General features: G+C 44.5%; 1 pseudogene and 1 gene segment (V, D, J or C); both read right to left on the bottom strand.

Moving 5' to 3' along the window:
* Positions 1-13,650: 13,650 nt before the first annotated feature.
* Positions 13,651-20,157, bottom strand: LOC149748625 (metabotropic glycine receptor pseudogene; annotated as a pseudogene).
* A 20,712-nt stretch (positions 20,158-40,869) lies between these two features.
* Positions 40,870-41,460, bottom strand: LOC149748626 (immunoglobulin heavy variable 3-23-like). The segment is given in 2 exon segments: positions 40,870-41,204; positions 41,309-41,460. Coding segments are annotated over 2 exon segments (363 nt in total).
* Between the last annotated feature and the right edge of the window lie 30,629 nt (positions 41,461-72,089).

Below are 72,089 nucleotides of genomic sequence, written 5' to 3' on the forward strand. Positions count from 1 at the left end.
GGCCACAGAGGAGCAGGCGCCTCCAGACTGAGCTTCTGCAGAGACTCTGCCCTCATCACCTTTGTGCCCCGTTGGCCTGGCACAGAAATGTTGGTTGTTCCCATAAATATGCCGAATGCAGAATATGAAGGCATCCTGGTACTTCCTTCGTACTACTAACCCAGCTTGTGCCTCCACCTGCGTTAACGGCTCACAATGCGAAATATTGCAGGAAAAGAGGGGAAAGGCCTGCTGGAATTTTAGATAATCTTATGAAAAGGAAGCAGTTGTTTTCAACCGGGGTGATCTGGGGTTGTCACGCCAGGGAGGTGCATACAATGTGCGGGACAGCCCACCTACAACAAAAAATTCTTTGGCCAAAAATGGACAGTATGAGATTGAGAAAGCTAAAGTAATCACTTGGATAATCGAAGTTATTATTACCCTAAATCCTTTAACAGATTGCCTACCTTAGTCTATGTCCTTCAGACTCAACTTTAAAAGAGAATACAGTTACAATGTCCTCATTCCTCCGACATAAATGACAGACTCAACTATAAAAGAGAATACAATGTCCTCGATGTAAATGACAGCACATACAGTGAGGCTTGTAACAATCAAGGGGAAAGGAGTTACCACTAAAAACTGTCTGTCTACAATCTGAATTAAATGAAAATACTGGGACTTCCCTCGTGGCACAGTGGTTAAGAATCCACCTGCCAATGCAGGGGACACGGGTTCGATCCCTGGTCCGGGAAGATCCCACATGCCACAGAGCAACTAAGCCCGTGTGCCACAACTACTGAGCCCACGTGCCACAACTACTGAAGACCACGTGCCTAGGGTCCATGCTCCGCAACAAGAAGCCCAGACACCACAACGAAGAGTAGCCCCCACTCACCACAACGAGAGAAAGCCCGTGAACAGCAAGGAAGACCCAACACAGCCAAAAATAAAATTAATTAACTTATTAAATAAATAAATATATTAACGCACCCATTCCACCGGATGTCACTTACTCCCTGATGGGAACGAATCCTTGTTCTACACCACTACTAAGGATATCTAAGAGAGTCTAATAATTATATTGTACCAAGAAGTAATTCGGGGCCTACTCACAGTGAAGCCAGATGGCAGCACTCCACCAACCACTAGGGTCTTCAGCACTCTTCCCCAGCATCCGTTTTCAGCTCTAGTGAAGGAAATGAGCAGCTGTGTCAAGGCCAGTACAATACTTACTAGCTCTGAATTGTCAGGACACAAAAGACCAACAAGAGGGAGCTGGTTTCCAGAGTTTGGCTTTATTTTGCAGTACAGAAATCATCTGGAGCCATTGTGAGACAGACATCATTGAAGCAGAGGCTCTGTCAAATCAATACTGCGTTGCAGCAGCTTGGTCCATTGAAGAAGCCCCACCTGGGATACAAAAGAAGCTTCTACGTTTACCTGCTTTATGATAGTTTCTTTCCCCTCCGCTCTCATCAAATTTATTAGATTAAAACACCGCACACAGGCTTCCTCCAAAATGACTCTCAAAGTCTGGAGTTCGGTTAGACTTGGAGGCCCACATAAACCCAGCTTGTGGCTATGCTGCCTGGGCACTGTTCTAACACTTGATGTAAATGTAAAGGGGTGGGGAGGAGTGAGGGATACTGTCCCCAACGATGGAACATTCGATTCCGTATCTCCTTAATGTCAAGAGGACAGATGGCACGCAAACTGTACTGACACAGCTCTTGAGCAGTAGAAGCTCATAACTGCAAAGGCTACACTGATTAAAAGATACAAATACTGTATCAAGTTCTCTGTATCAGTATCACAATGTTTTAAAACTGATCCTTCACTAGAAAAAGCAAGCCAGTATTGGTTAAATTGAACAGAATGTGGGAACCTGCCAATTCTGAAGAGCCACTCCATGAAAACAAGTTAATACATGATATTAGAAAGGGGAAGAATATTTACTGGTACAGTGCTCTGCAATCTCTCAGCTTTGATTACAAAAGCGGGCCTTACAATATTGATTTCATACAATATGCATCATTTGCCAAATTTTAAGTTTGTCCTAATTCTATATACAGACAATCAATCATGCATGAAGACAAAGACATTTTCAGACACGGGGAGACTTAGAAATTTTACCTTCCACAGATTCTTTCTGAAAAAGTACTTGAAATTGCATTTTGGGGGGTGGGGAAAAAAGAAGAATTCTTGAAATAAGAGGACCAGCACCCAACACACAGTTGGATCCAAAATTTCAATAATTTGAAAATAGTTCCATGATAGTTATTCTGCAGAAGACCTAAAGCAATTTGTACAAATTATGGGACTCCAAGAAGCATGTCTTCAACAAAAATGTAAATTTTCTTTAACAAACGATTGATTAAGAAGTTGGATGATCTTAGAAATAAGAAAACATAGGGTTTCTTTTTATTTCTTTAACGTGAAGAGAAAAGCAATTGGCAGCTGCATGGAGGGAAAATAGGTGAAAAGTCTCCATGCAGACATGCACAAACTAAAGGTAACATGGTTTTGTGCAACTGATCTAAAAAAAAGGGAGAGAAAATCCATTGGTCCTTGAAATTTGGAACATTCTAAAAATGGCATAGATTCAGATATTCAGATTTTAATTTTTAGAAGCAACTAATGGACAAAACAGAAGTGGGTTTTGGGTTTTTTTTTTTTACTGCAGTGACAGACTGAAAATGTTACCATCTTGAATTACCTAAAAATACTGGAATAAGAGTAGGAGCATAAAGAAAGAAAAGAATAGAAGATACTATTTTAAATTGATGGATATAAAAGTCAAGGTAACCAATAGAGAAATTTTAAATATAATTAATAAAACAATGGAGAGAGTAGAGAAAGGAAAAGTGAAATATAAAGAAGCTAAGTTTCACATTTGTCGTATCAGAGAAGCTGATCATCGTATCATCATCAGTGTATCATGGTGATGATTTTAATCCCCAAAATTCATAATCCCAATTTTCCATAGATAATGCTCTTCATTAGAGATGTACTTCTGCCTATACTTCCTTTCCTATGGTACAAAGTCTGCTTCCTCCAAATTCATGTCCAAATGTTTGTGGTGTCCCTTCTGGCTTTTCCAGTCTCACTTCTGTATCTTGTGCCTCTCACTGGCACTTTGTGAGGCAGCCCCTAACCAGACATCTTAGTCCTCACCATGAAAGACAACAGAGTGAGGCGGGAAATGCCAAACGACAAGACCTGCCCGCCGCAAGCTTGAGAGAGGTAGGGGACCCGCTGCATGTCATCTCAGGCATGCTGGTGAGGGAGAAAAGTGTTTTGCCCCTGAGTTTGCCTGCTGTGCCTCTGCCTTTAGTCTCCTGCTGTTTGTGTTTGGAAAGGGTTTCACCGTACAGGTTTAAGCCAGGGAGCAAGAAAAGTACCCAGCTGATTTTTGCAAGAAATTCTAGATTTTCAATCTCTACCTCCCTTACCACTCAACTCTTTCCGTGTATTCATTCACAGCCAAGAATGGAGCAGCTGTAAATAGCTTCTTTGACTGAGATCTCATCAGAGAAGCTGGAAAGCCCACGCTCTCAGAGCTAAGGGAGGCACTGGGCAGGAAGGCCAAGACAGAAAGGAGGAAAGAAAAATGGAAAGCAAAGAAAACGAAAATACATCCACAATCTACATAGTACTGCAGGGCTAGACATTTGTAGAGCCCTTAACATGTTTCTATATTTTAACCACTTACTGAGCCCCTTCTACATCCCTTACTCTCATTTTCTATGTCAACCCCCCCCCACTACATTCCAGCAACATTGACTTTCTTTCTGCTTTTAGAGCATTTGAAGCTCATTCCTATCTCAAGGCCTTTGTTCTCGCTGTGCCCTATCTCAAGCATGATTCCTAAGCTTAAGCTTGTTTCATGGCTGTCTCCTCATCCTTCATTTCTTAACTCAGAGTCACATCTTCAGAGAGGTTTTCCTTAATCACCCTATTTACTGCAACACGCCTTACCTCTCAGCCATTCTTTACCACATCATATTTATTTTCTTATAGCATTTGTTTGTATCAAGAATTATATTTATCTTGCTTGTTTGTCATCTATATTCCCCCACCCACCAAAAAAATCCACAGGTACAGGGATTTTTATCTGTCATTTTCACTGTTATATCCTCAGTACCCATACTCCTAGCCAGGCGCATGTTATATACGTTATTATTTTATTTTTATTTTATTTATTTATTTTTTTTTTTTTTTGCGGTACGCGGGCCTCTCACTGCCGTGGCCTCTCCCGTTGCGGAGCACAGGCTCCGGACACGCAGGCTCAGCGGCCATGGCTCACGGGCCTAGCCGCTCCGCGGCATGTGGGATCCTCCCGGACCGGGGCACGAACCCGTGTCTCCTGCGTCGGCAGGCGGACTCTCAACCACTGTGCCACCAGGGAAGCCCACGTTATTTTTTTAAATAACACATTCCATACATTATGCTAAGCTCTTTACATAGGTAAGATTGTTTACTCTTTACAGTGTAATCTGTACTCTTTGCAGATAAAGAAATTGAGTCACAGAAGGAAATAACTTGCCCAGTATCACACAGTAAGTGAAAGTGGAAGCTCATAGATTCAAATCTAGGTTTTTAATCCTAAAACCCTTCTTCTTAGACACTATTCCATACTTCCTGAAATATGCAAGGCACTTTCAAGAGGCAGTGAATATGGGAAGCCATGAAATGTGGTCCTTGCATTTGAAGGACCTGTAGAACTGGTTGGGGAAATATTATGTTTACATAAAGAGACAAATTATAACAACCAGAGGCAGCTGCTCTCATGATAGTCTCTGTGATCCCCCTGCCTTCATAACCTTCTAGTCATTCTGCCCTTGCCAGTAGGGTCATGGCCGGCAGCCAAAGTTTTTGGACGACTACAGCTGAAGCTGCCAAGTATTTACAACTCTTAATTCTTACTCTTAAAATCGTTTAAAAGGAATTTTATGTGTTTCAAGCTTATCAGATACTGTTTAATTTTTCCCAAGTTTGTGTTTAAGGACCAGCTCCTTGTGAATTATGGAGACTTTGGTTTTTGTTTTGTTTTGTTTTTTTGAAATTTACTTTATTTTTATTTATTTTTGGCTGCGTTGGGTCTTCGTTGCTGCACGTGGGCTTTCTCTAGTTGTGGCGAGCGGGTCTACTCTTAGTTGCGGTGCGCGGGCTTCTCATTGCAGTGGCTTCTCTTGTTGTGGAGCACGGGCTCTAGGTGCGCTGGCTTCAGTAGCTGTGGCACACGAGCTCAGTAGCTGTGGCACACGAGCTCAGTAGTTGTGGCACACAGGCTTAGTTGCTCCGCGGCATGTGGGATCTTCCCGGACCAAGGCTCGAACCTGTGTCCCCTGCATTGGCAGGTGGATTCTTAACCACTGCGCCACCAGGGAAGCCCCAAGACTTTGTTTTTGATACAGACTTCTGAAGCTGTCCCCACATGGCTTCTTCACAGGGTCTGAAAGGGCCTAGGAATGTAGTATCAGGCTTTTCAGGTGATCCTGATACCCAGCTAAGTTTGTAATCAGTGAATAATGACCGTAAATTAACGTTTACTTGATGACTCAGCGTCTTTTTATCTGTGCCTGTTATTAAACTACAAGTTCACTGCAGCCATAGCCAGTGCAAGTGATGGTCACCACTTCCCTGGGTCTCAATTTCCTCATGTGTAAAAGTAAAAATAAGTTGGATTACATGATCTCTAAAATCCTTTTTACTTCTAAAATTCTAATTCTTCAAAAAGGAGCTTTCCCAGGATGTTTACTAGAACATTGTTTCTTTCAGGAATGCCCCAGTTGTTATTTGCTTCTTTCTCAAAAAAGTGGAAAGACAAATAGATTTCTAAATAACTTTCAGAGGGCTGTAATATGAGGGCCTTCCCACAAATCTAATTATTTAGTACCTGAAACAGCTTTCTGAAGTGTGCCTTATCCAGATAAATAGTAATCTTCATCTTTCTCTTCATGAGCTTTGGTCTCATCTCTTAACATTCACAACATCATCTCTCATTTCTCTGTAATCAACACAGTATACAGCAGCACGCTCCTCGTTTCTTGCCCCTGAAGCTCACATGTACTACATGTTTATGGATGGCACAGGAGGAAGTAGGCATGCATCAGTTTGTGCTATGGTAATTTGTAAAGCCTAAACATTCTTTTCCATCATGTAGCCATTGTTATTTTTTAAGGTTTCTTCTGACAGGATTCTAAACATAGTAATGTTAAAAACTGTCTTTAAACATGTTAAAGCCTTAAATAATGTCTATATAATATGTCATTTTAATTATTTCTTCTAGGAAATTTCATTTATAATATGTTCAAATTATGAACAGCTTCTAGTTGAATCAATAAAGGTAAAGTGGCAAACAGAGCATTTTAGGGAATTCCCTGGTGGTCCAGCTGTTAGGGTCCGAGCTTCCACTGTAGGGGGCCTGGGTTGGATCCCTGGTCGGGGAACTAAGATCCTGCAAGCCATGCAGCGCAGCCAAAAAACAAAAAATCATTAAAAAAACCAGAGCATTTTAAGAATATATATTGTAAGGTATTAATATTCCTTTAATGGGATAAGCTCTGCATCAGCCTGTTTATAGCTTTGACTTCCTGAGATAAAGTTCTGAAATGCAAGCACAGCCAACCTATCTTTATAATGATTAAATCGTCAGGAACTTGATTCCTCACTACTTGCTAGAAAAGAATAATTCAGTTTCATCAGAACTATGAAAGTGCTCAGTGGTAAACAGAGCTTCATGAAAAAGTAAAACACTATCATAGATTGCTAACTGTTTTTCGTTTCATTCATCTCCATTTGTTCCCTGTCCACACTCTTCTCTACCCCCTACTTTCTCCCTCTCTCCTCTTTGTCCCCACAGAGGTTCGCACACACACACGCACACACACACGCACACACACACACAGACACACACACATTTTCTTTTCCAAATGCATCCTTTAATGGGAAATCTTAAAAATGAGACATTTAGCTATATAAGTAGCAAATCCATGCTTAGCAACAAGTTCTGGAAATAATTTGGCCAGATGTTCTTTTTGAGCCTTAATGACATCTAAATGTGAATTAATATTCCATCGATTCATCAAAATTTTCTAGTTCTCATTCATGTCAGATTCTATATATGCAGTGATCGTATGTTCCAGACAAACAAATAGAAATGTGATCTGACAAACTCACACACACACACACACACACACTCTCACACACACACACACACACACACACACACACACACACACACACATAGATACATATAGAACTCTTGAAATAGGATAGCCACAGAATAGCATTTTTATATGTGTTCCCTCTACACCAGCTGCTTTCAACCAGAGACATTTTTACCCCTTAGGTGATACTTGGCAATGTTTGTAGACATTTTTGATTGTCACACTGGGCAGGGAGGTTGCTACTGGCATCCTGTGGGTAGAGTCAGGGGTGCTGCTAAACATCTTACAGCAAAAAAGCCCCCACAGAAAAGGGTTATCTGGCCCCAAATGTCGATAGTTCTGAGGTTGAGACACCCTGCTCTACACAGTGGTCTAAGGCATCAAATAAGGGGACAGCCAAACTCTTCATTCCATTCCCGGCAACTGACTAGAAAAGAAAGAGAAAAAACACATACCTCCACAATTCCATTTAAATCTCTTTAACCAAAACTAGTTACACGGCTACACCACAAAGCTTTTATTTCCACCCTGAAACCTCTAAGCACTTTAGAAAGGAAAGACAGATCTAGTCCCTCTATTTTTAGTTTATAAGTGGTCTTGTATTCTCACTGTCCTATCCATCTCCCCACAGTGTGAGTGAAACTCTTTGCCAGATGGTGTAGGAAAGATTTTGATAATCCTTACCTCACCTATTCTGAAAATAAGTTTCTGCAGCTTCTGGCCCGATGTTTTGTGTATTTCACATATATTAAAAAGACAGTGTGGTTACATGTTTTAGTATAGCTTGTCTTGTTTTAAAAATTATTATGAAGACAAATAGCAATCTGATATACAGCAGTAAGGTCTACGTTTTTTGTTTCCATGTAGGCATATTTTGCTGCATATTGATAGCTTATAGATGATAGTAGAACTTTATAGTTGGAGAGACCATGGAATTTAATTTCCCATTTTCTAATATCACAGTTCATCAAATATAAGATGCCATTAATTGTAAGATATGCTATTACATTCTGTACCACTAAAAGAAAAGTGTATGCCAATTGGAAATGACATGACCCCAATCATTAAGACACATCTCAGTTTGAGAGACATCAAAATGCGGAAAAGGTACATCTTAGAATTGATAAAATACATTATTTTGTACTACAATACCTTTTCCTCTTTCTGAGATAAAAGCCATGTGTCTTGTTATTCCATAAAAATCCTTCCACGATAATGTAATAAGGCATACACGTTGGAAAACACATAAGTGGTGAGAAAACCAGGTTAAGAAAGTAAACCAACATCTTATGTAATTCTAAGTTCCCTTTTAGGTTATAAGTGCACTGGGTACTTTGCTAACTGGACAGGATTTTTTTTTAATCCTGTTTTGTCTTATTCTAAATGGGGGAAAGTTACAAGAGATATTATAATGAATAAAAATTAACTGGATTTCAATTAATTATAAGTATCAGTTAACTATAAAAGAGAAAGAGACTGCCTTCTTTAATAAAAAGGAAGGAAACTGTTTTTTGGAGAAAATGATCTTGGGGTCAGATCACATTTAAGCTAATCTCTGTTTTCTATAAATTCTACCTATAATGAAGGTAATAAAACTAGGTGACTCCTGTGATTGCTTTGAGACACTATAATATCCTTTGGTGTAAAAGAGAAAGTCAGTCATGGTTCCTACACTAAGTTTGGTATTGTAGAAAATGGGGCTGGGGGGGTGGGTACCTGAGAAAGACTTTTAGCCAAGAGCATTAATTTTTTCCTAAACTGAAGAAGTATTTTATAGAACAGCCTATCCACCTAAATCTTTTCATAGGTCAAGTTTTAGGAAGAAAGACTTGTTAGATGAGTAAATGCCCAGCCAAAGTAGAAATTACACCAGAAAAGGTTTCTTGCTAAAACTTGAAAAACGAATAATACTAAAAGACCAGCAAAACAAGCCAATGTACGTATGTGCCATAGCTGTGCTGGGCAAGAGCCTAATGATGCTGTTGTCTGCAAAGTGTCCGAAACATAGTCCCAAGACCGCTGAACTGCCTGTTTGCACATAGTGGCCATCAAGCTGCTAAAGTTATCAAAATTCCAATGTACTGTTTCAGTAATTCTGTTTAAATAACCCTGTGAACATCAATCCAGAGCTGAATAGAGAAGACAAACAAGGCCCTAATGCTTCTGTACCAACCAAGTACAAATAACACCAACAGCATACTTCTTGGCATCCCAGTATATTACAATATAATCATAAAACACGGTGCATCTTGGAAAAAGGTAGCCTTAAAACCCTGAACAGTGAACAAAAACTGATGCTTTTATGAAGTTGAAAGTAAAATTTGACTTAGCCAGCAATTGAGGCCATAAAATCAGTCTTGTGAGGCATGAGTTCTCTCCCCAGAGGGGAGGCCCAAACTCCTGTCATTTATTTAGCAGTCTTGAAATCCCATTTCAGCTTCCGAATGCGTGTTCTAGAAGGTGGCAAGATAATGCTGTACCACTGCTACACCACACTAAATAGCCTCCTTTGAAGTATTAACACCAACTACAGAGTTAAGTCAGAGACAGGTTGTTTTTAAACAGTAAGTAGGAGCTTCAGGATGCCTAAACATTGATTACCTTGGGGGAAATTACACAAGTGTACTGAGGCCCTTGGTTTAGAAATCTGTGAAACAGCTTCTTGTTGACTTTAAGTAAATTTCAGGTGATCTTTCAAGATCTAGAAACTCAGATCATGCTTATTCTTATTTTGAAATGGAGTTCTCATTTCCCTTAGTATGTATACTTAATTCAGTGTACACCGAGAGGGCTTTCTCTAAATAGCCTGTGAGTAAATGACCATGATAAAGTTAAACACTGAACAAATATGAACATGATCTGCATTCAGGTGAGGATACATTAACTGGTTTCAGCACAACCATCGAAACTTCACAAGTTAAAGTGACACATTTAGTTATGTACATAATCATAGGCTTTTAGATTATAAGGAGCCCAACAGGTCACCTAGTCCAGCCCCCTTTAACTTACAGATGAGGAAACAGGATTAGAAAGGCAACTGCTGCCCATGGGAGCACCATAGCCAAGGATGTGGTCCAGGCTGGGGTCAATGTCTCCTGTCTCCAAGGCCAGTATTTCCCCCGTGATCCACTGTAATTACAAGCCTTCGCAATAATAGGAATGAAACTAAGTCATTATATAAATTATAAATTACTATAAATCATGTGACTTTAATACAACTAAAAGTGTTCAGTATTTAGGAAGACAGACGCTGTGACACAAAATATTTACTGAACTTCCTGTGTGATAACAGTTCTTCATTTAGTCTTTACAAAATCCCAAAGATACACTTTACTATTCACAGCTTAAAGATGAAATAATTGAGACTCAAAAGCCTCAATAGCAGAAGTCCATCTAAAAACTCTGATCCATTACCCAGGTAGACAGCTCTGTCGTGTTCCTGTAGGTAACCTCTTCACCACTACCAGTACCCACAAGAGAGACAGGGTATGTTTGGCCTAGAGCAAGATGGTCATTTCTCTAATACTATGTAAATTGCCATCTGCAGAGATCTATACCAGAATCTCTGATGGAGGTGTGTGGGCACATGTTTGTGAAGGAGAGAGGAGTAACCCCTCAGGAGTCAGTGACTCAGTGACACCAATGTTACTTATGTAAGTTTCTAAAAAGGCGTTTCCACACTATTGTGGAAAAATGCACACCTGACATTCATTTGGTGTCCTCTTCTTCTGCACGTTCCTCCCCCATCAATATCATTTCCACAAGGTACTGCATTTATGTGTATCAGTCCTGTTTCCAAAGCCTCCTTGTTGCCCGTTGGATAGGTCGCTTAAGAACTCATAGAACAAAGAGTTATAAAGGTATATGGATATCGCCAAGTCTCTTTCCACGTTTTAATTGTGCAGAAACTGATTTTCAGACAGGTAATACAGCCAGTCAGAGACAAAACTGGGACTTAGGGCAAAGTTCTGACTCAAGTCTAATACTCTTCTCTCTATACAACATGCTTGATTATATGATTGGCCCAAAAAACAAGTGTCTGTCACGTATTTGGCCAAATATATTAATTATTTCAAGCCAATACCGTGTTACATTTTTAATAACAAGGTGAAAACAAAATTGGTAATTAAGAGATAGCGTCATAGGGTAGTAGAAAGACAATACAAGCCTCATAGCTAGATAGATCTAAATTTAATTCACGCTCCCTAATTTACTAGCTGTGTTGCCCTGGGCAAGTTGCTCAACTTTCCTGAAGTTGTAACTACCTGAGAATACTAAGAACTACATGCAGTGGGATATTTATAAAACATCTGACACATAGTAGATGCTCAATATATATTGGTTCCCATTAATTCTAACCCACCACAAAAGAGCTGTGCCACTCTTAGCAAATTCCTTTAGCCCTCTGGGTCTTACTTTCCTCCACTGTACAATGAGAAGAGGAAAGAAACCAAATGAATTCCAAAATCCCTTACGGCTCATCAAGTAAGAATTCCCAAAGGTTCCTTTACCTTAATTTAAATTCAACAAACACTTAGGTACCTTATATTCATCCTAGGCACTAAACAGTTCCAACCACCACCAGGAATATGTCTATGAGTTCATTAGAATGGGCTCAAACTCCATAGTACTTTAAGTTCCACACAGAAAAATTAGTATACAAAAGCAAAGGACTTAACTTTGAAGAAAACTCTGCAAGGACATCACAAACCTAAGATGATAAATAAAAATAATTTAGAGTATACCTTAAATTGTTAGTCTCTCTTTTTTTTTTTGCTGGGATAGAAGATGAGAACTTAAGTGTTTATACTATAGGTCTATAACAAGACTCAGGAGCCATTTAGGTAAAACACTAATGCCATTTTGGGGGGGAAAAAAAGAGCAATAAACTTCTCTTCACATGTGAGTCTTACACTAGGCCTTAAAATGTAAGAAACCTGTGTCATTCTGAAGCAGAGGGGAATAAAATTTATTCTGAGAGGTGTTTTACAGTGATAAGCATTAATATAAGAAGGTAGTTGACCATGTTTTCCACATTACTTTTGAATTTCATATTTCAGATTTGAATTCTCTAAAAATAAAATATAATTTAAATCTTGAACCTTGTAAGTAAGACCTGGCGAAATATTAGCTGAAATAGTAACTGAAGTTAAATGAAAGTCTTAACTACAAAGTTTATCCTCCTCTTCTCTTCCATGAGGAAATCATTAGCAAATTTTTTTTATTACAGATAAGGCTTTTTGCAAATAACACTCTATAGATTCAAAATAGATTTAAAATCATGATTAGAGCCTAGTCATGGTTTCTCAGAAATTCATTTGAGGTTTACCTGTTACCATACCTGTACAATATTATTCACTTACGTTATAAAAGTTTAGAATACACATCTTAGGTGATAAAACATCAACAACATCAAAAACATTTGCCTTTTATGAGTATGAAGAGACAGAAAAGGCCCGTTGAAATTTATATATATATATGGCATAGTGTGAACCAGAGGCAGAAGGCCTGGATCCTATTTCTGCTGTTGTTAAAAGCTCGATATGTGATTCTTGGACAAGTCACTTCACCTTTCTTATCTGTTTCTTTATGAAACAGGAAGAACCATCTGATCTAAGATTTCTTCCAGTTCCTATAATTAACATCTGTGCGAATCCTCAATACAGTACTTGAGGAGCTTGGGACATGGGGCAAAAGTACTCACAGGAGAGCACTTATTCTGCTCTTCATGCGTGCTGCTAGGAGGAGCCAGATTCTGTAGAGAGCCACACACTAAATGGCCTGGCTTCGTGCCTTGGCTAAAGAACACCATCGATGACTAGGAAGGCACTTAAAGAGACTCAGCCAGAGGAAACAATCTATTTTCTGAACATAGTCCAAAAATTAGATCGGGTCGTGTGAGCCTACACAACATGACCCCTGGTGTCTCGGCCTTTTATCTTGGCCTGCGGAAGGCCTGAGTTCATGTAGGTGACCTGTGGTTTCTGAGCCTTATGAGAAATACTTCTGAAAATGAATGGTTCTCATCCCCAGTCTCACATCTGACCCTTGAAAATACATATATTTTTATGCAGCAGCTGCAATACATGCAGCATTCTTAGGACACCTTCATGAGACAGAGTTTAGCATAGTGGTTAAAAGTGTGAGTCGAGCTCAAATCCCGACTCTGCTGCTTAACTGCTGCGTGATCTTAGGAAAGAAGCTTAATCTCTCTGTGCTTCAGGTTCCTTTTCTGTAAAACGGGGAAACTAATAAAACCTAACTCAGGTTTGTCGTGAGGCTTAATCAAGATAATACATGCAAAGCAGTTAGCACAGAGCCTAACATAAAGTATCAATACACGTTAGTAAGCTGGATGAATGGATAGATCAATCGATCGATTGATCAACTGATCTTTCAGTCCTGGGCCCTGGGACTCCCTGAAAAGGCTTATGCGAAGGCCAAAAGCAATTTTCTAGCAGTGAAGGGCATCTGCAGATCTTTTCTGAGCAAATAATATAGCAAAGACTCAAAGCTGGGCTCAGCTTTTACTAATAGGATCCTACAGAAGTCAGGAGGAAGTAAGATTATCCTTAAAGTAGGAAAGAGTTACGCTGGTTTAAGACAAGATCCTTTAAAGAGATAGACACACACAAAAAACATTTAATATGGTCATACAGAATTAGAGAAAGGAGGTTACTTTTCATTTATACCTTCTCAAGTGTTGCCAGCATTAAAAGCCACAGAGTTTTATAACTGGATGGCTCCCTAGAGACCATCTAGTTCAACTCCCTTACTTGATAGGTAAGTTGTTGAGGCCCAGAGAGATTAAGCAACTTTCTCGAGGTCATTCAGCAGTAAATAACAGTGCCAAGACATATAAGCTTTCTGACTCCTCCCATTTGCCCACCCAGTACTCCCCCTGGTAACTTTCACCAGGTCATCATCCTGTCCTTGTTGTACCAAAAGGGCATTAAAACACACACAGGTTTCTCACTTTTGCCCAGTTTCCCAAAAAGTACAGAAGCAACCTCAACCCCCAAGACCTTCTTCCCATTGGGAATTGGGGAGGATACCAGTCAATCTGTGGCCTTCTCCCAGGCCTTCTGTGGAGTTTCCACTCTTTCCTTTCTGTTCCTCATGTTCACTCAACAGGGCTACTTCTAAAAGTCCCTCACCCCAAAAATCAGGCACGTCCCAGGGCACAAGTTACCACCTGCTAATCTGCAAATTCTCATCTTCCCACAAATGCTACACCGTGAGGCAGGAAATACAGAACTGTTACTAAATTTTCTCTGAGCTCCCTGAGTGCATTCAGTGAGAACTGATCCCTCCCTCCCTAGGATGACTCAACCAGGTTCATTTATAAAGTGTGTGTATGTGAAGGGCCAGAGAACCCCTAGGTGTGCCTAACACAGAAAACAGGAGAAAGAGGGGACCAAGGAATGGGAGATGGGTTGAGGGAAGGAGGGAGACAAGTAGAAGGAGCGCACCTGTCAAACTGCAAAGTATGGATCCTAGAGACAGCTGTGCTGCTGGGACTGACTCACTGCTGAAGGGACAGAACTGCCCAGGGGATTGCAGCGTTTTCATTAGGCGCTCTGGTAACTGACTAACAACAGACTGGCGCCTCAAACTACACACGTAGGAGGAAGTAGGTAGAGGCTATCCCGAAGTAGCGGGAATAACGAACTCTTTTCTTCCCACTCCCTTTCCTACTCTTGTGAGTTGGCACGCCACTCTGTGCCTGGCTGGCATGCCCTGAGCTTGCCAGGGTGCAGTGCATCACCCCTGACCGGGAACTCCCCTCCCTGCTCTCCCGAGGGCTAGAGAGAAACATAGGGCATCTCTCAGCTCTACCAAGAGCTCCCGTCCCTTGCCCCTTGCAGGGGAACTGATTTGAGAGAAAAGCTTTTGCTGAGTGTCTGAAGCTGACAAATGCGGGGCACTTCTTGTCCCTAAGCACTTGCGCCTGCGTGGGGTGTCCCTCAGCCTGGGTCTCTGCTTTGAAGGTGGGAGGCCTAAATGTCACAGCCACAGTGTTCCTTCCCCACACGCGCACCTACCCATGAACCCGGAAGGAAGGCTTTGCTTTGATCTTTTTTCCCTCCCTACCTGAATTCCGGGACCAGGTTAGGCTGCAACCCGTAGAAAGCAGCGGAGAGAGTGACCAACCACCCGGGCTTGTAACTGCCGTTCTCGCACTCCAGGTAAGGCGGAGACCACTTGACGTGGCTCTTGTCCCCGCTAAGACCGTCCCTGCGCCGCCAGCTGTGGCCCAGGCCCCGGGGCCCCTGATTGGAGCCGCGGCGGTGCAAGTGAGTCCTCCACTTGCGCCGGAGGCCGCGGAACCACTCGGTCTCCAGCGTGGCGTTGGCCAGGTGGTGTGCTGAGGAGGACAGGTCCTGGAGCAGGATGCGACTCTCCTCGCGCGTGGCCTGGAGGAAGACCTGCGGGGCTGGGGCGGACAGCGACTCGGTGCTGAAGGTGATGGCCGCCCGGGAGATGCTGGGCTCACCCTCCAGGAGGCTCCGCACCAGTGCCCGGTACCACTCCAGGTCGTCCTGCGAGTTCTGCTCCCGCGACTTATTGCTCTACAGCATCATGTTGAGGAAGTTGGTGGCGTGTGTCAGCGTGTCCAGCGCCCCGTGCAAGGAGGAATGGGAGCTGGCTAGGGCAGGCGACTTCCCCGGCAGGCCCGCCAACTCGTAGCGGCTGGAGCAGTTGGCTCGCTTCAGCTGGTGGGAGTCCCCGGTGTAGAGGTAAGAGGCCACGTCCATGGGCACCTCCTCGGCGATTTTCTGCGCCAAGATGGTGCCGTCGGTGGAGCGGCTCCAGGGAGCCGAGGGGTCCGAGGCAGAGGCTCGAGCCGGCTGCTGGGCGTGCTGCTTCGCCCTCAGGGCCTTCTATCGAGAGGAATCCGTCCGACTTGGAGGGTCGCGGCTGGCGCCGGCAGCTCCCAATCCCAGGTGAACGAGCAGGAGGCAGCAGAGTAAGGGGTTAGCCATGGCTCCCATCTGCCTCGCAGCAAGGAGAGGAGGTAACGGAGGGAGTCACTTTTTAAATTTTGGTCGTCAATCTATCAGCACTAAGACTTTTTCTAGGAGTCTTCCCCCTTTTCAGCTGGCACCCAGTCCAAAAGGACTTTAAAGTAGGGATGTTCTGACATACGCGCGGCTGACTGAGCTACCGTCGCAGGAGATCAGATCACCTGTGGCAACGCCGGCTGCTCCTGCTCCACCATGGGTCTGCTCGGGATTGCGCACCTCGCAGCCTGGAGCCCGGCACCTTACATCCCCTCTCGCCGCCGGCAGCTATAGTTGGCCTGCTTACGTCTTTCTGCTTAGCAGCTTCCACCGCCGCTCTCATTGAGGTGTGTTCAGGAGCTGCTGCTGCTGCTGCTGCTGCTGCTGCTGCCGCCGCCGCCGCGGCCGCCAAAGACACTGCTCCATCGTCTCGCCCGTGGCAGGTCGTTCCCGCCTCCCGGCTCAGGCTCCTCCTCGTCCGCTTCGCCCCGAGGCGCGGAGCGCGCGCGCCCAGACCCGCACCGCGAGCGTAGCAGCTAGGGTTTCTTTTAAGGCGTTTGTCTTTCCGGAACCACGAGGGCTAGGCAGCTGGTTAATTGGAGTCTTTAAGTTTGGCCGCAAACCACACTCCTGCCTCTCCCTGCTCTCGGGAGGAAAGCCGGTTTAAAGAGGCGGCTTGGCCGCAACCAAACCCTGGTAGGGCGGCTTCAAGTCGTCTTGTGCCCTGTTTGGCCGGCTCCTCTGTCAATCAGCCGACTGCCGTTTGTTGGGCTGGTGCGGGAGCTGTCCAGTGCTGAACCCGAGGCGCAGGAGGAGGCGGTGGCGCGGAATGCAGCTTCGCTGAGTCCTTTCACCCGCTCGCGTTCCCTGATGACTCGGGAACCTGAGGGGGTGAGAGGTGGGGTGGGCGGAGTGAAGGGAGAAGCAGACTTGTGGTGGCTCAGAGCGAAGGAAACTTGGATGTACCGAGGAGGAGGGTGTTGGCATCTTGCATGCTTAGTTAAATCAGCCTTTCCTTTTGCCTGGTAAAGAGGGAGAAAGTAGTTTTCATTTGTGGCTTAAATCGGAGGGAAGGGACGTAGGATGGAGACGTGTCCTCCCGAGCATCTGCTCATTTTGGGCAAATTATCAAATCTTCTTCCTTGTTGTCGGTTAAAGAAATGATTAAACCCTACTTGCCGAGGTCTTCGCTATAAGGGAGTAATGGAGACATCTACCGGCTGAACTTTAAGGGGAAAATGCCATATTAAAGGAGCCTCTCTGCTTGAAAGGGATGAAGGGGAACCTGTGGAAGTGTAAGCAAGTGAATATGTGGAAGGGAGAGAATATGTGCCGGGGCAGGACTCGGACTGTGAGAGAATGAGAATGAGTCTGTTGGGCGGGAAGGGAAGCCATTCTGACTGGGAGTTCCTAGAATTAATGGATGTAAGAACTAAGACATCTGGTTAACTATAGGTTGGGATGTCCCAGCAGAAGAAAGAAGAACTGAATAAGTATGCCAAGACCCCCCAGAATGATTGGAAAATCCCTTAACACAGTCTAATGGTTTTATTTGAAGCTTTAAAGGGTCTTCTGACATTTTCATTCTGAAAATACTAATTAGTACTTTGGATAGGTATGGTTTTATGCACCTCCACCTTCCATATGCACCTCCACTTTCAAATTCCCCAAGAAAGACACAGGATAGAAAGTCTCAAATTCATTTCGATTCCCAACTTAAAAAAAAAAAAAAAAGTTACCTGTGGCATTCTAAGGTAGCACTGCTTAGATTTGCTTTATCCTTTCATTTTATTCTTCCTGTTGAGAAAATACCTAAGCACAAAAATTTAAGCTCCAAAGAGCAAAAGTTTGTCTGCATTGGTCACTGTAGCATCTTGAGCACCTAGAACACACAGATGCCTGGCACATAGTTGGTTCCCACTAAATATTTGCTAAACTAATGAATGAACCAGAAGATAATGATGATGAAGCTAATTATTTAGGAATCCATCTCCTTACCTAAGAAGAGAAGTCTGCCTGATGTGTCAGTGGTGAGGGCTTTTGGAATAAGACATAGCAACCAGTTTTCCAAACTGCAGTGTATGGTCTCCAAGGGAGTTTTTATAGCTTTGCAAAGAATGGTTATTAGATTTGTGTTTATTTACAAGTAGAGTTCATGTTCATATCTGACTTGTTTAAATTTTGCTTTGCAGTGTATATGCTTTTGCCAAATAAAGGTCATCCCAGTTTAATCCTCTACTATAGCACACGTGGCAATAATAGGAGTTTCTGTTTGTTTAATTTATCAGAGTATACAATATGATTTTCTATTTAGTTGTCTAAAGACTGGTGTAATTTCATCATTAATTGATTTTTTTAAAGAAAACCTGTATAACTAATTAACAATCCTTTAAAATTTTCTAGTATTGCATTTTAAAAGGAAGATATAATTTTATTAGTCAGTCCTTCTATAAGTAATTCAATGACTTAGCATAATTGAAGGATCTGGGTTCTGGTCCTATCATTATTTTAAGCAAGATATATGGACACTAACAATATATTTGAAGTTTCTGTGTCTCGGGATGCAAACTGTATGTGGGCCTCGTGATTTGACACTGAGGGAGTACTGAAATGACACCTGAGCCACTCTCCTGGAGTGCCAGTTCTTCCCCTAGTGCACAGCTAACAAGAATGGAGCAGGCTATGAGAGGCTCTTGCAATTTGGGCATTCCCTTCAGGGGATCACCTTCAGTCCACACTGCCAAACAACAGAGGTGAACTAGTTAGGTCTAGAACAACACTGCCCAATAGAAATATAATGTGAGTCACAAATGTGATCCACATATATAATCTCAAATGTTCCAGTAGCACTTTTTAAGAGTAAAAAGAAAAAAAGTGAAATTAAATGTAATAATATATTTTATTTAGCCCAATAGACCCAAAATGTTATTCAATAAGTAAACAGTATGACAGGTATTACTGAGATATTCTACATTTTTATACTAAATCCTCAGAATCCAATGTGTATTTTACACTCACAGCATATGGAACTTCATACTAGCTACATTTCAAGTGCTCAATAACCACCTGTGACCAGAGGCTACCATAGAATACAAGCTCTGGAAGATAGTACATCGTGGTCTAGAATGATCTAGAAAACCTAGGTTTACTCACGATAAGGTACCATGGTCCAAATGGTCTAGGAGGCCTGTCCATTTAATAGATCTGGAGTCAAGGAAACTAACTGAGTAGATAGACAACCCTACGTCTATGTTAGTGTCTGTCACTGAAGGAGATCATCCAAAAGAAGTTATCATAGGGGACCAAGATATAACACATACTCATACCCCTCTAAGCAGACTACAAAATTCCACAGCAACTCACAGACATATTCATTCAACAAATGTTGGCTTAGCCTCTGCTGTGTATCAGGCATCATGCTTAGTACTCGGGCAGACACCTGCATGATGGACACATGGACCTCACAGTCAAGTGTATAGAGAGAGAAACAATAAAAAAGCAAACAAATAAATTTTAAAATTACATATTGTGATCAGTGCCATGAAGAAATAAACGCTGTAAAGTTACAAAGAGTGCATGGTATGGGGGCAGGGAGATTCTTATAGAGAGAGAGAAAGAAAAGGAAGACTTCTATGAGGAGGTAACAGTTGAGCTAAGATGTAAAAATGAGGAGTAGTTAACTAGGTAGTAAGTAGTAGTGAACTAGCTAAGGGTAAGATGAAAAGAAACTTAGCAGGAAAGAGAAGTGGGAAAAGATGACTGCATTAAGATGAAGTTCATATATAATATAAAAATACAAACAATTGAGACAAAAAGAAAATCATTTTATAGGATAATCAAGTGATCCTGGCATGAATAGCACCTCTGTCCCACCAATTACACGAGCGTGATTTGTAGAGGAGATAAATATCCCTGTGTAGCCTCAAGTTAAGAGCTAAGTTATCTAAATGCATATTAATACTGTGTGGGAGCTTGACTGTAATAGGTCAGTGTATACAAGACCTGTAGGCCCTGTGTGACAAGGCCCAAAGGGTTTTCATCACAGCCTGAAAAGTCAATCTAACTGCTTTAGAACAGTCAAATTTGCACTGATGAAAAAGCATTATGCAGTGGAGCTTTGAGTTATTAGTTGTCAGTATATTATTGATTTATCATTACTGTAAAAAGGAAGATGTGATATTAGCATATCTTTAAGTAAAAGAAATTAAAGGAGGTTAAAAAAAACTGCTGAGACCAGATTTTATGTGAGCAGTATAGGTAAAGTTGTTTCTAAAATTTAAGTGCTCCTTTAAATCATTTAAATCAGCAAGGATTAGGACAGTGGGATATGGCGAAAGGACACTGGATTGGCAGTTGGGAGACCAAGCTCTGATTTCCACACTGCTGATGTCTAGTCATGTGACTTTTGACAGTTTCCTCAACCTCTCTGAGCCCTTTTAGTTCATCTTTAACATAAGAGTGATGTATTAGGGACTTCCCTGGTGGTGCAGTGGTTAAGAATCCACCTGCCAGGGCTTCCCTGGTGGCACAGTGGTTGAGAGTCCACCTGCCGATGCAGGGGACACAGGTTCGTGCCCCGGTCTGGGAAGATCCCACATGCTGCCGAGCGGCTAGGCCCGTGAGCCATGGCCACTGAGCCTGCGCGTCCGGAGCCTGTGCTCCGCAACGGAAGAGGCCACAACAGTGAGAGGCCCGCATACCGCAAAAAAAAGAAAAGAATCCACCTGCCAGCGTAGGGCCCATGGGTTCGAGCCCTGGTCCAGGAAGATCCCACCTGCTGCGGAGCAACTAAGCCCCTGCGCTACAACTACTGAGCCTGCGCTCTAGAGCCCACGAGGCACAACTACTGAAGCCTGTGCGCCTACAGCCCATGCTCCGCAACAAGAGAAGCCACCGCAATGAGAAGCCCACACACCGCAACGAAGAGTAGCCCCCACTGTCCGCAACTAGAGAAAGCCCAGGCACAGCAACGAAGACCCAGCGCAGCCAAAAAAATTTAATTAATTTTTAAGAATACTTAACTTAAAAAAAAAATAGTGATGTATTAGATACAGCCACAACTGAAACAGTTTTAGCTGAGTGATGGATAATGGTCCAGGTATATTTTTCGGAACTCATCATTTTTGATAGTTCTAGATTTATAATGTAAATGTTATTTTTAGGTTAAATAATGCTAGGTCTCAGTAAACAAAGTGGCACAACCCGAATCAAATTCTTGATAAAGCAAATAAAGCCACAAAGAAGCAGCATAATCTGTCAATAGAACACAAAATCAGAAATCCAGTTCTTATTCGTGGTCTTACTGAGATTCTGGATTTCCCTGAGCTTATGCTACCCCCTGTGCCTCACGTTCCCATTTGCAAAATGAAGATCATAGTCTTTGTTATCCAAGGGTGGTGGTTTTGAAATTTCTGGGTGAAGAAGAGTCACTAGAGAATTCTGATCACTGCTGTAGGTCTGGGGGGAAGTTAAGAATCTGCATTTTAATAAGCACCACAGGTGGTTTTGATGCAAATAAGCCATGGAGCACATGCTGAGAAATGCTGCTTTGAGCCATGGAAAATAACTCTAAGATAATAGGGGAGAAGCTCTCCTGGTAAACAAAAAGCTGTGCTGTAAATTGTGAAATGTACCCTGTGGGGGGAAAAAATGAAAATAACACCTATAAAGAGATTATCATCATCACCTAATCATTTATATAGCACTTACAGTGGCCAGGCATTGCTCTAAGGATTTTACACACTTTAGCTCATTTAGTCTCCATTACCACACTGTGAGTTTGGTACAGCTACCATTTTACAGATGGGAAACAAACAAACAAATGAATTGCCCTAAGTACTACAGCTATCTGGCTCCAGATGTCATACCCTTAATCACTACACCAGTGGTTCTCAAATGTTGATACACACTAGATATACCTGGAGAACTTTTGTCAAAGCACAAATTAGTGGCCTTAGCCCCAAAACTGCTGACTTGGTAGGTCTAGAATAAGGCCTGAGAATTTGCATTCCTAACAAATTCCCCTGTGATGTTAAAACTGCTGGTCCAGGGAACACACTTTGAGAACCACTGCTCTGAGATGTGCTTTTCATCATTATAACCCCTGACTTTTTGGTAACACTTTTCCATCCATTTAATGTGGAAAGAGGAGAAAGTCAAATTAAGGGATGAAAATATGCCTGAAATCTAGCAAGAAAAAAAACTATTTCTAACTGAGAAAGCTTACTCAAGATGTTTATGTTTTTTACTTAGCAGTTTATTCTCATCTGCCTCCAGTTTACCCTTAAAACTCTTACTCCCTGTCAGCATCGCTTCTAACAACACTCCTGCTCTTTCCAGAGTCGTCTCCTCTGTTTTTCACTGTGAAGTCATGACTTGGGCTGTTCTTGCATTCCCAGTGAAGTGCAAACGCAGTATCATCTATAGAGTCACTAGGGCTTTGACCCAAATTGCTAGTTTCCCTAATCCCCTTACCCCCATGCACACAAAATGGTTCTGTAAACTAAAGACACTTGAAGAACTTCCTGATCACAAGGGAAGAAAACGCCAGGAAATGGCACTTATGTTAGGAGAATCCTGAATGTGCTGAGGCGAAGTATGTCTCCAAACAATGTCCCATGACACTGACCTGACATTCAGCAGTGCAGGAAAGGACCAATACGACCTTCACAAAAAAATTACACCAAATTAATTATTCAAAGCTCAACTCCATTCAATGCAAGGATCGTCTCTTTTTCTTATTAAGAAATAAGAACAACCAAAAAATTTGAAACAAAGTTTACCGAAATATGGACTTTGTGGATAGCAAAAGATGGGAAATGGATTATTTTGTCTCTGCTCGATTTTGCCTGCTTCCCTTGCTGGAGGGAAGCCCCTCACACCATGTGTACCCATATGTTGTTATAATTCATGATATAGCTTTCATCAGCATAGTACCTTGGGCATAATGGGGGTTTACTTCATGATCAGTTTAGGACTCGTCTCTCCATCCGAACACAGGAGCTTCTGCAAGTTGAGATCTTCAAGTGCCCAGGATCATGCACACATAGGATACACTAACTAATGACAGTTCCTCATTGATGAAGAGCAGAAACTTGTAAATCCAAACAAACTTATAAAGAACAAGTTTAGAGTAGTAAGCTGCTTATAAACTTTTTGCTGTTATTTTAAAAAACTTGAAGGAAATTAATCCAGTAACGTTGATATTGTTGAAATTGCAGACATCATCTTAACATCAGGATTGTATGGAAAAGGAAAACAAAGAAACATAACATGGAAATATATGCCAACAAAATGTGAAAGAAGACAATCACTGCACATGTTTCAGGAATAGCCGCAGGCTAAGAAAATGACAAACCTAAATATGAATCCAGGTACAAAACAGTTCTGCAAATCTATCGTTTTATTTTAACAGTAATATTATGTATGCCTACTTAAAAAAAAAAAAAAGTTTCCTCCAGACCTCTGCTGCTATCCCTAAAGAAAAAAAAAAAAAAAGGAGGCAAAGAAATTTACTTTAAGATTTCCTATCTAATCTGTGGTCAGTTGGTCTCTCCTCCTCTTCCTCCTCTTTCTCCTCCTCTTACAGGCAGTAAGTGCTCAATGACAGATTAGCTGTAAGTCTGGGTTGTCCCCAGGGAAAGGGAAGAGAGAACGTCCATACCTGTGAGACAGTTATTGACGTTTACTTAGAAGTGTCTTCTTTTGATTGCTTTCGGTACTAGCATTTAAGTAGGTCTGAGGCAGAAGCCTGAGTCCTGTGGCATATATAAATCATTTCCACTTGTCCTTTTGATTTACCCTTGGGAATCAATAGTTTCAGGGAAAATTTTGCCTGGTCTTTACCAACAACTCCCTATTCAAACACAGGAGAATTTTAGAGAAGTTTTGGCACAGGAAGCTTTCAGTTCCTTTTGTTCACTGTGTCAGTGAATGTTCTTGGGTGATGGGGCTGGCTTCCAGTCTATATGGCCATCACTTATCACAGTGTGTGCGGAGGGATGGGTTCTTCATGAGCATAGAAAAAGCAGACTAGGGAACAAAGGCTAAAAAGAGAAACAGTTTTCAAGAATCTGCAGTATCATGAAGACCGAATGTGACGAAAAGTAGCTATCTCAATTGTTCGTTTTTATATCCCAAATCAGATATTTTAGAGTAAAAAATTAAAATGTAACTAAAAGTGAAGAAAGAAGTAAGAGGGACTTCCCTGGTGGCACCACGGTTAAGAATCCACCTGCCAATGCAGGGGACACAGGTTTGACCCCTGGTCCGGGAAGATCCCACATGCCGCAGAGCAACTAAGCCCGTGCGCCACAACTACTGAGCCTGCACTCTAGAGCCTGTGAGCCACAACTACTGAGCCCACGAGCCATAACTACCGAAGCTCGCGCACCTAGAGCCCATGCTCCGCAACAAGAGAAGCCACCACAATGAGAAGCCTGCACACCGCAACAAAGAGTAGCCCCCGCTCACCGCAACTAGAGAAAGCCTGCGTGCAGCAACGAAGACCCAACACAGCCAAATAAATAAATAAATTTATAAAGAAAAGTAAAAGAAAGAAAGAAGAAAGCAATAAGAAGGCTTTTCTGAATGTCAGGGTTGTTTTTAATTGAAATGGATTAGCCAAGAGCAGAAGAGAATATCTTTCCTTGAAGAATAATTTGTGATCTCCAGTAGAAACTATATCCATGTATCAGAAATGAGCTATATTTAATTCTGCCTGGATAGACAAATGAACCAAATGGTCATTGGAATCTATTCTTCTCCTACAGTCCTATAATAGACTGAGGAATATATCCTGTTATGTCCCTACAAACAAGAAAACTAGTGCAGGCATATTTAACCCAAGTACTTCTTTTAGGCGTCAAAATCCAATCTCTTTGTGCTACCACTCCTCTCACACTGCATTACTCAACCTGGCATTCAAGGCCATTTACTAACTTTTTTTGCCCATCCCACTAGTCCTCCACTACATTTTGGAGATACTCCATTCTAACAAAGCTATGCTGTTTACACTCTTCCTTTATAAGTAATTTGCACACTCCCATCCTATATCTGCCTTTGTAGAAGTTAATTCTGTGTATTGAGAAAACTTCCACAAATACGCTTCCTCTCCTTTAAGACCTTTAAGAACTGCCAACACTTTGAATAGACATTTCTCCAAAGAAGATATACGATTGGCTAATAAGCGCATGAAAAGATACTCAACGTCATTAGCCTTTAGGGAAATGAAAATCAAAACCACAAGATACCATTACGTACCCACTAGAAGGGCTATAATAAACAAGACAGATGATAACAAATGCTGGTGAGGATGTGGAAAAACAGGAGCCTTCATATACTTCTGGTGGGAGTGTAAAGTGGCACAGTCACTTTGGAAAACAGATTAGCAGTTTCTCAAAAGAGCTGAACATAAACTATCGTGTGACCCAACGACTCTACTCCTGGGCATTTGCCCAAGAGAAATGAAAGCAGTATGTCCACACAAAGACACACACATGAATGTTCACGGCAGCTTTACTCACAGTAGCCGGAGTCCAGAAACCACGGACAAGGCCCATCAACTGGGGAATGGATAGACACAGTGTGGTACAGCCATATGGCAGAATCCTAGTCAGCCATAGCAATGAACAAATTGCCCGCACATGCCGTGTCACGGATAAAGCTCAGAAACGTTATGCTAAGTGAGAGAAGCCGGACCCAGAGACCACACGTTGTATTGAGATGCGATGTCCAGAAAAGGTAAATGTATGGAGACAACAGGTGGACTAGTGGTTGCTTGGGGCTGGAAATGGGAATGAGAATCAACTGTAGGAAAAAAAAAAAAAAGAATCACCTATAAATGGGCACAAGGGAATCTTACTGAGGGGGATGAAAATGTTCTAAAACTGATGATGGTAGCTGTACCACTCAGTAAAGTTATTTCCAGTAAAGTTATTTAAAATCATTTGAGTTTTACACTAGAAACTGGTGATATGTAAAATGTACCTAATAAAGTTTGTTAAAAAAAAAAAAAAGAACTACCAACTCTAGGTATTCTCCAAGATTGACTTGATTTTCTAGAATCAGCCTGATTCTAGCTAGAATCATCTTAGTTCTTAGAACCGATTCTGTATGATAATGGTTTACCTATGCTGATTTAATGCTATCTGTGAACATCTAGGTGAACAACCGAAGAAGTTTTGGGTAGCATTCTCATCTACATTATTTATTATTTTATTTTATTTAACAAATACCTATTGGGGGGTCCACTATGTGCCAGACACCATTCTATATAAAAGTGATGCTGCAGGAAACAAGTCAAGTTTCTGCCATTGTGGCACTTACATTCAGATGTAATATGTCCTGTGAGGAAAAATAAAGTGGGATAAGAAGATATATCAAGATTGGAGGTCAGGGAAAGCACCTCTGGTTAAGTGGCATTGAGTAGGAGAGTGAACGGTGTGAAAGACCGATACATGGGAAGACTCAGGAGAACAACTTTCCCAGCAGAAGATAATGATCATAAAACCCCTGAGAGAGTATCAAGCCTGGTCTGTCCCAGGAACAGCAAAAATTTCTGTGTGGATAGAGGTCAAGGAAAGGTGGATGGAGAGAGAAGGCAACAATCAAATCACATAGAGCTTTTTGCACTGGGGCAGTGAGTTTTGGTTTTATTACAAGGGCAATTGAAAGTCATGGGAGGGTTTTGACAGGAGTAACAAAATCATGGGGGCTGCTATAGAGACTGACTGAGGAGGGCAAGAATAGAAGCAGAGAGACCAGTTAGGAAGCTGTTGCATTAGTCAAAGTGAGAGACAAGGGTGGTTTAGACTAGAAGTGGATGGGGAAAGCAGGATGATAATGGTTGAGATGGTTGAAAATTGTTGAATTCAGGATTGTAATATTCCAAAGGTCGTGAATGTGGCTGCCCATTCATACCCTCTGAATTTCAGATGCAATTAAGGTTTTCCTAGAGTAAGAATAATATTAATATATAAAATAATGTGTGCCAACTTCATTTGGGAGTAGAATCCTAATTTTAGAATAAAACTTAATTCTATTCCTTAGAAAAATCACTGTTCCTATGTATCAGTTTAAAGTACTTATATCCCAACTGAAAAATGAGCACAAGACATGAACAGAAATTTCAAAACAGAAGAAACACATATGGCCAGTAAACACATAAAGCAAATGTTCAACCTCATTAGTGAGCGTGGAAATGCAAATCAAAACACGAGACATATGAGTTGTATCTATATGATTGGCAAAAATTAAAAAGTCCAATAATGCCAAGTTGTTGGCACTGGTTGTGGGAAGGATGGAGGAGATGTGGATTCACAAAATCTCTTATGCCCTGCTGGTAGAAATGTAAATTAGTATGATCGTTTTAGAAAATAATTTTGGATTATCTAGTAATGCCAAACATTCACCTACTCTATGGTCTAGCACTTTCACTCTTGATATATACACCTAAGAAACTCTGTCCCATGTGTACCCTATAATATATACAAGAATGTTAATAACATCACTGTTTAAACAGCACAAACCTGGAAATCCTGAATGCCTGTCCACAGGAGAACAGATGAATGAACTGTGTTATCCTCACACAGATGAAAATAAAAACAAGGAAATTATGAACACAGGATTCAGGGAGATGGCTGACCTCCTTGGGTTGGGGGGAGGTATGAGCATGGGATAGGGTACCCCTCACCCTTTACAATTCATTGGACTGACAAGTCTGGCAAAGAAATGGTGTAACTGTTCCAGTAGGTGCCAAGATATTACTCCTCCTCGGTAACACAGTCAGCTTTTCTGACTGACTTAGCCCAATGGCCAACAGTCTACTTGTGGCCAGTTTCGGTGCTCAGACAGGGCTCTGAGGGAGGTATCTGAGATCAGAAAGGGTTTTTAATGCCTGCCTTCAACTGTGCTGAGCCTCTGTCTTTGACGAAGTCCACTCTAGGAGAAATCTGATTTCACTTCCGGAGAGTCCAGCCCTTTCTTCTCTTCCATATCAGTCTCTCTACTTATGGAGTCTGTATCCAGAGCACTATTTCAAGACCTCCAATGTGTCTCCTCAAAGACTGCCTGACCCACCTTCCAGATGGAGCCAACATCATCCTCCATCTGATCCATAAATCATGAACAGAAGGCTGAGGAAATGAGAAGCTGCGCTCCCACTGGGAGGGGAGTGAAGCTTCCAGCATGGGGTGCACAGCATGATCACGGAGGCACAACACAGTTCTCCAGAAAGCCAGTTCTGATGAATGACAGAACAGCCGGTTCCAGATGAAACTATCCTGGATTTTCAAATACGAACAGTAACATTGAAATGAGATAAGACTTACCACCAACTTAGTTGGACATATTTAATTATATGTATTATGATTATTATGGCACCTGAAGACCAGATATAAATAGTAAGCCGTTCACATATTTTACCATCATAGCTATTTCTGGGATTCCCTCAGACAAAAGATGGGAGAGAGAAACGATAAAGTGTATGAGCTTCTCTCCTGCCGGAAGGGCACAGGGCACTGCTCCAGTCCTCCTTCTCTAAAAAGGATTGAAGGTGTCCCATAGCACCTGAAAGAAGAAAATAGCGAGATACCCCAGAGAGGCTGATTTCAGTGTTCATTTAAAAGTCAAAGGTAGGGCTTCCCTGGTGGCGCAGTGGTTGAGAGTCCGCCTGCCGATGCAGGGGACGCGGGTTCGTGCCCCAGTCCGGGAAGATCCCACATGCCGCGGAGCGGCTGGGCCCGTAAGCCATGGCCGCTGAGCCTGCGCGTCTGGAGCCTGTGCTCCGCAGCGGGAGAGGCCACAGCAGTGAGAGGCCCGCGTACCAAAAAAAAAAAAAACACCAGGACAGAGCTTCCTGCAAATTATGATGAAGTGGTTTTTGCCTGCAATTCACTGGCTTTGTGTTACAGTACCTATCGAAGAAGCTGGGTTTTCCCACCCTCGCACCCACTCCCTCCTAAGATGGGGGCAGGTTTGGGACAAGGAGCAGGAGAACACGGAGCCAAAGTGCTAATGGGTCGACTTCTGAAGCATGAAGAGTGAAGAGGATATAAAAATAATCTTGTCTCTGTATAATGTACCCACCTGAATTCCTCTTTTGGATTCTTCATCCTTATTTAAACCTGTCATTTGAGCAGCTGAAGTGAAAATATGGGCCCAGGATCTCCTTCTGAGTGAGAGAAGCATCTCTTCTCCAGCATCCTCACCATAAGAAATCAATGAAAACAGCCTCCAATCAAAGGTCAAGAGGTAATCAGAAGGCGGGGGGGCGGGGAGGGGGTAGTGGTGAGTAGCAATGAGTAGCAGGTTGGCCTGGCTACACTGGATCTTTCTGAGATCTCAAGGTTATCTCTCTCATAAGCTATCTTTTCCTGGTTGGATTTGACTTTTGTGTTTTGTTTTCATTTTCGTTTTGTTTTCTTACCATAAGAGTGGTAAGGCATTAAAGGTTAGGCAGTGAGCCAGGAGAAAAACGGCCAAGAAAACAGCCTGGCTGCCTTCAGGCTAGGCTTCTAAGTCACAGAGAACAAAAGGGAGTCCACCCAACAGCTCGGGTCCAGCTGAACTCACCAGGATCAGAAGAACAGCATGCAAATTGGAGTCAAAGTTCTGTAGTCATAAACAATACATACGACTTGGGGGTGGTTTTCACGTCCACACAGAGCTCCCTGGGGAACCTCATTCATTTGGGTGGAGTTTGCAGGTCCTGGTCATGACCACATTCTCTGTGACCAACACTGACTGATGGTGGGAGGCGGGAGTGCTGCCCATGAGTAATCAGGGTGAGTGGGTGCAGGCCCTGTGGGCCGAGCACTCACTTACACACCTAGACAGAGCTTAATGTAAGACCCCAGAGGTCATGCTCGTAATATTTACATAAGTGACTTGATACTTAGAGCTCCATCATTGACTGCCCATGAATTATTGTGGTCTCTTCATTTACAATAGAGAAAAAATGGAAGCCACAAATACATTCTTCCATAAATTAGCAGATAAACAGTGAGCGATGTATCCATGCTGTGAAATTGTATTCAGCAATCTAAATATTAAACTATTATACCATGAAACGACATGAGGGAATCCTAAATGCATATTGCTAATTAAAAAATCGGTCTGAAAACGTTCAGTTTCATCTATTTCACCTTTGGGAAAAGGCAAGTCTATATATGAACCAGTCAGATGAGCATTTAGCAGGAATTTGGGAGAAGGATTTTCATAAGATAAACATGGACAATATTTAAGGATAGTGAAATTCTTCTCTATGAAATTGCAGTGGTGGAACCATTGCACTACGAATATGTCAAAATATATACAGTAATAGGAGAACCTTTTTAATATAAATATAAATTTCATTTAGAAGTTCAGAGACTGAAGGATGGAACGATGCACACTGTATAGATGATACCTAATATAGTGAATCTATGAATTAACATGGCTGGAGAAGGAGGGAAAGTAGGTTTTGACTTTGGAAATGAGTGGAGTCTGAAGACTAAGTTCTAAGCCACTGCACGTAAGCACTAGAGCCTGGTGGATAACGGTATTTCCATCAGGAGTCAGGCCAAGCATTCAGTTACTACTGTGCATGTGGAATTGAACAATTAGTAGCTGGATGGAATCTGTGGAGAGAGGTTTCTTACTGTTGGATGGAAAGTAACAGAGAAGCAAGGAGGAAACTCTGGATTTAACCATGTGTTGTTGCACTAGGATTGGAGATGTAAGAATTGTCTCACATTTACCTTAACACAGGTCAGAAGGTGAGATACAGAGCTAGTTGCAGACGTGTGTGTGTATATGTGGGGTAGTGCACACAGATATATTTCCAAGGTCTTTTAGCTTATAGGGTCTAGAGCCAATGCTCCCAGTAGACAGGACACCAACATTAGTATCCTAATACCCAGTCTTCTGATTCCTGTTACTATTCTCCAGAAAAGGATCCGCAACTCAGCTGAGGCATGGCTAATTCTAGGGCCAGAGAAGAGAATACACATGATTATCCTGCAGACTCTTGTAGCACCAGAAAGTAAGGAAGTTCACAGAAATGGATGGGGGCCCATAAAGAGGATACAGGAGATAATCTGAAAGAGCTCCCCGTGGCTGACAAGTGGTCACAATTACAGAAGCAAAGAAAATGCCTTAGTATATAACCTTAACACAATGTATGAAACAAATATCTTGATTCATACTTATATAAAGAGATTGAATAAATATATCTAATGGGGATGGTAGGATAAATCCATCGGATGGTGGAAAGCAGATTTAAAGTTCAACAGTAAAAATTACTAATGTCATTAAACGATTAAAAACTTGACAACTAATAACAGAAAGTATTAACCTAATCTTCAAATAAAGGTCTCAAGAAGAAATATATCTGTGCGGCTCTTCCAAAGATAGATGGGGAAAGACAGAGAAGCCTGAATCCATGAAAAACGTCTCAAGTTTAGAAACAAGAAAGTTCCCTGGAATCATTGTGGATGAGGCTTCCGGGGTGGCAATGATCCAGTGGAGAAACCACAGCTTCTGAGAGAGAATCCCTCCGTACCAACCTCTGCACCTGCCCTGAAATGGGTCCTCTTGTTTCCTGATGACCCTGAGCGCCCCCTGGTGGTTGGGGAGGCCCCTGCAGGGAGGGTCGTGTCTGGACTCACCCTGACTTCTCACTGAACCAACTGGGACAGTAACACAGGGCTGTGTCCTAGGTCATCACGGAGCTGAGCTGCAGGGAAAACTGAATTTGTGAGGTGTCTCTGGAGGTGGAGAGACATTTCTGGAGAGACATCTTGTATGCTGTGCTACTCCCAGAACCAAAGCACCCCAGTCACCTCAGCCCTTTCCCTGGGGGCTGAGGGATCCAGTCCCAGCAGCCAGCACTGTTTGTGATGGATAATCCAGAGACTGAGCGGGTAAGGGAGAGGGTCTTCAATAGTCCTGGGCCCGATTCCTGCACCAGCACCTGGGACACGACACCTGGCAAAGGGGAAACAAGGAAACACCCAGTTCACTGATGTCACCCTGTAACTCCACCTTCCTCAGACCCAGGAGATGCTCACAGCTGAGGGATGCCCGCAAGAGGAGGAATGACCAGAAGATTTTCATGTTCATTTTGATCAATGCTTTGACTTTCAGAGAGTTATGTCAGTGAAGTTGAGAACCCTGATTCTGACTAGCACAGGTGCTGTGCTTTCCCCTTGAGCCTGGGCGTGATGTGCAGGTGGGAAGCATGTTTCCATATAAGGATGGTCATGGCTGGTCCTTCTCTAGGGCTCTGGCGGAGGGTGCTGGCTGAGATCCAGAGTGGACACAGCTTCATGTCACCTCTGAAGAATGGGTGATGTTCCTTTTCCAATACGATACTTACATTTCCATATATGTCTATCTGCGTCTATATTATAGGTGTACTCGTTGGCTAGTGTGGCCATTACAGAATAACAGACTGGTGGATTAAACAAGAGCAATGGATTCCTCTCAGGCCTGGAGGCGAGAAGTCTAAGGTCACGGTGTTAGCAGGTTTGGGTCCTTCTCAGACCTTTCTCCTTTGTTTGCAGATGGACGTCTTCTCACTGACTCCTCAGATGGTCTTTTCTCTGTGTTTCTGTGTGCATCCCTGGTTTACTTGTCTGTTCATTATTCCTCTTGTTAAGTGTGACAAAGACCCCTGACCACCCCTTTGCCAACAGGATCCTTGTAATTCTCTTCTCAACTAGTCTTGACCTGTGGGCTTCTGTGTTTATATGTGCATGACCAGTTTTTGTGAAGAGCCCTGCTAAGTGAGAATAATGAGAATCCCCTACCCTTGAACTCTGATCACCCGCAGTAGTTGATCAAAGCCATCAAACCTCCTATCACCCACACGGTATCTGATCACCCTGGTCTCCATTTAGCAAGAATCCTTTTGAGTCTATGTAACCAGAATCCCCTTAGCCTGTATTTCTTCTGTTAATAATTTCCAGTCCACTCCACCCCACCCTCTTCTTGGCCATAAGCCCACACTTGCCAGGCTGTATTTGGAATTAAGTGAAGTTTCCAAGGCTGCATCCCATGTGCAGCAACGAGTTTTGTCTTCAGGTTTCCGAAGAACTTTATATTGGAAACATGAGTATCATTTTCGGCACCCATGGCCATATAACTCATGCCTGAATGAAGCTGATGTCTCATGTATATTTTCCCTAAGTCCACTCACAGCCACTTGTGCGTAGGGACACTAGACTGTTCCTCAGCCCTATGCCTGGGACTACTTTAAACAATTGCCAAGAATCACAGAAATGTGAAAAGCATGGCACTAATTTGACCCCAGAAAGTGCTCAATTACAGGACGGGAGTTGAAACAATTAAAGAGAGCATCACCTTGACTGACCTCAGCTGGGAAAATGTGTGTGTGTGTATGTATGTGTGTGTGTGTGTGTTAGTGCACGCATGTGTGTTGCCTGATTCAAACAACCGGCCACATTTTTAATGTCTGTGAATGACCACAAAATGACAGTATTTATTTTAGGGTGCTCATAAAAGCTAGAAGTAGGTGAATTTGCAGATTTGGAATCTGTGAATAACGAGGATAATTGCATGTGCAGTATTGGAGCGCTCTGGCGTTAGAGTCTATAACACTGCCCGCTGCAGAATTCAGAATGCCTGTACAGGTTGCCTGAAAGCAGGATGGTGTGTCTCTTCCTTCCACATCTACAAAAACAAAACAACAATTAATACTGTTTAAAAATCTCATGTGCATTGTCAGGATATTTACACGTTTCACAAACTTCAGGCTGAAATTGAAAATTATGGTGAGCTGCAGGGTTTTTTTGAGCTCCTTTGAGAAAAAGATAAAGAAATGATAAACAATCTTAATTCTTGAGTATTATATGGGTCTGTGCATATGAATATATATATACACAGCTATAATAAAAATAAAAAGCAAATATGTATATGCACACAAAAATTTTTAGACACTCCATAATCCACAGCAATGAAACATTAGGATACAGTACAGAGTCTCTGGTAGAGGTCCTGGGCAGGAAGAGGAAAGCACAGGATCTAACAAGAATTCCCTCCCAGCCCATATATGCACCTGCTGCAGGTCGCAGCCCTGTACTTGTTGGGTCCTGTGCGACCCCTGGTGGTAACGGGCCTCCGTGCAGGGAGGTTTGTGTCTGGGCTCACACTGACTTCCCCTCACTGTGTCTCTTGCACAGTAATACACGGCTGTGTCCTCAGTTGTCAGGCTGCTCAGCGATAAGTAGACTTGGCTCTTGGAGGTGTCCGTGGTGATGCGGAGCCGGGACTTAAGAGTTGGGTTATAATATGCGCTTCCATCACTATCTATCCCCGCAACCCACTCCAGCCCCTTTCCTGGAGGCTGTCGGACCCAGGCTACTGTAGCATAGCTGGTTAATGAGAATCCAGAGAAAGTGCAGGTGAGGGAGGGGGGTCTGTGAGGGCTTCACCAGACTGGGTCCCGACTCCTGCAGCTGCACCTGGGACAGGGCACCTGTGGACAGAGAGAACCACGGTGACTCATGGGCTCAGATGCAGCTTCCCCAGGTGTTCACGTCTGAATCCCTGAGAAACTCACCTCTGGGAGCTGACACCAGGAAGAGGAAGAACCACAGTGGATTCATCTTCTTGCAGATGAGATTCCTGAAGCCCAGAAATTCTCTTCAAGCATGAGGAGAAACCCGAATTTAAGTGAACAGGTACTTTGTTTTTACCTTGTGGTCTAAGGGGATATTTGCATAAGGGAGGGACCTTTTTATAAAAAGCAGAAAGTAGTGAAGGGAGGTCCCAGTCTCTGGGACTCCACCTGAGGACACTGCTGACTGTTTCCTCAGAGAACTCAGCCGCCACCTGGCATCCCCTCCCTATGCCTGGGGGACTCAGTGTCCAGGAATGAAATGATGCTGAAGGGCTAGTGAGGAAATCAGCTGTGCTCAAGGATTAACGGCAGATTTGGGCAGTAGACTTTAATTCCATGGATGTATATATTTCACATAAATACCCATCACACATTCAGGGTCCTCCAAGATGTCAGACACAGACTCTTGTTTTTTCCTTTCTGCATTACCTCATGTTTATTTCCTGGATGTGCAAGTATTTGAGACAAACCATACATGTAATAATCACATTGAATTCAGACAGAGTGAGGTAAAATTTAATGTTTATCATAATTCACAAGGGACTTCGTGTGTCCCTTAACTTGGGTGAACATTTCTTCACCTGAAACAGTTTAAATGTTATCAAGAGTTACTCTGGAGGTGGATTTATTCATAACAACTAAACACACTGTGTATTTTGTGGACAAGGTAATCATTCTTGCTGAGATGGTCATGGATCCTAGCACTGCTGACATGGCCTGAAGCCTGACCTGCCTGTTTCCTGTGCACAACTGAGTGTCTGCAGGAACAGTGCGAGCTTCAGGGCTCCTTCCTTGCGGGTGGACGTTGAGGAATCCCCAGGGCTAGCAAGGTCTAAGAACAGACAGCTCCTGGAAGCTCCTCAGGACTCCAACATGCTGGGCGGGTGACCTGGTCACAGTGCACAGACTCACTACTTCTAGAAGTGTTCATTTTTACTCTCCCTGTCACAGCCAGTGACATTGGAGCTCAGGGAACACAGTTCCCACTGCACTGGGTGAGAGAACATGCATGATTCTTGGAAGTAAACCTTCAAAGTGAATGGCTTGCAGAGTATGTGGGTGTCATGGTCAGAGGAAAGTCCTCACCTCAGGAAGCAGGTTCCCTTGAAAAGTCCACGTGAGAGCTTTCCTGAGTCCCTGAGTCACTGAGTCCTGGGACTGTGCCTGAGGTCATATAAGTAAATGGTGCTGGAGAGCAGAGCACAGCTCCATCCCATCTCACTGTGGGCACTGAGGATGTGGCCTCACCACCTGCATTTCAGTCTGCAAGGATATAAACTGGGGATCACGATGGTAATGGTATGTCTGAAATTTATAGTGGGGTTGCCAGGGGTGCTGGATATTGACATGAGTGCCATCAGTGATGTTACTTCTCCTGGGAACCAGAAAGACCAACGTGAGTCCCCATCACTGACTGACACCCTGTACATGTAGCGCTGGCTCCACTCCTGCCCTGAGAGGTCACTACTGTGGGTCTGGGGCAGGTCAGCTCTCCCTCAGCCCAGTGATTTCACCTGTACACTGACTGATGTCGAGCCTGCCGTCTGTGAGAAGATATTTACTCCATACTCTTTCATGAAGAGAGTACGATACTTCTTCTAGCTTGTCCAATAATATTTGCAGAGTAAATTCAATACTAAAGGATCTGCCTGCTTGAATGTCGATAATAGGAGAGCCGAACAAAGTAATATGGGCAAGAATCAAAGGACAAGTCTGCACCCTGTTGTCAGGAACTGAAAATTGAGCTGATACGCCATGGGATAGGATAATGGAAGGGATGGCATCTAAAACCTAGAACCAGGTGGGCCCATTATTCACCAGGTGGAAGAAGGGCCTGCATTTGAACAGATGCCCCAGCATCTGACCTGTCCTTCATGAGCTGGTAGATTAGAGGAGATCCATCCAAATTCATGTTAACATAGAAGGATATATAACAGGTGTCTTTATGTTTCGGTGGGTGGGGATGTGTTGTTAGGGTCCATTTAACCCTAGGAAAAATGTGTTAGTTCACCAGAACTGAAAAAAGTTATTTTTCCTTTGTGGAGATAATTGGGGTCCATTCAGTCTGGAAACCAGGTCATATGATAATGCTGGAGGGAATATCTATTAGAGACGCCCAGTGGGTGATGGGAAAAAGAAGTGGGGAGATTTCAGTCATCTTTCTTTGCAGGTTACTAGTGATGGTCACAGCAAGAGCGCCTGACCTTTGTGATAAGAGGGAGAAGGGCTGATGGTGGTGGCTTCATGGGGACCACATGGGCAGGTCCTTCTGATGGTTTCTGTGTTTTCCCTTATAAAATCTTGAGAGTATAAGCTCAGAATGAGTTGTGGATTTCAGGAACGTTGAGGACAGATGGTTTAGGTCATTTAGTATGTTTGTTGGAATCATTGAGAAAAGAAGAAGCAGGAAGTATACTTGGAAATGAGCAATGCCCTCGTGTGATATTAAATTAGTTGTCTTAGATGTTACTGAATGTACAGACATTCGCTATCCTCACATTTCATCTTCTAGGTCCGCTTGGAATCCAGTTTCAAACGTGAGGGATGTAATGAAATATTTATTATGAAACAACAAGGTATCTAAAATTTAAGAAGTATAAGTCTAAGTAATGGAAATGTGTTACTGAAATTGTGATTGTCAAATTCTTCTCTGTGGCAACATAAATTAAAATTAATAATAATAATTCAAGGTATTGATTTTGTTTTCAACCATTGCTAAATCCATTGAATCATTCAAGTTATAATCATTCATAAACTCAGATGCATCATGGGTAAAATTTATTGTTAGGAAACGATCATTTTAACTGATGAAATCTCACTCTCTCATCAAGGATCTGTGTCTCTGTGGACACGCAGCACAGTTCTCACCAGCAACACAGGAAGGAGGGTACGTTGGTACATTTCTACTTTTCCAGAAGAGCATCTCTGACGAAGTCCCCCCTCTGTTTACCCATTCCATCCTTGTAGTATCTGAAAGAGGCCTTTGAGTGTACTGTGACATGTTCCCACATGAAGTTCCCATGGCTTAGGAAGTGAAAGTTTAACTTCACTTTTCATTGTAATAGAAACATAACAACAAATAATTGAGAAGCAAAAAAAAATACATTTAAAATTTACCCAAAGGCAAGCTACAGATTGGCAGAAAATATTTGCAAAAGACATATCTAGTATATGTGATTGTTATCTAATATGTAGCAAGAAGCCTTAAACTCAACAATAAGAAAGAAACAAAAGTCTTAAAAAATGGGCTAAAATCCTTAACAAACACCTGACCAAAAAGACAAAGAGTTCGCAAATAAGGCTGTGGGAGAACATATGTCACAGGGAAGTGCCGTTCCGAACAAGGACATATCCCTGAAAACTTACAAGAGTGGATCAGATCAGGACTCTGAGAACCTCAAACACCTGCAGGATGTGAAGCTGCAGGGGGTCCATTCACAGCTGGTGGGGATGCAGAACGGGGTGCACCTTGGGAGACATTTTGGGGGCTTCCTGCAAAACTAAACATACTGTTATCTATGTTTCAGCAATAGTGCTCCTTTGTATGTTTGTGAAAGACAGTAAGACTTTAGTCCAGAGAAAACCCTGCCCACGATGCTCAGTTAGCTTTATTGATATCTGCCGAAATTTGGAAAAAGCAACATGTCCTTTCATAGGGAATGATTAATAAACTGTGTATATCCAGTCAATGGACACTGAAATCTCATACCGATTTGAAGAAATATCGAATGGTGAGATGGAAACGCAAAGTAGAGATTCCAGAAGAACACACCTGGCAAGGTGATGTCAACAGAGTGACAGTGGCTGTGAGGACTGAGGTTCCTAAGAGGTTGTACAACGTGAGGCTGAAGAGAAGACACCTGGGACATGTCAGGAGGGAAATCTCCTCCTCTGCCCCTCTTGAGTTCCTGAGGCTGGGCTGATAACAAAATTGACAAAGACAGATTAACAGGAGAAAAGAAAAAAAATTTAACCATGTGCATGGACGTGCCATAGAAATGGACCCAGAAGTGACCAAAGCAGGCAGCTTTTATATTTTTAGACAAAATGCAATATTTGTGAGGAATTGGTAGAAGGAGGAAATGTGTGCTTTTGGTGCTCAAATAGCGAACAACCTAAGCAGGGTTTGGGCTTGCGTAGTCATTAAAGAAGGAGCAAGGTTTGTTCATAGAGACTTCCAGGCCTGAATTCCCCATCCCTGGTGATAAGAGTGTCCCTCTGTAAAGGAAAGCAGGGTCTGGCTGCTTGGTGCTGAAAGGCCAATAAAGAGGCAAAGTTGGTGAAAGGAAAGTTTGCTTTATTTTGGCTGCCTGCACCCGGGGGTGGGGGGCAGACTTCTCTCCAAAGGTCATCCAGCACTGAGCATCTGTGGGAAAGGGCTTTTATAGGCGGAAGGCGGGGCTACGGGCAGAAACGGCAGAGTCAGCTGTGACAGTCGTCTTGCAGTTGGTCATGAGGTGTTGTGATCAGCCTCATCTTGATTGATTTAAGTAGAGTTAATCTTCAGGTCCAGGGTCGGTTTGTTCTCATTTCTTGAGGCCAGTTCTTGGAATTGTGGCAGCTTATGTCATGGCTACAGTCTGGTCATCATGCAGTTAACTTCTTCCTCCTGGTGGGAGTTTCAGTATCTATAAGACGGCTCATGGGACATGGACAAGAATATTATCTGCAGCCCTTGAGGAGGAACCAAAGGTCCTTGATTTGCTTAATAACTAAACTATTAGTTTTTAGTCTTGTTGGACAGTTTTCCCTTCTTTCTGCATTTGTTCACTTCTCAGATGAAACTTATTCTTTGGCTAAATTGTTTCTACAGAAAAAAGGCAGGTGGAGAGCATGAGGTGAAGGACCGTTTCACTTCCACACCTAAATGGGGGAGAGCACCTTTCACATGGGAGGTTTATTTCTCATTTCAGGGTGATTTGGAGGAAATTCAGAGTGTCCCTGTAGTGGGCTCTGTCTTAAGTCACTTGGAGGCATATTTAGGGGTGGCCTACCCTGGATCCGAACACTCAAGGCCTCCTTTATTATTTTGTTTCTACATATGCACACCAAGCATGTGATGTAGGTATCGGTTTACCTGCATCTTACAGATGTGAAGCTAAACTGCAGCCTGGACTTGGCAGTGATGTGCTGGAGAGCACACATCAGGACACAGTGAGGCCTCACGTCCAGGCCTGGGCGTCTCCACCCTGGTTATTTTTGCTCGTGCAGGGGTTCCTGGACGGAGGTGGGCCTGCATAGTGAGGCTGCAGGACTCTTCCTGGAAGGAGAAGCTGTGGGACTTTCCTGCATTTTAGTGCTCACGTAAGATGCTGTGGTGAAGAAAGGAGAATAGATTTGTTTTCAGCAGCTTCTGAAAATTCATGTTATTATCCACCTGACTCTAAACTTTCCCTGCCAACTACATATGTGTCTATTGGTAATAGCTGTGATGATGAATATTTGACATAAAATAAACTGCACAGTAGAAGAGGATGCAGGTCTCATATAAGCATATAGGGATTCTATTGGGCCTGGAAGCAAGGAGCACATGTAGAAACACCCCCACCCATGTCCCCTCTAACTGGCATCTTTCCCAGCGACCCACTGAGGATCCGGGGCTGCTCAGTGCATTTATGCTTCTCATGCAAGAGGTTAGCAGGCAAGTCAACAGCCAGCATCCTGGCAGGGACAGCTGGTCTACAGTAGGGCAGGGCTGAGATATCGCAATGAGGAAGGAAGAATATGTTTAACTCTTTATACATCCGCTGGAATAGTATTTAAAAGGGTCAATTTACGCAAGATTTAGACAAGGGAAAAGCTGAATATATATCTTTGAGTCTCTGCCTTTCTTATATGACATTTATTCCCCTAGTTCAAAGTCTTTCTAATTGAGAGACTGAAAGTGCAAGTCAAGAACCATGGATGAGTCCAGAGAGGTTCCCCAGGGAAAACTGCTACATGGAGAGGAAACCCCAGACCCTTAGTGGAAAGCAGCCCTTAACTACCATCTGCACCTGCTCCTGGGGCTGAAACACACACTTGTATGTCCTGAGTGCCCCCTGCATCCCCCTTCCTGTCTCCCTGCAAGGAGGTTTGTGTCTGGGCTCACACTGACTTCCCCTCACTGTGTATCTTTCACACAGTAATACACGGCCGTGTCCTCAGATCTCAGGCTGTTCATTTGCAGATACAGCGTGTTCTTGGAGTTGTCTCTGGAGATGGTGAATCGGCCCTTCACAGAGTCTGCATAGTATGTGTTACCACCACTACTACTACTAACTGAGATCCACTCCAGCCCCTTCCCTGGAGCCTGGCGGACCCAGCTCATGGCATAGCTACTGAAGGTGAATCCAGACGCTGCACAGGAGAGTCGCAGAGACCCCCCAGGCTGTACCAAGCCTCCGCCAGACTCCAGCAGGTGCACCTCACACTGGACACCTGCAAACACAGAGACATCCTGGTCAGGAGACTGTCACACATCCAGTGATTCCCTCACCCATATCCACTCACATCCTCAGTGTCTCTTGCTCTCCATAAATTACCTTGTAAAATAGCCACAAGGATAACCCAGCTCAGCCCAAAGTCCATGGTGAGTGCTCTGTCCTGAGCCCTGAATGGGGGCACGTTGGAATCCCAGGCTGGAGCTCCTCTCCCAGAGCTGCAGGGTCAGGGCTGGGGCTGCTTTATATCAACAGAGGAAGGACCCTATTTGCATGACCTTATAGTCTATAAGAGGCTATGTCGTTGAACGTCCTCCGAAAGGGCAGGGTCTCAGAACAGGTGTGAGAGTCTTGGATTTTGTGGTGTTGATAGCATCTGGGAAATATAACTTTCATTGTTTGATTGTTCCACAGTAAACACGTAGGACCCATATGTCATTTTACATATGCACACACATCCCGTGATGTAGCTGTCATTGTTACCCTCATATTAGGGGTGTAAACTACACCCAGAAGAATGGAGGGTGTGTGTAGTGTCCAAGGAGAAACATGGGGTGACCGTGAGGTCCAGCATCTGCACCTGAGCTCTGGGCCAGTCTGCTCCCTGGAACCCACTAGAGGACAGAGCTGGAGTTGCCGGGTGAGGTTTGCAAAAACCCCTTCTGTAATGAGGTCATGATGACTTTGCTCTATTCTAGTGTTTACCTAAAATATATGGAGAGGGTCAGGGTTGATGAGAAGTATTTTCAAGAGTCTCTTATGTTTCAGTATCTTCCCTTCACTCCTTACCTCCCAAGTCATGCATTTCTTTATTTGTAATTACTTTAATGAGTTTCTTGACATATGATAAAGCGCACACACTCAGAATGAACACTGTGATGAATACTGACGGAGGCATCAGCATTATCAGGAGAGAACAAATCAATTCCTCTCATTATTTTCAGTAGTTTCTGGGTTTCTTCCTTCCTGTCCCTTCTTATCTTCCATCCTGTCCCCACATCACCGTTGATCTTTCCTTGTTATCTCAGATTACTTTTCCTTTTCTAGAATTTATAAAAGTGGGATTATATTGTATGTATTCTTATTATTATGGCTTATTTTACTCAGCACAAATAGTTGTGAATACTATCATGTTATTGTGTGTATCAAGAATGCTGGTTTTAATAACAGGTTGTATTTAAAGAATGATCATAGCATGATTGGCTTATTTATTAAGCTGATGTGTGATATTGGAATTGTTTCCAGTTTCTGGGTGTTACAATAAAGCTGATACTCGTCTTGGAGATGTAGAGAGATGAGAACCTGAGAAAATGCTTCTTTTTTAATGTTCTTAAAACAACCTCAAAATGGGGCAAGTTGCACATTATCAAAATCTCACCATTATATCAGATAATTAGAGAACTAAGAGAGCAACAAATTTAAATCTTGGATAGACAAATGCTCACAGAATAGCAAAGACTAAGATTGTTAATGCTGCCATGGGCTGCTGAATGGAATAAAAACTACTACAAGATTAAACTAGAAACGGATGCCTTGAGGTCGAGTGTGGTTAGGGTGTAATAGTGTCCCAACGTCTCCTAAGTAACTACCTTGCCAGTGTCAGCGTGGTCCTGCTAAAGTGTGAGTCAGATGGTGTTACCTCTCTATCAACACAGGTGTGTCTTCCTACCTGGGACAGCTCAGGATTCCTGCCTGAGCTGTTAGGTCCTCCTGCATCCTCGGAAAGAGGACCTTGGCCCTGGACTTGGATCTGCACTGTTTCATAGCATCTCCGCTCACAGTGTGACCTTTGTCCCCTCATCCAGTCCCACTGTGCCATATATTTACCACATATGAAATGGTGAAATAGGATCACATGCGGAAATGAATAAGAATGTTCCGGGTGCTGACTGACGCACAAAACACTGCCACAACCCCTGACAGTTTACACTGACAGCAGCTCTTTACTTTGTTCACCGTCTCTGCTTAGGGAGGGCTTGGAGGAAAAGCCCACCCTGCCTCGTGCAGGGTCACTGTGAGAGGCTCAAGTTCAGCTGCAGGACCTGCTCCTGTGATGCACACTCACGTGTAAGGGAGGGTGACCCTGAGTGTAGGCTGGGGGCTCAGCCGGGTCTGAGGGCTGGGCCTTGGGTCCACCTCGTGTGGACACTGCTTGGGCTCTGACTTCCTTTCAGCACGAGGCCTGGGTCAGCTGAGTGGTCTCTGCACCAGAGCCCTTCCTCCGCGCAGTCACTTACACACCTAGACAGGGCTTCATGTAGGACCCCAACGTCATGCTCGTAATATTTACATAAATGACTTGAAACTTAGAGCTCATCATAGACTTCCCATGAATTATTGTGGTCTCTTCATTTACAACTGAGAAAAAATGGAAGCCACAAATACGTTCTTCCATAAATTAGCAGATAAACAGTGAGCGATGTATCCATGCTGTGAAATTGTATTCAGCAATCTAAATATTAAACTATTATACCATGAAAGGACATGAGGGAATCCTAAATGCATATTGCTAATTAAAAAATCGGTCTGAAAACGTTCAGTTTCATCTAGTTCACATTTGGGAAAAGGCAAGTCTATATATAAACCAATCAGATGAGCATTTAGCAGGAATTTGGAAGAAGATGTTTGATATGTGAAACATGGGCAATATTTAAGGACAGTGAAATTCTTCTCTATGAAATTGCAGTGGTGGAATCATTACACTCTGAATCTGTCAAAATATACACAGTAATAGGAGAACCTTTTTAGTATAAATATAAATTTCACTTAGTAGTTCAGAGACTGAAGGATGGAACGAGGCACACTGTAAAGATGATACCTCATATCATAGTGAATCTATGAATTAACATGGCTGAAGAAGGTGGGAAAGTAGGTTTTGACCTAAGTGACTTTGGAAATGAGTGGAGTCTAAAGGCTAAGTTCTAAGCCACTGCACATAAGCACTAGAGCCTCGTGGATAACGGTATTTCCATCAGGAGTCAGGCTAAGAATTCTGTTACTACTGTGCATGTGGAATTGAACAATTAGTAGCTGGATGGCATCGGTGGAGCCAGGTTTCTCACTGTTGGATGGAAAGTAACAGACAAGCAAGGTGGAAAGACTGGATTTAACCATGTGATATTACACTAGGATCGGAGATGTAAGTATTGTCTCACATTTACCTTAACACAGGTCAGAAGGTGAGATACAGAGCTAGTTGCAGATGTGTGTGTGTATACGTGGGGTAGTGCACACAGATATATTTCCAAGGTCCTTTACCTTATAGGGTCTAGAGCTAATGCTCCCAGTAGACAAGACACAAGCATTAGTATCCTAATCCCCAATCTTCTGATTCCTATTACTATTCTCCAGAATGGGATCTGCAACTCAGCTGCGGCATGGCTAATTCTAGGGCCAGAGAAGAGAATACATATGATTATTCTGAAGATTCTTGTATCACCAGAAAGTAAGGAACTTCACACAAATTGATGGGGACCCATAAAGGGGATACAGGAGACAATCTGAAAGAGCTCCTCCTGGGTGACAAGTGGTCAGAATTACAGAAGCAAAGAAAATGCCTTAGTATATAACCTTCACAGAAAATATGAAACAAATAACTTGATTCATACTTATATAAAGAGATTGAATAAATATATCTAATGGGGAAGGTAGGATAAATCTCCCTTAATGAATAACTTCAGGTACCTCATCATGGTCATCCTCCCTTCAGGAAGGTGAACTTAACCTTCCATCCCTGAAAGTGGCCTGGAGTATGGACATGGCAGAAATTATGGGTGCCCTTGAGTTACATGATGAATTTTTAGATATAATACACCAAACATCATTCATAATATAAATTTGTAATTTTTCTGTATCCATTAAAACTTCTGTTCTGAAAACAACAACATCAACAGTAACAATAACTTCACTGAGAAGGGAATTAAAGCACAGACTTGGAGAATGTGCTTTCTAGTATCATATTTATATGGACTTGTATCATGAATACACAGCAAATTAACAGCTCAACAACAGCAACAAAAAATGAAAATAATGTACACTGTGCCAGTGATTTGAAGATACTTACACATAGAAGAGATAAAGGTTTTAAAAGGAGTCTTCATTAAGGAAACATAAAATAACACGATGATGAAATACTGCTATTCACTTATTACAACAATTAAAGCACAGAATAATAAAAAAGTTAAATACTGGGGATGATGTAGAGCAAAAGGCCCCTCATCCGCCTGCTGGAAGGAATGCCAATGGCCGCCAATTGGAATATATTTGTCGTTTTCTTAGAGAGAAAACCAGACACTCACCAAGTGATTGAGGAGTGAGCTAGAAAAGTATTTACAAAAGTTTTAAAAATATTTATGTTAATACAAATAACTTCATACGGGTGCTTGTATCATCTTTACACATTCGAGCCTTTACCACTCCCTAAATATGGGTTATGTAGTCAGTTTTTACGGTTATTTTCCATACGATTAGGATATACTTGTTTCTGTTCCCTTTTATCTATCTCTCTTTTATCTAATTCTCTATTATCAATGTCCACACTAGATAAAAAGGTACCGGAAACACAGCCCGCATATTACAGCCCAGCCTGTGGCCCGACATTTCCAAAGGTCCTCTGAGGAGAGAATGACTGCAGTGCTGTATGGACATCAATTTCCGAATATCAACATGACTCATACTATTCAAGTGAAAGGCATTGCATCAGACAGGACTGGAGAGATTTTCAGGATGAGAGGAATTGGAAATCCATCTGATGGTGGAAAGCAGATTTAAAGTTCAACAGTAAAAATTATTTATGTCATTAAACGATTAAAAACTTGACAAGTAATAACAGAAAGTAGTAACCTAATCTTCAAATAAAGGTCTCATGAAGAAATATTTCTGTGCGGCTCTTCCAAAGATAGATGGGGAAACACAGACAAGCCTGAATCCATGAAAAGCGTCTCAAGTTTAGAAACAAGAAAGTTCCCTGGAATCACTGTGGATGAGGCTTTCAGGGGTGGCAGTGATCCAGTGGAGAAACCACAGGTTCTGAGAGAAAATCCCTCCATGACATCCTCTGCCCCTGCCCTGAAATGGGTCCTCTTGTTCCTGATGACCCTGAGTGCCCCCGGTGGTTGGTGCGGCCCCTGCAGGGAGGTTCCTGTCTGGACTCACCCTGACTTCTCACTGGGCCTCCTGGGACAGTAACACAGGGCTGTGTCCTAGGTCTGTGCCCTGAGCTGAGCTGCAGGGAAAACTAAATTTGTGGGAAAACTAAATTTGTGATGTGTCTCTGGAGGTGGAGAGTCATTTCTGGAGAGACAGCTTGTGTGCTGTGCTATTCCCAGAACCAAAGCACCCCGGTCACCCCAGCCCTTTCCCTGGGGGCTGAGGGATCTAGTCCCAGCAGTCAGCACTCTTTGGTTGGAGAATCCCGGAATAGGGCAGGTGAGGTAGAGGGTCTTCAATAGTCTTGGGCCCAACACTTGCACCTGCACCTGGGACAGGACACCTGGGGAAGGAAAAGTAATGTGGCACCCACTTCACAGACGTCACCCCATAATTCCACCTTCCTCAGACCCAGGAGATGCTCACAGCTGAGAGATGCCAGCAAGAGGAGGAATGACCCGAAGGATTTCATGTTCTTTTTCATTAAATCTTTGACTTTCAGAGAATTATGTCAGTGAAGGTGAGAACCCTGACTCTGCACAGCACAGGTGCTGTGTTTTCCCCTTGAGCCCAGGGTGTGATGTGCAGGTGGGAAGCATGTTTCCATATAAAGATGGTCATGGCTGGCCCCTCTCTGGGGCTCTGGAGGAGGGTGCTGGCTGAGGTCCATGGTGGACACAGCTTCTGTTCACTGACCACAGGTCCTGCCCTTCTAGAACAGGAGTGTTTGGACAAAGGAGAGTCAGAGGGCAGGTGTGTGGCAGTAAACACATCAGGACTTCCTTGCCCTCCCAGGGTTTCACGTGGAAACTTCCCGAGGGCACATCCGATCCTAACGCCTAGAGCCCGGCACCTCTCACTTTTCCTCTCGTGCCCTCCCGGCCGCCTCGGGCCCCCCGCTTTGCCCCCGCGCACCTTCTCTGTTTCTGTGTTCTGACTCTGAGCTGCTTGTTAAACAGATGCTGTGCACTTTCTCATTAGTTACACACCAGCTTTACACACTTCATCACACTGTGTTGGCCTTTTCATACAAAGGTAGTGAACACAGTTCCATAGCACGTACTCTGTTATTTTCTTGCTCTATATCATAATTCTTCACCTCTCATCCTATGTTTACAACGCTTTACATAGCAATACCCCCACAAATTTTGGATTTACTTTAAAACGTCCTTCCTTAAAAATTCGAGTTTTGTTTGATAAGAAAAATTGCACTTTAATTTTGATCAATTTTTATATTATTCATTTCCAAGTTATACTCAAACCAATATAATTTGGACATTAATTTATCCAGAAATCATTTGTCATCTATTCTAAATTCTAAAGAATGTTATAATAGGCACATATATGTCTTTTTGGGTATGAACATCATGTCACCACTGAAGAATGGGTGATTTTTCCTTTACAATATGATACTTTTATTTCCATATACATCTGTCTGTTTCTATATCATTTGTGTACTAGTAGGTGGGTGCAGCCATTACAGAATAGCAGACTGAGTGGCTTAAACAACAGAAATATATTTCTCTCAGACCTGGATACTAGAAGTCTAAGATCAAGGTGTCAGCAGGTTTGGGTTCTTCTAAGTCCTTTCTCCTTTGTTTGCAGATGGACCTCTTCTCAATGAGTCCTCATCTAGTCTTCTCTCTCTCTCTCTCTGTGTGTGTGTGTGTGTTCATCCCTGGTTTATTTTTGCGTTCAACATTTCTCTTCTTAAGTGTGACAATGATCCCTGACCACATCTTAGGCAACAGGCTACTTGAAATGCTCTTCTCAACTAGTCTTGACCTGTGGGCTTCTGTGTTTGTATTTGCATGAGCAAGTATTGTCAAGAAACCACTACCTCAGATTAATATGAACTCCCTACCCTTGAACTCTGATCACCCTCAATATTTGATCAAATCCATCAAACCTCTTATCACACATGCGATATCTGATCACCCTGGTCTCCCTTTAGCAAGAATCCTTTTGAGTCTATGTAACCAGAATCCCCTTAGCCTATATTTCTTTTGTTAGTAAATTTCAATCCATTCCACCCCACCCTCTTCTTGGCCATAAGACCCCATTTGCCATGCTGCAGTTGGAATTAAGCTAAGTTTCCAAGGCTGCCTCAAATATGCAGCAGTGAGTTTTGTCTTCATTTTTTGCATGAGATTTATATTGGAAATATGAATATCAATCCCACAGCCCATGGCCACATGACTCATGCCTGAATGAAGCTGATCTGTCATGGATATTTTCTCCTAAGTCCATTTGTGCTTAGGGACGCTATACTGTTCTTCAGCCCTATGCCTAGGGGTACTTTAAACAATTGCCAAAAATCACAGGAAAGGGAAAAGCATGGCATTAGGTTGACCCCAGAAAGTGCTCATTTCCATGATGGTAGGTGAAACAAGAAAAGAAAGTGTCACCTTGACTGACCTCAGCTGGGAAAGTGTGTGTGTCTGTTTTGGGTGACTCAAAGAACCGGCCACATTGCAATTTTCCATGAATGAACACGAAATGACAGAAGTTATTTTAGGGTGCTAATAAAAGGTAGCAAGTAAGTGAATTTGCAGATATGGGATCTGTGACTAATGAGGATCATTGCATATGAAGTATTGGGACATTCTGACATTAGTGTCTATACCAATGCAAACAAGCTACAGAATTCAAATTGTGAAGGTTGACTGAAAGCAGGAGGGTGTTTCTCTTCCATCGACATGTACAAAAACAAAACTGAAATGAATAATGCTTAAAAATCTCATGTGCCTTCTCAGGATATTTACCAGTTTCGAGATTCAGACTCACAGGGAAAAGGATGGTGAGCCTCGGTGTTGTATTGAGATCCTTTGATAAAAAGAAAAATAAAGCAGAAAAAACAACTGTAACTGCTGAGCATTAAGTGTGTGTTTAAAATCAACCCTACTTCAATAAAAAAAATAAAATTAAAAAATATATATGCACACACAATTTTGTGAGCATGACATAAACCACAACGATGAAACATTAGGAAATAGAAGAGGGTCTCTGGTGGAGCTCCTGGGCAGGAAGAGGAAAGCACAGGTTCTAACAAGAATCCCCTCCCAGCCCCCATCTGGACCTGCTCCTGGGGCTCAGCCCTGTACTTGTTGGGTCCTACGCGCCCCCTGGTGGTTACGTGCCTCCGCGCAGAGAGGTTTGTGTCTGGGCTCACACTGACTTCCCCTCACTGTGTCTCTCGCACAGTAATACACGGCTGTGTCCTCAGTTGTCAGGCTGCTCAGCGATAAATAGACTTGGCTCTTGGAGGTGATGCTGAGCCGCAACTTAAGAGTTGAGTTATACCACTCTCTCATTTCGTCCCAGAGAGAGTGGCATGGACATATATGTACACACTACCAAATGTAAAATAGGTAGCTAGTGGGAAGCAGCCGCATAGCACAGGGAGATCAGCTTGGTGCTTCGTGACCACCTAGAGGGGTGGGATAGGGAGGGAGGGAGGGAGGGAGATGCAAGAGGGAGGGGATATGGGGATATATGTATATGTATAGCCGATTCACTTTGTTATACAGCAGAAACTAACACACCATTGTGAAGCAATTATGCTCCAATAAAGATGTTAACAAAAAAAAAAGAGTTGAGTTATAGTCTGTACTTCGACTGCTCCACATGGTAGTAACCCACTCCTGCCCCTTTCCTGGAGGCTGGCGGGCCCAGGTTACACCATAGCTGGTTAATGAGAATCCAGAGACAGTGCAGGTGAGGGAGAGGGTCCGTGAGGGCTTCACCAGGCTGGGTCCCGACTCCTGCAGCTGCACCTGGGACAGGACACCTGTGGACAGAGAGAACCATGGTGACTCATGGGCTCAGATGCAGCTTCCCCATGTGTTCATGTCTGAATCCCTGAGACACTCACCTCTGGGAGCTGACACCAGAAAGAGGAAGAACCACAGCTGATTCATCTTCTTGTGGGTAAGATTAATGAATCCCAGAAAGTGTCTTCAAGTATGAGGAGATGCCTGAATTCAAATGTTTTTTAATCTTCTGACTTACATGGATATTTTCATGTGGGAGGGAACTTTATATAAAAAGTAAAAAGTAGTGAAAGGGGGCCCCTGTCTCTGGGGCTCCCCCTGTGAGGAGGGTGCTGACTGTGCCCTCAGAGAACTCAGCGCCCCACCCGGGGTCCCCCTCACATTCCTGGGTGCCTCTTTGTCCAGGAATGAAACGATGCTTTAAGGCTGGTCAGGGAAACAGCTGTGGTCAAGGCTCAAGGCTCAATGGTAGATTTTGGGAAGAGACTTTAATCCCACGGAGGTACATATCTTCGCTTATCAAATCTCCACCTCACCTTCAGGGAGCTCCAAGTTGTCAGACACAAACTCTTATTTTTGGTTTTCCACATTAGCTCATGCTTATTTATTGGATATTCAAATGTTGGAAACAAAACATACATGTAATGACCAATTTGAATTCAGACAAATTTGTGTAAAATTCACTGTTCATCATAATTCACAAGACATTTACTGTCTGACTTAACTGGGGTGACCGATTCTTCACCGGAAACAGCTTAAATATTTTCAAGAGTTGTTCTGGAGGTGGATTTGTTCATTACAACTAACCACACAGGTAATTGTGTGGACAAGGTAGTCATTTCTGCTGACATGGTCATCTTTCCCAGCATTGCTGACTTGCCGAGTAGCCTGTCCTGCTTTTTCCCTGTGCACAACTGAGTGTCTGCAGGAACACCGCGAGCTTCAGGGCTCCTTCCTTGCGGGTGGACGTTGAGGAATCTCCAGGGCTACCAAGGTCTAAGAACAGACAGCTCCTGGAAGCTCGTCAGGACTCCAACATGCTGGGCAGGTGACCTGGTCACAGTGCACAGACTCGCTCCCTCTAGAAGTGTTCATTTCTAACTCTCCCTGTCACAGCCAGTGACATTGGAGCTCAGGGAACACAGTTCCCACCGCACTGGGTGAGAGAACATGCAAGATTTTTAGAAGTAAACCTTCACGTTGAATGGTTTGCAGAGTATGAGGGTGTCATGGTCAGAGGAAAGCCCCCACTTCAGGAAGCAGTTTCCCTTGAAATGTCCACCTGAGAGCAGCTTTCCCGAGTCCCTGGGACACTGAGTCCTGGGACTGTGCCTGAGGTCACATAAGTAAGGGGTGCTGGAGAGCAGAGCACAGCTCCATCCCATCTCGCTGTGGGCACTGAGGATGTGGCCTCACCATCTGCATTTCAGTCTGCAAGGATGTAAACTGGGGATCACGATAGTAACAGCATGTCTGAACTTCATAGTGGGTTTGCCATTAGTGTTGGATGTGTAATCAATGTCATCAGTGATGTTATCTCTCCTGGGAACCAGAAAGACCAATCCGAGTTCTCTTCTCTGACTGACACATTTGTACATGTAACCCTGGCTCCACTCCTTCACTGAGATGTCACACCTGCGGGTCTGGGGCAGATCAGCACTTCCTCAGCCCTGCGATATCACCTGCATATTTACTAATGTAGAACCTGCTGTTTATGAAAAGCCCTTTCCTCCATACTATTTCATGAACATATTCCCAAATGTACCCTATTGCTTCTAGCTTTTTCAATAATATTAATAGAGAAAACTAAATAATAACCTTACTGACTAAATGTAGATAATAAGAGAGTCAACTAAAGCAGGATGAGCAAGAGTCATAGGAAAAGTCAGGACCTGAAACGTGAGCTGATACACTGAGGGAGAGGGGAGGGGAAGGGATGGCATCCAACACCTAGAACCAGGTGAGCCCATTATTCACCAGGTGGAATCAGAGCCTGCATTTAAACAGATACACTGGCATATGACATGGCCTTCATGAGCTAGTAGACTGGAGGAAACCCATACAAATTCCTGTTCACATAGAAGGAAATATAACCGGTATCTTTACGTTTCAGTGGCTGGGGATGTGTTGTTAGGGTCTCTTTACCCCTAGGCAAAATGAGTTAGGCCATAAGCACTAAAATGTTATTTTTCCTTTGTGGAGAAAATTGGAGGGAATTATGTCCGGAGACTGGATCATATGATAATGCTGGGGGGAATATCTATGAGAGACGCCCAATGGGTGATGGGAAAAAGAAGTGGTGAGATTTAAGTCATATTGCTTTGCAGGTTACCAGTGATGACACCAAGAGTTCCCCATCAGGGTGATGGGTGGGAGAATGACAGATAGTGGTGGGCTTCATGTTGAGCCCATGGACAGGTGCATCTGATGGTCTCTGTATTTCGCCTTATCAATGTTCCAGAGCATAAGCTCATAATGGGGTGTGGACTTCAAGAAAGTTTAAGCCAGATTGTTGAGGACATTTGTGGGCTTTGTTAGAATAATTGAGAAAAGAAGAAGCAGGAACTATACTTGGAAAAACAGTAGGGTGAGGGTGAGGGTCAGGGTTAGGGGTTAGGGTTAGGGTTAGAATTAGGGTACAGGTTAGGGTTAGGTTATGTGTTAGGGCACTGTTTAGGGTTAGGGCTAGGGATTGGATAGGAACCCCTTATCAGATATATATATTTTTCCCTTTTTTTTTTTTTTTGGTACACGGGCCTCTCACTGTTGTGGCCTCTCCCGTTGCGGAGTGCAGGCTCCGGACGCGCAAGCTCAGTGGCCATGGCTCACGGGCCCAGCCGCTCCACGGCATGTGGGATCCTCCCGGATCGGGTCACGAACCCGTGTCCCCTGCATCGGCAGGTGGACTCTCAACCACTGCGCCACCAGGGAAGCTCTATTTAAAAAAATTTTTTTTTTAATGCCTGACATTGGAAGTTCTACATCTTGACTTTTGGGTGGTTGTTTTGTTTTTGTTATTGGACTATAGTTTATCATCATCATTTAACATATTTCAAACACACACAACACACAATGTTGCATTGTACAGATGTAGTGGAACTCGGTGTATAGTGGATAGCTATGGACACACACACACTTTTTCCCCCCTGTTATTGTGGTAAGTCATGCTGAAATCCATGTCATCGTGACCGCAAGTGCATTTCCCCCAGTGTCTCCCACACACCCATTTGTTGTCTTTGGACGTTGTCACGGTCTATGCAGAGATAGATTTTTATTTCCATTTGTATGGGTTTGAGCGTATCAGCCTTTCCTTTCCAGCTCCTGGGCTTTCCCTGTACATTCGAAAGACTTCCTCTGTTCCAAAGTATGGAATGAAAACCGACTCATGCATTGTTGTTCTTTGAGCACTTGCTTGGTTTCGGTTTGCCAGTCCACGGCTTCCCTCCTTCGCAGGAGCCAGGATCTCGCTCTTGCACTCTGGGCAGCCCTTGCTGGCCACCAGGCCCCGCCGGCGTCTCCATGGAATTTTAACCACCTGGAAATCGCGTGGCTAGTGTTGTCTCCAAGGCGGCAGACGCCAGCCAATATGTTCCCAGCCTCCTCTCCCCGCCCCCGCTCCCCCTGTCTGCTGCCGGGGCCGGTTGTGCAGTGCTGTGCCATGCGAAACCGGGAGCTAAGTGCCACGAGGATGCCTCAGGGCTGGGGCGGACGCCCTCCACCCGCCCCGGGACAAGCTCTAGCTTTCGGGCGGCCAGCGCTGCGTCCTCTCTCCCGGGCTCTCGGAGTCTGTCCCGCTTACGTTCGCGCCGGTTGTCGGCCGCCCTCTGGCGGCCTCTTTTATATCGCCTCTTCCGTCTGGAGCTCTGGCGCCCTTGGCGATGGATGGGACGCGGCCTCCGAGCGTGAAGCGGAGTCCCGGGCGCCCGGCGAAGCTGCCGGGAGCTCTCCGGGTCACGCAGGGGCGTGGGCGCGTCATTCGCTCGCCGCGTTCTGGGCGCGCAGGCTCACTGGGGGTGGTCGCGCCGCGCTTCCGCCCGGACGTGGAGCCGCCTGGCCCGGCGTACTGGTACTCACCAGCGCCCCTTGGGCTGCAGGAGCCACCCCGCGATGGCCCGGCGCTGCGGGGAGGAAAGGGAGGGCGTCCTGCACCCACGCAGACGCCCGTGGCGCGGGTGTTCTTTGCCGACCTTATTAATTTCCCCACTCCCTCTACACTTCCTGCTCCAGAGGAGAAGGCCGACCGGTACGTGCTGAGGCCCGTGGAGTGTGGAATGGACGCAGTGGCGGGCATGCTTGAGTCCCGGTGGTTGGACTCTTTCTGATAGATTTTTCGGAGTCGCACGCAGGAGGTGGGGACCGCCCCGGGCCATGAGAGGTAACCTGGGTAGGGTGGCACGGGTCTGGGTGTTGTCCCTCTTGGGGCCCAGTCGTCGGAGGCGCGTCTGCAGAATTTTCCCAAGTCGCCATCGAGAGACATTGACGGACCGGTACCTGCCAACTTGGGCGAACTGGAGAGGGCATGCCCCGTCCACTCTGCCCCTCATTCCTGGCACTCATCCCCCCGCCCCCCTTTGCTGCCACGCTACCCTGAGATGGCCGTGAGAGCTCAGGGGCTGGCAGTGATGGGGTAGTGCTGGGGACCGGTGGCTGGACTGAGCTGCTGGGGGACCCCTGCAATTTGTGAATAGCCAGCCCCCATTGCTGGGTGTGGCAAGTTTTTCACCAATTGTTGGCGGGTTTTTTTGCTGCTAGAGAGGTGCGGTTTTCTTCAGTGCATGTTGCCAGGGACCTTGGGCTTCTGGACATGCATAGTGCTCTGGGTTTGACCACAACTTTGCACCTGGCTCTCCCGTTGCTTCTTGAGCTGCCTGCCTGGGCGTGTGCATCGGCTCTTAGGTGTGTGTCCAGCTGACCCAATCCTACCTCATACTCCATCTCTGGCCCCTGGCAACCCGAGGGCAGTGAGGCCATGCAGTGTGGGTCCTCTACTCTCATGTGGCTGTGATAACCTCATCTCACAGGTGTCATGTCATGTGTGAGATGTAATATTCCCAGAATTGTTAGGCACTGTCACCTGAGAAGAGGTGGCTGGTGAGGCTGAAGTAGGCCCTGCTGGTGACGGTCTCCCTGGGTCTCCCCTTTGGGGATTCCATGCACATGGATTGGTGGTTATGTCATGCTCTCCAGGGCTGGGGCTAAGTTGAACAAGATGAGGGCTGGAAGTTCAAAGCAAACGGGGCCACTCTTGTCCTGCCCTTGAGGCCCTTGCCTCTCCCCCACTGCCTTGTGTGGAACTCAGGAGTGGCGACTCTATCCCGACCTTAGTCTCTTGTCCTTTGCTTCAGGGCATCAGTGTGGCTATGGTCCTCTGATGCAACAGACGCTTTTTTCACCTTAGGAGGCATGCAGCAGACTGGTGGGATGGCTCTCCCCAGGGCACGGAGGGCCACTTGCAAGACCCATCCCACCGCTCTGCTGCATGCCTCCTTGGTGTGTGAGCATGTGTCACCTACTCTCTGTGGTGCCTCTGGAGTTGTACAGGTTGTCCCTCAGGCGCTGAAAATCAAGCAGTGCTGTTTCCTATTCCCAGAAAACCCCTTGTGTCACCACTGTGGTGGTGTGTCCTGTGCATAGCATTCTTGGGCGCCTTGATGGTAAGGTGGCGCACCTGTCCCACTTTCGGGGCAAGTACCTCATTGTGGTCATGCTTACTGTGCTAGAGGGACTGAGGTTGCCAGGTGAATGTCATGAATACCTTTTTGCCAGGATTTGTGTGTAATAGTGGGAGGCTGGGCAGCACAGAGAGGGGCTCAGTCAGACTTCAGGGCTAGGGTTAGGGTGAGGGTTAGGGTTAGGGTGAGGGTGAGGGTTAGGGTTAGGGTGAGGGACAGTTTCAGGAACTTGGTAAGACATGGGTGAGGATATTAGCTCAGGATAAAGTCAGGACTTTAGATATTGACGGCCGCAGGGCCTTAGTTAGGACGAGTGTCAGGGCCTTAATCAGGACCAGTGTCAGGGCTTGATGTAGGGACAGCGTCAGAGCCTAACTAAGGTACGGCAACAGGGCCTAAGTGAGGCCTATCTTTAGGGCCTGATTGAGGGACAGTGTCAGGGCATGACGTAGGAGTAGTATAAGGGCGTCTGTAGTATCAGCCTTAGGGTCTTCATTAAAGACATTCTCAGAGCCTCTTTTAGGGACAGCCTCAGAGCCTCACTTAGGGACAGTGTCACGGCTTACTTTGGGATAGTTTCAGGACCTTGGTAATATAAGGATCAGTGTATTAGCTCAGGATAATGTCAGGACTTAAATATTGAGGGCAGCAGGGCCTTAGTTAGAGACAGTGTCAGGGACTGAGTTAGGTGTAATGTCAGGGCCTTATTTAGACTAGAGACTCCAGGACCTTCCCTGAGTTCCAAAGGGCAGATTCGAACAGTTGCTAATCAGGGATCGAGGGGATGCAGAGAAAAGGGAGGAACCATCAAGAAACAATAGTGCAGCCTTGGGGCAAGATCCTGGTTTTGCCGCAAGGGTTACAGGTAAGAGTATCTTTGAGCTCTTTACCAACTTAAAACCCCCACAAAATAGAAGATTTTAGTCTTCTTTATTTCAGGGAAGCTTATCAAGAGACCATCTGAGGCCAGATTAGAGGGAGTTAGGCCCTGTACACACACTAATCCTTAGGAGCAAGTGTGTTCTTAAACCATTGCTGTAAAACTCCTCACCAGACCCTCCTGCATTTGGACGCATGGTTTTTGAGGGCACAAGTTTTCTGTGTCCCCCTTTGGCTGCCAAAGCAGTAAAACCATTCTTTTCTACTTCCTCCAAACCTCTCTCTCTGAGATTCGATTTGGCACTGGTGCACACAGGTCGAGTTTTCGACATCAAATTTAGTACCCAATGTGGGGCTGACTTGGGGATGGCCCCTGTGGGTCCCCTGACTTGATCGGACACTGAGATTTTCTCCATGCCAGCCTCTTTCGAGAGAGTGTAGGGTTGGAGAATTCCTTTAGAGGCCAGACCACCTGGGACCCTTGCCTGGAAAGGCCGAGCCCCAGTCATCCCAGCAGTTAGAACTCTGGGGCAGGAATAGATGGTGGAAGAGGGACCTCCCTAGCAGCTGCCAAGGCCGTCTTTGCCTTGAGGACGTTCCTCTGTTCTTCCTGCCTGGGCTGCCCCGAATGTGCTACTCCAAGGGATTATTTTGGGGCACCAGGAAAATAGCATTTGGGATGTTGCAGCACCTCAACCAGCGTGTGGTAACTCCCCTGGCATGCAGTCTGAGGTCCTTTTAGCCCTGTACATTTGGGGGAAACTTGGTTCCCATTTGGGTGATTTTCATTCCAGGAAATCTCATTTGGAAGGTGCACCACTTGGACAGAGGTCACAGGCTAAGTTGAGACTTGGAAGATGATTTGAGTCTTGTGCTGTTTGGTTTCTGTTTGGTTTCTGGTTCCTTTGGTTTGAGGCTTCCGTTGGTGTTTAGGATTTTGTTTTGTTTTTAGTCGGTGTGTGAGTGTTCTATGGTTCAAGCATAAGAAGTGCTTCTTCTTCAGTTCCATGTGATATCCAGTGGGCAAAATCCTGGCAGACTGGTCAACCTATAGTTGTAAACCTAAGACTAAGAAAAGAATGAAATTCTATTGTAATTTTGTCTGGCCAATGTATGGATACATTCTTGAAAAATGAGGAATGGTGGTCTTTGAATGGTAGCCTAAATGACTATACTATCCTTCAGCTAGAGTTCTTTTGTCACAGGAAGAGAAAGACAAAAGAAGTTCCATATGTTCAAGCATTTATGAAGCTGCGTAATAAAGAAAGTGAGCAGCTAGGTAACAGGCTGATGGTACAAAGAGAAAAGAAAATCACTTTGTAGTAGAGCTGGTTGTCTGAATGCGGAAGAAAATAAGGGGCAACATAAGATGGATACAGAAGGTGATGAACATCTGTGAAAATGGAACACTGAGGAAAGAGTTGTGCATGACCAGGATTTTCTAAGATGGATTTTGTTGGCAGTGGGTTAGGGCAAGCCTGGATTTGGTTTCTCCCTCCAAAGTTGTCTTGGAATGCTGCTTTTGATTGTGAACAGCTTGTGAGTTCCTTTGCCTGTGTCTGTGATCTGTATTCTTGTTTGAAATCTCTTTACTTTGGTTCAGTGAATAAGTGTTGTTTGGCCAATTCTAACAGTTCTTTTGATCTCCAGCTAACTTTGAGCTGCTTTAGAAGGCCCTTGAGCCATGTCAGAGAGAAATGTTTGATTAGTATATTAAATTACATAGAATTCCTAAAACTCTAGTATGTCCTGGTAAAGTTTTATCAGTCATAATTCTAGTTATTTTTAAATGTTGTATGTAACAGCAATAATGGTTTCTTTTGTCATTTACATTGTGGTCAAATGCTTAACCATGACCTTTTAAGTCTTTATGTGATTTATAGATAGTTACTGTTGTGCTCTAACACTTTGCAAAAGTGCTCCATCGTCAAGAAGATCTATGTGAAGGACCTTTTGGCAAGCACAGGTCTCTGATAAATTTCATATCATAATGCCACACTGGGTAAGAAATAAAAAATCTTAATGGAGAATTGGATGGCTTCATAAAAAGTTAACAGAAGGATTGGTTACTGAGTGAACTGGTGAATATGGTTATAATGTTTTTGTTTTTTTGTTACTGGCTTTGATCTGTGTTTTCCAGACACAGGGAAGTCCTTCCACTCAAGCTACTTAGGACTTGGAGCAATTGGATAAATGACACCTCTGTATGGAAGTGTGGATTTATGAAAGTTACTGTATTGGCTTCATTTTGCCCTGATGTTTAAGAGGAAAGGAAAACTACCTAGTGAAGTTATCAGAATGTAACTACTCATGATGTATCACTGTTTGCTTTAGGTCTACGGCTAAAAGCACATGTGCAATGCTTGTGTGACAATTGGGTATGAACAACAAAATGTATGGCCTATATAAAGCGTTTTCTCATTAACATTCCTCTGAGCATGTGCACGATACCTGATCAGTATTCCCCCAATGTGGATTAACTAGGCAAATATAAAGGAGGCCTAGCGCTGAGGGACGTGATCTACACGTGGGCCAAACAGCTGAATCATTCTGGCACTGAGGGATTGACATTTTGATCATCGATGCTTTCTATTGAAAGACTTGTAATCAAAAGGGAAAAAAACTCTTCACATATTGAGGTGTGAGGAAGTCACTCTGGCTTATACATGGTTTAACTTAAATTTTACTGAGCAAAGTGGCCTGTTTTGTGGCCTTTTGTATATGAATTGTACATCTGCTTTGGCATTGAGGAGGGGAATGCATTTGACTGTCAAAAAGGAGTAACTGTGCTTCAGACATACGAGATAAACCTAAGTGTCCATTGTAGATGTGATTTCGATGCATTCCCGTATTTTTGTTTTCTTTTTTTTTCTAAGTCTTTATTGGAGTATAATTGCTGTACAGTGGTGTGTTAGTTTCTGCTTTATAACAAAGTGAATCAGTTATACATATACATATGTTCCCATATCTCTTCCCTCTTGCGTCTCCCTCCCTCCCACCCTCCCCATCCCACCCCTCTAGGTGGTCTCAAAGCACTGAGCTGATCTCCCTGTGTGTATCTTTTTGAATTCGTGTTTTTGTTTCCTTCAGAAAGATACCCCCAAGTGTAATTCCTGCATCATATGGTAGTTCTATTTTCAATTTCTTGAGGAACCTCTGTACTGTTTTCCACAGAGGCTGCACCAATGAACATTCCCAAGAGAAGGCGTGAGGGTTCTCCTCATCCTCGCCAAGGCTTGTTATTTGTTGTGTTTTGGAAGATAGCCAAGTTTTTAGGTGTGAGGTGATAATCTCATTGTTCTTTTGATGTGCGTTTCCCTGATGATAAGTGATATTGGTCATAGTTTCATATGTCTCTTGGCCATCTGTACGTACTCTTTGGAAAAATGTTCGGTCCCAAGTTTTAGTTGGGTTTTTGATTTTTGGAGGTTCAGTTGTGTGGTTCTTCATCTATTTGGGATATGAACCCCTTTTCAGACATACTGTTTGCAACTATTTTCTCATATTCGGTAGGCTGCCTCTTCATTTTGTGCACGTTTTCCTTTGCCATTGAAAAGCTTTAAAGTTGGGTGGAGTCCCATTGGTTTATTCTGCTTTTGTTCCCCTTGCTTGGGGAGGCAGATCCAGAAAATATTGCTAAGACGGATGTCAAAGAGCATACTGCTTATGTTCTCTTCGAGGAGCTTTATGGCTTCAGGTCTTACGTTGAAGTATTTGATTCACTTTGAGGTTGCTTGTGTAGGTGGTATAAGAAAGGATTCCAGTTTGATTCTTGTGCATGTCGTTGTCCAGTTTTCCCACCACCATTCATTGAAGAGGCTATCTTTTCCCCATTGTATCGTCTCACCTCCGTTGTCATAGATGAATTGACCATATATGCCTATGTTTCTTTTGGGGCTCTCAATTCTGTTCCATGGATCTCTGTGTATTTCTTTTGTTCCTATACCATACTGTCTTGATTATTCTAGATATGTAGTATAGTTTGAAACAGGGAGTGTGATATGTCCAAGTTTGTGCTTCTTTCTTAAGATCATATTGACTATTCAGGTTCTTTCCTGTTTCCTTACACATATTAGAATTCTTTGTTCTAGTTCTCATAAAATTCCATTGGTATTTTGATAAGAATGGCATCAAATCTCTAGATTGCTCTGGGATGTGGAATCATTTTAACAATATGAATTCTTCCAATCCATGAACACATTATATCTGTCCATTTGTCTGTGTCGTCTCCAGTTTCTTTCATCAGTGTCTTCCAGTTTTCTGAGTACAGGTCTTTTACCTCCTGGGTTAGATGTATTCCTAGGTATTTCATTTTTGTTAATACCATTGTCAATGGGTTTGTTTTCTTAATTTCTCATTCTGAAAATTTGTTGCCAGTGGATAGAGATGCAACTGATTTCTATAGGTTAATTTTGTATCCTGCAACTTAACTGAATTTTCCAATGAATTCTATTTGTTTTGGGGGGGTCATCTTAAGGATTTTCTAAATAAAACATCATGTCGGGACTTCCCTAGTGGTCCAGTGGTTAAGAGTCCGTGCTCCCAATGCAGGGGGCCTGGGTTCGATCCCTGGTCAGGGAACTAGATACCACATGCATGCCACAACTAAGAGTTCTCATGCCACAACTAAGGAGCCTGCCTGCCGCAACTAAGGAGCTCACCTGCCACAACTAAGACCCAGCGCAACCAGAATAAATAAATGAATGAATAAATAAATAAATAAATGAAATATAAAACATCATCTCATCTACAAACAGTGACCGTTTTACTTTTTCCTCTACCGTTGGATTCCTTTTATTTCTTTTTCTCATGAAATTACTATGTCTAGGACTACCTAGACCATGTTGAATGAAAGTGGTGAGAGTGGTCGGGGTTAGAGTTAGGTCTAAGCAGAATCCGCCCTCTTCCCCTTCCTCCCTCCCCATCTCTCTGAGGCCTCCAGGAAGGACAGGACTATTCCTGGGTCACAAATGACTCAGGGAGTTGAACTGGACCACTGTTTCTCTGCCCCCCAGTCCTGGGCATAGTTTTGTATACTATCTCTGTACCTTCTTTGACCAGGTGTCTATTTAGAGCTTTCCCTATTTTTAATGGGGTTGTGTTGTAGTTCTTTGTATATTTTGAGACAAATTCTTTATTAGATATGTTTGCAGTTTTTGTCCCCCAGTGTGTGTTGTCTTTCGATTTTCTGAATGAGGTTTTTCACACAGTAGAAATCTTTAATTTTATAAAGTCCACAGAATCCCTTGTTTTTCTTTCTGGACTGCTTTTTTGCGTTGTATGTTAAAACCACAAAGCTTGTGATGGACATGACCAAGCCCAAGGTCATATCAATTTTCTGTGATGTTTTCTCCTATAATTTTGAATAGTTTTGCATTTAAAACTTGTCTCTGAATCATTTTGAGTGAATTTGGTGTAAGTTGTCAAGCTTGTGTCTACATTCATTTTATTCCATACGGCTTCCAATTCATTGTTCCTTAACTACTTTGGAGAAGCTATGGGATATTGGCTTCATTTGTTTGAGTTTCCACAATTTAATGGGTTCAGCAATTCTGCCAGCAGGGTCGCTGTCTCCAGTGACCCGTGAGGGAGGGGTGGGCTGCACTTCCCGTACCGACCACAGGGTGGCGCTGATCCCGCCTCTCTGACCCACAGCGCATGCGCTTTCCCTGCGGACCCAGCTCTGAGCGCAGCTGAGGGCAGTTGTGTCTCCTCAGGCAGCGCCGGGTTGTGGCTGCTGACGGGTGCTCGGCCTCCTCAAGGACTCGCTGGGGTTTCGGCTTCAGGACAACGTGGGGCTGCGTCCTCGCTGACGGGAGCTGGGTTTCCTGAGGACGCAGGCGACGCCGGAGGAACAGGTGAGGAGACAGTGAGGAACAGTGGGGAGAAGCTTCCTGGGGGCGACTGACGGCTGCCGGGGTCCGTCCTCGTGCGACCCAGGAAGGGCTTGGTGTGCAAAGCTGGGTTTTTGGTCAGGCTGGTGTGCGGTGGAGCTGCGTGGGTTATGGGGTGTGCAGTCTCCCCCGTACCGTTTACCGTGGGGCTGCCCTTCCACTCGGTGTGTCCCTGCCCCCCTGGTCGTAACTTAACGGCCCCCTCCCCCGCCAGAGTGCGGGGTGGGTTCTGGGCTCTCCGTCCCGTCCCTCTGGTCTGTGCGCCTGTTTTGAGCCAGTTCCACACTGTTTTGGGGACTGTAGCTTCGTGATGAAGTGTGAAGTCAGGGAGGGAGATGCCTGCGGCCCGTTCTGGTTTCTCAGGGTCACCTTGGCTCTTCGGGGTCCTTTGTGGCTCCACACGCATCTTAGGAAGATTTGCTCCATTTCTGTGAAAAACACCATTGGAATTTCAGGACGGCCTGCCTTCCCTGTGTGCACCGCTTTGGGTGGAAAGACGTTTTAGCAACAGTAATTCTTGCATTCCATGAGCACGGGGAGTCTTTCCACCGACTTGTGTCTTCTTCAATGTCTTCATGAGTGTCTTAAAGTTTTCAGGTCTTGCACATCCTCGGTTAAATTTATTCCTTGGTATTTTGTTCTTTTTGATGCAGCTGTAAATAGGTTTTTTTTCTCTTTCTGATGGTTCATTATTCGTGTTTAGAAATGCAGTTGAGTTGTGTGTACTGATTTTGCGTCTTTACTGAATTCATTTATTATTTCTAACAGTATTTTCTTGGTGGAATGATGTGGAAAATTGAACTTCCCAAATCCCGCTGTTTCTACCACATCTAAGTCATCCACAACAGGGAAGAAAGGGAAGTCCTTTATATTGGGAAGTTCTAATAAGTCTTTCCACAGTGCCTCTAAATGACATGTGGACTTGGGGTGAACTGCATCTGGGTAAGGCTTGGCCTCTGTATGGAAGTATGATGTTTCCTCTGCCTTTCTGGCATGGTTTTGACATGGTGTTTTGCAAAGTACTTGACTTTCCAGTAATTTCAAACGTACAGACAGCTTTACATACAGAAAAGCAAGTCTTGTATCTTGATTAAATATATTCCTAAATATTAATGTTGACATTATTTAAAATGGAATTGTTTTCATAAGTTCTTTTTCAGATTATTTATCGCTAGTATATATGTATAAGATAGATTTTTGTGAATTGATATTTTTTTCTATAACTTTGCTGAATTAGTGATTAGTCAAATAATTTGTTGTTGTTATAGGAAGTTTTATATATAAGATGGTGTGATCTGTGTTCTGTGAATGCACACAGTTTTAATTTTTCCATTCACATATGGATGGCTTTGGTTTCTTCCCTCAAAACCCTGGGTAGAACTTCCAGTACACTATTATCAGCGGTGGAGGCCACCTTCCTGGCCTTGTTCCTGATTTCAGGAGTAAATCTTTCAGTTTTTAACATTGAGCATGGTGTTTGCTGTGGCTTTGTATACTACTCTTTTTCATATTGAACAAACCTCCTTTTATTCCTATTTTCTTGAGTGCTTGTATCATGAAATAGCACTGGAGTTTGATTATAGCCTTTCCTGCAGTAATTGATAGGATCATGTGCTTTGACTTCACTTCTTTATAGTTCTTCAGTACATTGCTTAGGTTTAATATGTTGAACAACCTGACATTTCCAGTGTAGAGATACTTGCTTATGGCATCATGCATTTAATGTTCTGTTGGCTCCATGTTGTTCTAATTTTGTGGAGGATTCTTGTGTTCATATTTGTAAGGTATACTGGTGTACATTTCTTACTCATGATGTATTTGTGTGACTTGATTAGATGTGGCTTGGTGTTGGTGCTTTGAAGGGTCAGCATTAGGGCTGGAACTGGGTTATGGTTGCCCTAAGTGACCCTGACGTTGCAGCCCAGGCCGCCCGCCTCTGAGCACCGCGTCCCCCCGCCAGCTCCGACCTGGCCCTCTAGAGACTCCCCCCGTCCTTGGAGGGCAGGGCTGACCGCCCCTCGGCCTCCCTCCCCCGCTCAGCCCTTCCGTCCGTCCTCCCTGATTCAGGACACCCCGTCCCCCATGAGGCTCCTGGATTCCGGCCTGGGGGACCCACAAGCCCCCACGAGCTGTGTCGACCACGAGGATTGTCACCTCAAGAGGCCCCGGAAGACGGACTTCCCGGGACCTCAGTATGGGACTTTGTGTGCAGATGGGCCACCACAGAGCTGCCCGGGGTGAGCTGAGGTCACTGACCGGTGTGCGGGCGTCCTCATGGGGGGCATTTGGACCCAGACACATGGGGGAGAAGGCGATGTCATGGCAGAGACAGAGACGGGGCTGGGAGTGGCCTGAGACTGACTGACCCCAGAAGGCGCGGAGGAGCGAGCCCCCAGCACCTTGACCTCGGGCTCCAGGCCTGAGGGGAAGCGTCCCCTGTCCCAACCGCACCCCCCGTCTGGTGTCCTGTGCCGGGGCCACAGGAATCCCACACCCGGCCTGCGGGGCGCGGCGCTGTGCTTGCTGACACCCAGGACCGTCACCGGCCTCCCCCACTCTGGGCATGACCCCCTCTCCTCCTCGGGGAGGGACCCAGGGCCCAGGACCCCCGTCCCACACTTCCCCATCACAGCAACCTGCCCCGCTCCCCCAGCCACCCCTGGGGCATCTCAGGCCCCAGAAAGGAGCCGCAGCAGCGTGGTGACTTGGCGAGTGGTCACAGGCCACCGCACCCACCCCGAGACCTGAGTGTGGCCATCTGAGAAGGGACCCACAAGCCCCCCGAGCCAGGCGCCCCGTTTCACAGGGCAGGTCCTCTTGCCGAGTCTCTGGAGGGGAATGTCGAGCAGGGGTGCCTGAGGCCTGTGAACATGTGGGCCAGAGAGGTCCTCCCCAGGAGCCCAGGCACAGTGAGCCCCGGGGCGTGTGCATCCCTCTCCTCCTGTACTCCACGGAGTGAGGTTAAAGCCCCAGTGACCCCCAATAAGAGACAAGACACCCAGAGGACTAGACCATCCACAGACCGGGTACTGAGTGTCCACCTCTCCAGGCTTCGAGCACCCGCATTTCCCACCTGCACCCCATCACTCTCCACTTCAGTGTGCCCGTTTCCCCGCCAGGTGAAGTGGACGGCAAACGTCCCACACTGGTGTTTTCAGCAGTGGAGACGGGGCTTCCTTTCTCTTGCCGGCTGGGGTCTGGCCAGACACCAGGAGCTTCCAGAGGCGCGGGGCTAGGCGCCGCCCTGCAGGGAGCAGCCCTGATCCCGCCCTACAGTGCCGCCTGCTGGTCTCTCTGTCCTCCCATCCGGCACAGTCTTCACCTACCCCGCTGCCTCTGATGGTCCCTCCACACTGTCTGGCGATCAGCCCCTCATGCCCACCGCCATCACCCCCAGCTCCACACCCCTCCTCCAGCCTCAGGGATGACCCAGGACCCTTCCGGGGCTCCCCGCCTGCCCACCCTTGGTCGGTGTCCTCAGTCCACCTGTGCAGACAGGTGAGGATCCCCTCCAGAGGCTCCCAAACGCTTCACCCCTACATCCTCCCCGGGGTCGGCCCATGTCTTGTCAGGATGTTCCACCCTCACCAAGCCCCCAAGTACATGGCAAGGGCAGGCATCAGGCCTGCTGCATGCACTGCTGTGCGTCCTGCTCTATACACAGGAATGACCCTGCCCCAGGATGCAGGAAAGTCAGCCTTACCTCGGGACGTGGGGAGAGGGGCTGCCCACAGGGTGGATGTCAGCTCTCGGCTCATCAGGCAAGGGCAGCCGGGTTCTCGCTCCTTGGACCCTTTCTCACCCAGCCAGACCATGACCCGGCTTTGTTCCCACCCCTGTTGTCCCTCCATTGGCCTCGCTCTTGTGAGCAGAGCAGGACAGTGTGGTCTGTGGTTACAGGCTGAGACACACAGACACTGGCTGACCTGCGTGCACCCATGCTGACCCCACGGAACGGGCACTGCAGCACATAGTGGCTCCCAGTATAATCTTCCCATGGTGCCTCTTGTAGTATGTGGACTCCTACAAGGGTGATTAGCATCCCCACTGTGGGTGAACTGGATCTGGGTAGGGCTTGGCCTCTGTAACAGAGTTTGATGTCTGTATTTCTGGCATGGTATGACATGGTTGTTTTGATAAGTACTTTTTTTTCTAGTAAATTTCAAGTGTATAAAAAACTTTAAATAGCAGTATAAAGTTTTCCACCTTCACAAAATACTCCAGTGTGTTTTACCCTGTGAGAGTGGGAGGGCCACTCTCACAGGGAACCAGCATATAACCCCAAAGTGAGGAATAATTATGGTTTCCACATTATAATCCTATCCACAGACCCGCTTCAACTTTCACCAGCTGCCCCAGCTTTGTGGAAATGTATTTTTCTATTCGAATCCAGTTTTCTCTTCTTGGAACCATCACTGGGGCTTTTCCTCACTTAAAAAACCTTGCTGGATTGAAAGTGTGCAAGATGAGCATGATCTGGGTGGTTTTTCTTTATGGCTTCTTTCACTTGGGATGTTTTCACTGTTTATCCGCATTGTAACATTGATCATTATTTCATTCATTTTTTCCATTGGGATTAAAAACACATAACATTTACCATTTAAACCACTTTTTAAAAGCTTTTAAAAAAATATTTTATTTTCTATTTTTTGGCTGTGTCGGGTCTTTGTTGCTGCACAGAGGCTTTCTCTAGTTGCGGCGAGCGGGGGCTACTCTTCGTTGCCGTGTGCAGGCTTCTCATTGCGGTGGCTTCTCTTGTTACAGAGCACAGACTCTAGGCACACGGGTTTCAGTAGTTGTGGCACGAGGGCTCAGTAGCTGTGGCTCGCGAGCTTAGTTGCTCTGTGGCATGCAGGATCTTCCAGGACCAGCACTTGAACCCATGTCCCCTGCAGTTGGCAGGCGGATTCTTAACCAGTGTGCCACGAGGAAAGCCCCAATTAAACCATTTGTAAGTATACAGTTCTATGGCATTAACTACATTCACATTGTTGTAAAAATATCCTCACCATCCATCTCCAGAACTTTATTTTCCCCATGTGAAACCGTAGCCATTAAACACTAACTCCCCTCAACCCCTGGCAACCTTATTCTACTTTGTCTTTGGATTTGACTTATCTGCATACCTCATACTAGTGGAATCATAGAATGTTTGTCCTTTTGGTGTCTGGCTGGTTTCACTTAGCATAATGACTTCAAGGTTCATCCACATTGTAGCATGTGTGAGAATTACCTTAGTTTTAAAGGTTGAATCATATCCCATTGCGTATCTACTCCACTGTACTTATCCATTCATCTGTTGAAGGATGTGTTGTGTTGCTTCCACCTTTTGGCTATTGTGAATAGTGTTGCTGTGAATATGGGGTACAGATATCTGTTCCAGTCCTTGCTTTCTATTATTCTGGGTGTACACCCTGGAGTGGAATCAAGGGATCATACATTTTCCATGTTTCTGAGGAGCCACCATACAGTTTTCCACAGCGGCTGTATAATTTGACTTTATTCCTTTACATGACAGAATAATGCAGCTTATGGATCTACCTTACTTTGCTTATCCGTTTACCTGCTGATGGACATTTAAATCTTTCCTACCCTGGGCTATTGTGAACAGTGCTGCTATGAATCGCTGGTGTACAAGTTTTTGTTTGAAGCCTGTTTTCCATTTTTTTGGTAAATATCTAGGAGTGGAGTTGTTGAACCACACGGTAATGATATTTTATATTTTTGAGTAAATGCTAAAGGTTTGTACACATAGACTGCACCGTTGTACATATCCACAAGTAACTTTTAAGGGTTCCAATTTCTCTGCATTGTTGCCAACATTTGTTTTTTTTTTTTTTTTTTTTTTTTTTTTTTTTTGCGGTATATGGGCCTCTCACTGTTGTGGCCTCCCCCACTGCGGAGCACAGGCTCCAGACGCGCAGGCTCAGCGGCCATGGCTCACGGGCCCAGCCGCTCCGCGGCACGCGGGATCCTCCCGGACCGGGACACGAACCCGCGTCCCCCGCATCGACAGGCGGACTCTCAACCACTGCGCCACCAGGGAAGCCCAACATTTGTTATTTTTATTTACATATTTTAAAATTTATTTTAAAATTTATTTTTATTTCAGTGTGTGTGAAGGGGCATCACACTGTGGCCTTAATTTGCATTTTCATCATGACTCCTGACGTTTGACATCTTTTCATGTCCTTGTTGACCATTTGTATATCTTGCCTGGAGAGCAGTCCATGCAAGTTATTTGTCTGTTTCAAAAATTGTATTGTTTGTGTTTTGTTGATGAGTTGGAAAAGTCCCGGGTATATTCTAGGTAAAGAGTCTTATCAGATATATAATGTGCCAATATTGTCTTCCATTCTGTGGGCTCTCGTTTTACTTTCTGGATAGCCTCTTTTGATGCACAAAGGATTGTAATTTTGAGGAAATCCAATGTATCTATTGTTTTCTTTCATTTCTTATGCTTTACTGTCAAATCTAAGAAACCATTGCTAAATTCGTGGTCGGGAAAATTTAATTCCTTGGTTTATTTGAGAGTTCATAGGGTCCTTTCTCGGTACCCACTAGGCCAGGCTTTAGGCCTGGGGCTGAGTCAGTGTGAGGGTTCAGCGGTCATGGTTTAGGGTTATGGGTCATTGTTGGAGAGTCATGGTAGAGGGTTGTGGTTAAAGGGTCAGGGATTAGAGTTTAGGGGTCAGTGGCGAGGGTCTAGGGGTCTGGGGCTAGGGTTGTTAGGGGGTTATGGTTAGAGGGTAGGGTTCTTAGGGTAAAGGTTAGAGTTAGGTTTAAGCACAATTGGCCCTCATTGTCCTCCCCTCTCCTTCTCTCTGAAGCCTCCAGAATGGATAGGACTTGCCCAGGGTCAAACAGGAGTCAGGGAGCTGAGGTCAACAACTGTTTTTCTGGCCTGCCTTCGCCCAGTCCTGGGCTCTGAGAGAAGAATGAAATGTCTGTTCTTGTCTCGGACTGTTTCTTATCCACCTCAACCTCTGTCAAGCATTGGGGAGGGTGTCAGAAGTCACGCATGGTTTCCATCTGCCCTCCTACCTGGGAAGGGTGATGCTGGCCCTACTCTGCCTGGGCAGCCCCAGGTTCCAGCACAGCCCAGACAGGAGGGCACTCAGTAGGCATGTGTGGATTTATACAGGACTGGGTGCAGTGACCTGCCAGCCCCCAGATGCTGCCTTATTAAGGGCTGGTGGGGCCCTCCTGGCACTGGAGGCATCCTTTGTCCCATCTGAGTGGGCATGAATAGATGATCAAGTTTCAGGCAGGACAGCCCTCGACCTCTGACTATCCAGGCAGGTATCTGTGGTCCTCTAGCTCAGTCCAGCCTGGGCATTGTCAGGCCCTCATGTACAGTTACGGAGCTGACCATGATGCCGGGCAATTCAAGAGCTACCTGGGCAGTGTAGACATTCCTTTGAGAAGTTTCAACTACCAACATGCATGTGGCTGAGAAAAAGGCCTCCCCCTCACAGCCTCATAGGCTGCCAAGAGAGATAATAATCCTCTAGACATTGGAGTGTGGCCCTGACACAACACCCATGCAGCAGACCATGGCCCTGCAATCCTTTGTCCTTTCAGTCGTTAGAAACTTTTGACATGCATATTCATTAAGAATCAAAGAGCAACTGGACCTCCCAGTGTGAGGTTTACACTGCCACTGCCATTGTCTTGGAGAGCCTTATGCATCCATGTGGCCTCTGGAAAGTCTGCCGATTATGGGTTCCATGGCATGGAATAATTCTTGAGCCTCCCGTTACTTCATTGCACAAGAGTTTCCTTACCACCCTAGCATTTGGTTTCTTCCTCTTAGTAAAGGAGAGAGAAGAAACTGGAAAAGGAGCAGTATTGTTTTTCAGGGATGGGCAATTAATATGGCCAGGGAGATGGCATAACTCAAGGACTTCCACCTCTCAAGGGCAGGAATGAGGTCTGTGTATCTTCTGACGGCACATGGGCTGTTCTGGGCCAGCCTCTGAGATGTGAGGACCTGATGCCCAAGGAAAGAGACTTGAGTTTACCACCACCAATGATCCTGACTTTTCAGCAAGTGAAAGAACTTGCAGTCTTGGGAGGGACAGTAAGAGCACTGGATGAGTTGCTGCAGCCCCTGACCCTAAGTGAACCCCTTTCTTTCTTTTGTGTCAGATTCTGTGCTGTGCAGTGAGCTGTCATTGACATAAAATCTGTTGCTTTATCCCAGCCAGCATCTGTTCTCAGGCCCAAGGGCCTCAGTTTTCCTTTGGGAATTATATCTCACCTGCTTCCAGTCCAAACAGTTGCATAAGGATGACCCCATGTTCCACCCAGCTCGAAGATGGGTTTACAACCCACATCTAGCCAGTCCCATTTTCCATTTTCTGGTGATGGGTCAAGGATGAGAATGCAACCCAAGCCAGATCAAAGGCATTTAAAACCATGACTTTCTTGGAATCCAAGAAAAGGAGAAACTCTTTCTCAGAAAATGGATGGTGAGTGGTTGTCAGCCTAGAACTGCTGTTGGCCCAAGTGCAGTGAGAGAGCCTGTGCCTGTGAATGGGGTCCCCCAAAGGCACTGAGCGGGACAAAAGTTTGCAGAGAAGCAAGGTCACACTGAGACAGTGTGAGCCACTGGACCTGCCAGGTCCAAACCCATTCTTCAACTTGCCACTTGCAAGTATTAATGTATTTCTACCCTTACAACAAATACTAATTTATTTTACTTCCGTAAGTGGTCCAGTCGCTGGGAAAAGAAAAAGTCCTGGTTGATACGTCTGAGTCAATAATCCCTGACCCTTCCTCAGGTGTCCTCACTGGGTAGGCGTGGCTGGGGTAGGTGAAGACACTGGGTGGGGTCATATACTAGGGGAGCTGCCAAACAGCTCTGTCCCTGCTCCTTCCCTGTCCCAGGAGAGGGAAAGCCTGGAACAGTGATAGGATAGCCAGTAGGGGAAGAGGTTCCTCAGTGGTTAATTGGCCTTTTTGTGTTTTCCTTCATTTAGGGTCCATTTTGGTAATGTGTTTTTACAAAGAAATCCCCCTTTTCCTCTAGATTTCCAGTTTGTTACAGTAGGTTTCTCTTATTTGACGTTTAATTTTTCCTGTCTAATTTTCTACAGAATCATGACAAATAATGAACAAATCCTCATACTTTACTATTAACTGAAGTCCCTATTCACGTTCCCTTTGTTATACCTTTCCTTGTTCCAGGATCTGAGAGGACATGCGGTCATCATGTCTGTTTAGACTCTTCTGGGCTCTGACAGTTGCTCAGACTCTCCCTGTTTCCATGACCTTGACAGCGTGGAGGAGGGCTGCTCAGGTATTGTATAGACTGCCAGGCGCTGGGATTTGCTTGGTGGTTTTGTCGTGGTTAGACTTGGCTTTGAAAAAGCAGACCACAGAGGTGAAGTGCTTCCTCTTCACTATATATCAAGAGGACAGGCTCTTAAGGGAACGTCTCACTTATATTCTTAAATTTGGTCACCTAGCTGAGGTAGTGTTTGTCAAATTTTCCCACAGTGAGGTTAATTTC

This window comes from Delphinapterus leucas, chromosome 8 (genome assembly GCF_059928025.1).
Source record: "Delphinapterus leucas isolate spDelLeu-1000000601 "Yukka" chromosome 8, BTC_Dleu_Yukka2, whole genome shotgun sequence".
Classification (NCBI taxonomy): Eukaryota; Metazoa; Chordata; class Mammalia; order Artiodactyla; family Monodontidae; genus Delphinapterus; species Delphinapterus leucas.